Consider the following 70,999-nt stretch of genomic DNA (forward strand, 5'->3'; position numbering starts at 1 on the left):
CCTGCCTGGAATTGCAGTCCTTTGGGCTGGCTAGCTAATAAAAAGCGGTTTAGCCATTCTAAGGCACCTTATTGATATAAATGGATAATGACATGAGCTCTGGAAAATGTACCCCAGCGTCTGCATCCACTGATGCTGTTTAACCCTTGGATGCTAAGGGTGTGCAGCTTCGGCTTCTACTCACAGACACTGACACTGATCTCGGAACCAATATTTCACTTCAGCCTCACATGAGCGCGTGACACTCCGTTGGGCTGAAGGAACAGCTTGTTACAGCGCTGCAAGGCTGCAACACTCAGTCTGGCTCACAAGTCGGCCAGCAAGTCCCAGTTTTGATAAGACATATTTGGCAATATTTATTGTGTGTACCCAACCTGATACGATTCAGAGACGCATGTGACTGCACCTCTGATCAAACTTGCCCAGCGTATTAAAACTTGCATTGAAGTTTCTCCTACTTCGTCGCTTTGCTCCAATTCTGTATTGATTCAGAAATCACTTTCTGCCGGCTAAGGAAGCAAGTTCTGCGGGGATCCACTGACGGGAATGTATGGGCATACCAGTCCGCAGTATCGGTTCTGCAAGATCCTAACTGAGCCCAGCACTGTGTCAGCTCCGGGTGGTCCCTGTGCTCCGCTGTCTGCTTTGCTAAATAGGACAGCTCAGGTGTGCCAGCGAGTGATTTGCAACAGCGCCCGGGTGAGATTGCAGGGGGAAGGGAAGCGGCTCATGCCACCCCACCCCGTCTCATCGCACACTCTCCTCCAGCAACGTCACCAAAGGTGGCTCAGGAGGAGCCTCGGCCCCAAGGGCTTTCGGAGAGGCGTCTCATAGCCTGTCCCATCCCCGTCTCCTGGATGCTCAAAGCATCCACACCTGGAGCTGACTTTGCTGACAGCAGCCTGCGTTTGACTTATTTTGAGACTATCAACAGGTTGCACTTTCAGAGAGAGAGATGAGCAGCCTCCCTCCCAGGCAGGACTTTTGAGGGGCATGAAGGGAGAGAGGGGTTTTAGCCATGCCAATGCCCCCAGGGCCTGCAAGACCCCCCAAATCCCTTCCCAGGACAGCTGCTCTCAGTGGCCGAGCCCCCGGTGGGGTCCGGGCAGATGCAGGTGCCATGGGAGCGTGACGGTGACAGGCTTGGACATTGAGAGCACCACTGACCTTGCTGTATTTCAGCCGCTTGTTCAGAAAGGGGCAGCCGCTCACCATCCCTGAGCTTCCGAAAGGGGTTTGATTTTCATCACTGACAGCTCTGGATATTAAGGGGATAAACAAATACAAAGTTCTGGGAAGGGAATGTTTATAAAGGGTAAAAGGAGAACAAACACATTGGCAGCAAGAGCATCCCTGCATGAAGGGGAGCACACGCTCCCAGCTTGAGGGGGAAGGAAAACTTTGGGGCTAATATGCGGCTTATGGCATAGTAGTCCTAAAAGAAATGCAGTTGTGTTGTGCAGGCTTTACTAGTCTACGTACATGGATTTTTTTCTAGTAATAAAGTGGCTGAGACACAGTCCAGAGCTGTAGTTTTTGCTGCACAGCACTACATCGCAGGCTCTGTTACAGCGGCCACCGCAGTGACGAAGCAGCATCAGAAAATCTGCGCTTAATCGGGTCTGTGCTCCCCAGCCCCACATGAGTGTGCTGCACCAGAGGTTAATAAATGGGAAACGCAAAAATATCCCACTCTAGGGAAAACTGCGAACCTTGAAGTCCTTCATACAGGACTATCTCAATACCCCTCTGATTTCCTGTTGTAAAGGGCTTCCAAATGTTATAAGCTTTTTAGTTTTCCTCCAAATGAAAAACAGTTCAAAACCATTAAGGGCTGAGCTGACAGGATCCGAGATGCAGACCTTTACATCTCCCAGCGACCTTAAAACTCCCTGGGTTCGCATCGGCCGTTTCCACCCTGTTATCCCGCTCCAGGAGCATCATGAAAGCGTTCGCCTTCACCTGACACAGAGGAACAGTCACTGTGGCGCTTCTGAAATGCAGTCACGGTATGAGAAACCACCCTGAATTCTCACTTACATTTCTATTTTAGCTGCAGGCTTAGGAAAGCTCCTTATCCTCCTTTGCTGCTCTCCCCTTGGAAAATGGGGATCGCAATAGTAACAATGACGAGGGTTGCTCTTACCCTGCTGACTTTACGTGGGATCAGAATTTGGCCCTGCTTTTGCAAACAGTCATCTTCAAAACAACGACGGCAACAACTCCTCATGCAGTGTTACAACTATGCTGCTGCTGTTGTTTTTATTTTTATCAATTTTCTGGCACCTTCAACACAGCAGTTGTGAGAGCAAACATCAAGCAGTTTGACACACTGCCAAGCCATCTCAGTGACGGTGAAATAACCACATTTTATTTATATGTCTGCTTTTCCTCCCATTGTTTTCATTTAAACCGATGGTGTCACTGGCGAGGGTCTCCGCTGACATGTAGGATTTCCTCGCTGCAGCCCCGTCTCAATGCTTCCCCACACAATGTGACAGTATTGAGATGTCAGAGACTCTGTGCCTGATAAAGGTGTCAAGACAGATCCCAGTCGCAGCGACAACAGCACGAACTCCGAGCCCTCCACGGCGGCTGCGAGTGATCCCCACTGTATGCCCTCGCTGAAAGCCAAACCTCCGCACCGCCCCGGCTTTTTCTCTGACCCGAACAACCTCGGCTTGGCTGTTCCGCAGGTTGGGTTTTTTGGGCCCCCTGTGCAGAGCATTTTCAGCTCTGATAATATTTGCATCTATTTTCGGGCAATGAGCTGCTACGTCAAGGGGGATTAAAGCAGAGCTGCGACTTCTCCGTACGAAGCAGCTCGAATCGCTTGTCAGCAATAACTGATGCATGTCACTTAGGCAACTCGGCCGTGTCGGGGGTCTCTGAGATGACCACAATATCCCAAACCATAACTACGATAGTGACTAGATCATTGCAATCGTAACTAGATACAAGTGACATTTAATCAGATTTTATTGAAGTAGTCAGCCCAGTTAGCGGCAGCCAACACGCAGAGTCCGTGGAGGCTGTGATTACTCCCATCACTAAAAAACGGTGATTCTGGGTGTTCGGTGGGTGAAGTCAGGGTGCTGGAAGCAGGCTGGAGGCTTCGCTTAGGGGTAGAGCGCGGCGACCCTGCCGAGGGAGTGGGTGCGTTGCCCATTTGCTGCGTGAATCCTCAGGCTGAGGCAAAGCGCTGCGTGCAGTTTCTGTGCTGCCCCCGACCCACGGATCCCCCTTCAGCCCCGACCCACCGCCCCTTTTCAGAAAACGCACTGTTACAGGGCCAGAGAAAGAGAATACCCGGGTGTGTTTCGCGGCACACGGTGCCGCTCCGGAGCCCCAAGGGGAGCGCTGCCGCGGGGTTTTGAGCCAACTTCAGCCTGATGGAGATGGGAAAAGGGTGCCTGCTTCGCCCTGGGACTTGGCGGGAGCCGCTGCCTGCCCCCAGCGACACCGGCCGCCCACGTCCCCCTCCCGGCGGAGACCTTCCCCCCCGCGCAGCCCCGGGGGCCGGGCACGGAGCGGGGCGGGCGGCGGGCGCGGCCCCCCGCGGCGGCGGCGGCGGCGGCGGCGGCGGCGGCGGCGGCGGGGCGGGGCGGGGCGGCGGGGCGGGCGGGCCGGCCCGGCGGGCGGGGACATCGCGGCCGCCCCGCTCCGCGCCCGCGCCGCGCCGAGCAGACGCAGGAGCGCCGCGGCGGCGGGCGGGCGGCGGCGGCTCCTGCGGACGCGCTCGCTCCGTCCATGCGCGGTGCGCGGCCAGCCGCGGGGCTTGCGCAGGTAGGCGCCCCGCCGCCGCTCGGCGCCCGGGCTGCGCGCGTCCCCTTGCGCTTTTTCGCTCCCCCCACCACTTTTTTCCCCCTTTTTACTATTATTTTCCCCTTTTATTATTTTTCCTTCTTCCCCTCCGTGGCGGCGCCAGGGGCGGGCGGTTCCTCCTCCTCCCCCTGAGCGCCTCTCTCCCTCTCCCGGCAGCGCGGCGGCGGAGCGGAGCGGTGAGCGGCGGCAGCATGCGGCCGGGGGATGTCTGAGGCGGGCGGTGCGGCGGCGGCCGCGCTGCCCCGGCGCCGCGCCGGAGGCATGCGGGCGGCCTGGGGCTCCGTCTGGTGCCTGTGCCTGGCGGCGGCCGTCGGCGGGATGCCGGCGGCGCGGCGGGGCGGCGGCGCGGCGGCGGAGAGGAGCGGCGGGCAGCCGGCAGGTAAGGCTGCGCGGCCGCGCACACGTGCTCCGCGCTGCGGCTCGGGCGGGGGGGGCGGGGGGCGCGGCGGGGGCCGGGTTTAGCGCTACGAGCCCCCCTCTCTCGGAGAGTGGAAGGGGGGCGGACGGAGACCGCCGGAGCCGCCTTCGGAGCGGGAGTTACAAACGCGGCGCGGCGCCGGGGAGGTGGCAGCCGGGCCGGGGGGATCCGCGCTCAGCGCGGCTCGGCCAAGCCTCAGCGGTGCCTAGGAGGGAAAACCTGCTCTCACCCCGATCCCCGTCCCCCGGGAGTCCCCTCTCAGCCGCGGCAGTCCATGCAACAGCCCGCGTTTGGCCCGTGGCTGCGTTTGTAACTGCAGTTGGGGAGGGGAAGATGCCTCCGTACATGTGTGGCGCGCATCTTCAGCGCACATCAGAAATGCTCCGGCTGTGTGTGTCGGGTGGGAAAAGTAAGAGGAGTCATCTGTCCACATCTTGGGAGCAGAACTGGAGTTGCGACAGCTCCGGGTGGGCACACGCTGGATCGCAGCTTAGTAACTGCGGCTGTGCTGCGGAGGGAAGAGCATTTTTGGGAAGCCAGGAAAGATCTCCCCTCGAGTGGCAGCGCTGCAGTTGCAAGTGAAAAAAAGTTAGCACGTCGGACAAAAGCTGTTGTTTTCGTTGTTGGTTTTTTTTTTTCAAATATATATACACGGCGGGTTTGAAACGTCGCGTCTCTCTGATACGCCTCAGCTGCTACCTGAGTCCCTGTTTATTTTTCAAAGCCCTTGAATGGAAGGGAGCCCCCTCGCAGCCCCCCGTCTTCGGGATTGCATGTACCCGGCAGAAAGTTTCCATTGTTCAGGAAAGGGTTTGAAGCCTGTTTGCCAAAAAAGTGACAGGGGAATAAATGGGCTTCGTGGAGGCTGGGGGGTGGGGGCATTACTTTCATACCCCTTTTGGTTAAAGCTATAAATCACACCGGGGGTTGGTTTTGTTTTCAAGAAAGTCCTAATAAACCACCAGATTCTTAGTGTAACTCGTTTGGCTCATTTTTCACAGCCAAAAGAATTGATTTATGGGGCAACATCTCAGTGACTTGGTCGGAGCAGATGAGGACGGGGTGCGGGAGGAAGCGAGCAGCCTGCGCTGGTCACAGGGGCGGGAAGCGGCAGAAACGAGGTGTCCCCGGTTCTCCCGACTGTCGCCTGAAGGACGTATTGGCGCTGTCACTTCGGGCACAGCTGAACCCGCCGGAGCGGGGAGCAACATCGGCGGCTGCCTCGGTGGCCCTCGGGGTTTCCACCTGCCTTTTCAGCCCGTAGCTTGGCGTTGGTGATGCGGTCAAGTGGTGCTAAACCCTTCCCGTGCTCTGAGACGCTTTTGCACGTTAAGGCTTTAGGATGCTGTTTGCACTGTAACAAGTGGCGTACCCGGAGGTCACACTGAGGGAAGCGTCCCTCCGCTGAGGTCTGTGAGCTGAGCGATGGGTTGGGATTTCAGGGCCTCCAGTGGAAATCCTCAGGACAGGCTCTCCGACCGCCCTGTCAGCTTTCGCCGAAGTAAAGGTGTTGCTGTCAACCCGCCCCGTGCTCCCTGGGAGCAGGATTCATAGAATCATAGAATCTTAGAGTCATAGAACCGTTTAGGTTGGAAAAGACCTTGAAGATCATCAAGTCCAACCGGTTCGGCCCCGAGCGAGGGCTCGCATTAACCCCCATGCCCAGCGGTGTGTCCAGGGGTTGCCCGGTCACTGAGCTGCTGCAGGCTCCTGCGGGCAGGGGACTGTGAGGACAGGGGGGCTTTGCGGTGCCGGTGGCTCTCCCACCACCGACCACGTGCGCGGGGACGCGTGAAGCCGGGGCTGCTCGCCCAGCTCCGCGCCGAAGCCAGCGGCACCCGCTGCCCGTCCGACCTGGGGCGGGAAAGGTTGCGCAAAAGAAACTGTAAAGAATATAAACCTTCGGAGCCAAGTAAAAACACATTTTACCTTTTCAGTCTTTTTGAATTGAATGGTAAAAAGCAAATTCTTTCTCCTAGTCAAATGGGCCATGGGGTGTTGGCTCATTACTGAGGGTTGTTGTTCGCTGGGCTTTGCATTTACAGTCTAAGGCCTTATTTTCCATAAAGGGGCTTGGAAGGATTTTTCCCCAGTGATCTAATTCTCCACACGGGGCTGTGAAGGCTATAACAGCTACTGCTTTGTGCCTATACTCAGCTACATAAAACACACATTGAAGGGAGGCATTCTCGAGGTATGTGTATGTTTGCTAATATGAATACTCGCTATTAGCGGAGGTGGAGGGGGTGCAGGTTTTAACATCTCCGCAGGGAGGTGTTCGGCTGTTGGCAGGAAGGAGGCAGATGGCGGGGCTGTTGCTGAATAGAAGCTAAACTAAAAACACCAGGGGCCTCATGTGGGCTGAGTTTCTCTTCTCTCCCTTTCTCGGGGCTGCTGCGGGAAGAACAATGTCAAATTTCGCCCCCCCCCCCCTTTTTTTTTTTATGAATGAAAGTAGAGAGGCGAGGCAGGATTGAATGTGTATGTCATTCAGGGGCTATGACAGAGATGATTAGGGAGGTCAGTGAACTCCTTTGCAGCCTTGAGCATGCGGTCACTCTATTCAGCAGCCACAGAATAGACATCAGTATAAAAAAGCCCGTCCAATTTGCATTAGTATTCAGATAAAGATATTACTTCGTACGATTTGTGAATGTCAAGTAACGCTGGCTGTTTTCTTAGAGAGCAGACCAACTGCAACGGCAGCATTTCGCTTTTAGAAACTTCTGATAACCGGCTTGTCTCCCGTAGCTGGTTTGTATGTGTCTGTCTGTGGACGGTATACGTGAAAAAGGGAATTTCTGGTTTTCTTAGGATTTGTATCGCACTAGTTAGTTAGCTGCTAAAGCTGTGTGCATTGGAAGAGTTTTACAGAGAGCTGTTAACATTCGAGCAGGTTTGTGCGGGAAGAGGAGAGCTCTCCCAGTCTGTCAGGAGCAGGAACCGAAGTTTCCTTGACCAGCACTGGAGTCAAGTTGTCACCCAGAGCTACTGCACAGGCAGTTTGCAAGCCAAAAGAAGGGAAAAGGTGCCGTTTCGGGATTTTGTTTAAGTTGAACGGCAGGGCACGTACCAATTTCTGTGACTTTTCTGCTTGGAAAGAACTGGTGATGCACTGGTCACGATGTTTTTCTTCGTGCAGCTGATGGCAACCCGGCTCTTGCAGCCTTTCAGCGTGCGCCCAGCGGAGGGTCCAAGGTGTAGGGTACGGCGATCCACGTCGCTTCGCTTTGTGTATCTGAGCGTTTCAAAGTTCACCCTGAAATTATAAGGGTATTGAAGTGAGTGCCAAATGGCACCGACCGTTCCTGGAGCCGGCCTCAGGGTTTACGTGTTAAAAGCCTCTGTAAAGAGTCTCTTATATATTGACGGTGCTTCCTACTTTGTGCCTGAGACCAGGAACCCTTCAGATTCAGTGGGGAGCTCTGACTGATACCGTTTTGAGATTAAAAGTTGATCCATTTGTTCTCATTAACAGCAGCAGCTAAAAAAGCTAATTAAGTCTTTAATGTTGAGACTAGCAAATTTTACTGAGCAATAAAATAAGAGGATGATGAAACATGGCTTTTTTAAAAAAAATCTATTTCTTACCTAGCAAAGAGCGAACTGGAAAGTCTGTTCCAGTGCAGAGACGGACTCGTTAATGTGATGCTATACGGCTAGTATCAAACACATCTTCTGTGCGTATTGACAAGGGTCACTGCAATTAAATCTCAGGGTTTTTTTCTTTTAATTAAGACTTTATTAACAACCACTGAGTAGGGAACGTGATGAAAGTAAATCTGAAAATTGTGTAGCGAAGTGTTGATCTGCTAATTAAATCATGCAATTAAACTAAGCCACTCTGACCAGCGTGTTAACTTTTACAACTCCCTCCAACAAATCTTCAGCACTGTTCAGGAAAGCGTACCTGTCCCGAAGCCTGCCTGAGCGTGCTTTTTGAAGCTAGGCGAACACTAAAGAAGTCTTGATTGCTGCATCCTCGCTGCATCTGGACCGTTTCCATCCAGTGGGACCCAGTCTGCTGTCCGGACAAAGCTGAAATTCCGCATGAAGCTAGGGGAGGACTTTTTTTCACCTGTATAAGGCTGGAAATTTTTTTTCCTCTTAAAGTACAGTCAATAAAAGTGAACTATGATATCCAACTATATGCTTAAAAAGCTGTCCTTCCTGAAAACTTACTGCATATGTCTGCTATTTCAGCTAGAGACCCTAAAAGACAGGGAACCACCCCGGTTTCTGAGCAGTTAATAACATTTCCAGTTTACAAAAGCATTTGACCAAGGCGTTTCTGACAGTGATCTGTCAGCTGGCAAACAGAGCTGTGACTGAAAGCATTAGCTGAACCTTAATTTCAGCTAAAGTTAGGGCATGGCCGGCTGGTGGGTTTTTCTGGCTGGTCATTGAAGTGTGTAGGATCCAGTGCAGAAGCCTTGGGCGTGAGCTCTGAGGCTTCAGAATACATGGAGAAGTGGCTGTGTTGTCCTCACAATTTAGCTTTTGGCAATTTTTAGTATATGTGGAGTAGAACGATCAGGAATGTTACAAATTCAGATATTTCTACTAAAAATACAGGTGAAATTCCCTCCCCATTGGGTGACTTTTTCCCAGCTAGGCTGGACCTGATACACAGACGATCAGTTAAATCAACTTTATTTTTATTCTGTTCCCTGTTTGAGTAGACTTTTCTCTTTTTCCTAGTGTGCTACAGGCTTGTAACTTTTCCTATGTCCTGGGGGTTTGTCTGGCTCTGCATACCTGTTTCTTCTTTTTTCTGACCCTTCCAAAAAAAAAAACAACAACCCAGCTTGAAATTACCTGCTGACTCAGCACCCTCCAAGCCATCCGGTAGCGTGGTTTGATGGCGCTGTTTCAGTGTTCGCTGTTTCATCTCTTTTAATACTGGTTAGTTAATAAACGTTATTCTCCTCCGCGTACCAGGCTGGATGCCAGAGAGGATGGTGGCTTGGTAAAAATTTGCCATACATCCTTTTTGCTTGCAGCAGATGAGACTGCGGTTCAGCAAAGTCATTCGCGGTATGTGAAAGTGGGCAGTCAGGACTCTTAGGAGTAAATCCGATAGCACCCCCTATGCAAACGCTGGGCTAAAACCATGTCTGAAGACACGTACGATGCCGAAAGCGCCTTAAAATACCTTGTTACACCCTGACTTTCCTTGGCCTCCTACATAGCTTATCAGTTTACTGTTTGCCCCTCTTTTGGCTGTTTATCTGGTGATCTTGTAAAAGAAAAACGTACCTTTTCTCTGAAGTAGAGCTGACTGTCCCGGTGCCCCCTTTCCGATACGCTCACAGCTCAGGTTGCCGAGTGCCGTAGATATGATTTAAAGCCCTGGATGTGTGAAGAAGGGCTTTTATTCCTGCGGTGAATGCCGTATTCCTGGTGTGCTTACCCCTGAAGTATCTGCTCCTTGGCTTGAATGACCAGCAAGTTTCTGTAATATCAATAGCAAACAAGAACTGTGAGATATGAGCTGAGTAAAACCTTTGGTAAACTCAGTAGTTAAAATGTGAAAGGTAATCAGACATAAACCTGCCCTATTATTCTGATAGGCTATCTGGGGGGTTGTTGCGTTCAGGTGGATAGGGACTAGCCAGGTAGTTAAATCAATTTTATTTTTTTTTGCTGTGACGCTCAAGTTACACAATGTAGCAAAGTTGTTTGTTTTTTTTTTTTTTTTTTTTTTGAAGAATAACAACACAGTCAAGTAAGAAAACATTTCTCCAGGAACTGCTTCAGTTTCAGAAGTATTCATCTAAAAAAGGTGTGGTATTTATTGCGGAGGGGGAGGTAGGTCTTGTGTGCTGGCCTTGCTTTCTCAAATCCAGAAAGCAGGGGAAGATAAAGAGTTGGATAAATAAAAAGGTTATATTAAAACTTGGAAGGAGATTTCTTTATCACGCCGAACTGTATGCAAAACAATTGCCATGTGCTTACACGTTTAGCATCTGTGAGATTTTGGGGCTGTGCCATTTCTGCAGGTTGCGAGGGGTTAAAAGTATTAATGACTCAGAAGTGAGAAGGGTTCCAAGTTTTCGGGTGAGGAAAGGACGCAGTCTAGGATCGCTCTCTGCGAGCAAGCAAAGCTCCGCCGGCTGCGGTGTGTGCTGAAGGCACTCTTCCCCGGGAACGCTGCAGCATGAGGACCCCAGCGTCGGCGTTTGCACCCAGGGGTTGTCCTGTGAGCTGTGGAACTACCTGAAAATGTCAAGCTGACACGTGGCAGCATGTTGGTTTGGGGTTTTTTTCCCTCTTTTCCTTTTCACCCAAGGAGTCAAGCCATCGCTACGTCCCTTAGTTTGAGAATAAGGTTTTTAGGGAAAGGGAGTAACAGGCGATCGTGGTGCACCATGGCATGCCAGAGACCCGCAAGGGTTGCTTCCCAGCTCCTGCTGTTTGACAGCTGATGAAAGTATTTGTGGGCTTATCTCCATGTAATGCTTTTGCCCCTAAAAGTGGAGTGTTTTGTAGTTGTGCCTTTATGGCACCGAACTACCTTGTGCTGTTCACAAGGAATCTCACTAAAGTATTTCAGCTGATGCAGTGAAATCGGTAACGCTTTGGAGACCAGATCATGGCTAGGTTATCAGGATTGGGCTAGTACCCGGCAGTAAGGGAGTAAAATGGAGTTAAAGCATTCTGGACTTGACCTGGGGCGAGTTGGGTGTAGGGGAGTCAGTGAAATAGCTGGGTATTGCTAAGGGGCCAAACCTTGTGGTGGTTATGTGGTGCATAGGTGAGCTCTCCCTGATACCGAGAGAGAAGAGCAACGCCAAGCAACAGGCAAGAAGTGGAGAACTTGACTGTCGTAGAGCTCTGAGGAGGGTGCTAAGGACGAGAGCATCTCTGAGGCTGTGCTCACAAAATGCAGGTGGCACCTGGCCTCTGCGGAGATGGGGTGCGGATGTGGTCCCTCTAGCAGGACCCGCGTCCCAGGAGCTGTCTGGTCCCCTGTGTCGCTGGTGGTGGCTCTGCAGAGGGACTTACTGGTGGGGTTCATTGTGGCGTGGGACAGAGGAGAGCATGGGAGGCCCTGAGGGTGTTTCTGCTGTGAGCCCCACGGGGTGCTGCAGGGTAATGTGCATCACCCCGGACTGACAACTCATCCCCTCTTACTCACTCCCCCTGGGAAGGCAAAATATGCATATATGGAGGCTTTTCTTTTGGGGGCAGAGGGCTATGGGAGATGTTGCTAGATCTGGATGATGAGAGCAGCCCTTATCAACCTTACACTTTCCCTGTCAAAGAACTGAAAAGCTGCCAAGAATTGGATTTCTAATTTTACTTTGATGCTTGGCAGAGCTTGTAAAGATCCTTCAGGGCAAGTTTGGCTCCCAGTTCGGAGGGTTGTTGCTTTGTTGGGGGGTTTTGCCGGTCTCTGCAGCCTGTAGTCCTGTAAAAATAATAATGAGGTCCTGATCTTGCGCCTATTGAATCCTAAGCAAAAAAGCCCCCATTGATTTCCAAGGGAGCAGGCTGAAGCCCTTCACAGATCGTGGTGGGAGCAGCTATTTAGCATAAGCAGGGATTGTTTGGCAAGTTTTCTAATGACCCAAACATTTTAACAAGCAGAGGAAACTCGGGCGGGTAAAAGGGCTCCCCAGTTTGGGGGCGGGGAGATGTGCAGCGCTGCTTCATGGGAGCGATCCCCGGCGCCGGCTCTCCGTGACCTCCCGTTCCTCTCAACCCGCTGTAACGCAGACCTTCCCTTCTTCCTATCTCGGTTTTTACAACCAGTTTCGACGCAAGCCGGCGGCAGCGTCGCAGCCCAAACATGAGTGCTGAAGGCGACGGTGACGGCCGCTGCCCGGGCCCCCAGGACTCTGGCGCGAGTCCCGCGCGGAGCCGAGGTGCAGCACCAGCCACCATCTCCTCGTGCCCTATCCTTGTTGCCATCATATCAGTGTCGGCCGGCATTAGTCCCCAGCGTCGTGATCTGCGAGCCGCACAATGCGCAGGGGAAAGTGTTAATAATCCCCCGCGGGGGTCCGCAGGCGAGCTGGGGCCGAGCCAGGGCCAAGCGAGCCAGGGCCAAGCGAGCCAGGGCCAAGCGAGCAGGGCCAAGCGAGCCAGGGCCAAGCGAGCGGGGCCAAGCCGGCCCTGCCTGCGGGCAAGCTGGGGCTGCCGAGCCCCAGGGCCGCTTGCATGGGGACAGGAGCTGGCGGAGGAGCTTTCCTGGCACTTCACGGGCAGGCAGAGCAAGGGAAAAAGAGTTTTCTCGGAGGGTTGGGATTTTTTCATATCCCCCCTTTCATGTGCAAGACTTGAGTACAAGAAATTCCCTCCCAGCAAAATATTTCAGCAGCTTGTTTGGAGACTGTAGGTCTTGAACTAAGTGGTGATTCGATTCTTCTTTAAATTTTTTTAACTTCTCTATATAGATTCCCTCAGGCAAGTGTTTTGTTTCTGGCCGGTAGCAGGATCGGTGCAAGATGGGCACGCTGATTCCCCGAGATGTGCTTTGGGAGATGGGGGTGTTGGAGATAAAAGTGAAGAGCAAAAACCAGTTGCAATGGGAAGATTAGGGAGTTAAGAGTGTGCTCTGACAACTAGCATGTGCAACCAGAGATAAATCCTCCATGAGCCTGTCTTTAATTAAAAGAATGATTGAAATTAGGCATAGTACCATCTCTCCTGATCTGTATCATGTGTACCTGTACAAATAAAGCATTTTTGGGGAGGGAGAAGAGAAAAACACCAGATTTTAATCTTCCTTTGGTAGCCGATATGTCTGCCTTTTGAAAGGGCATATTTCTCCCTGTCTTAGAGTACCCAGGCTTGTTGACAGTAAACAACTGTCACTTGGCAGTTTATGAAAGAAGAAGAATGTTTAAGAAAACATGTCCAGTTTAAATAGTTATGTTAATAGGCTGGGGATTCATGCAGAAGTGGGGGGGCTGGTAAATGGAGGTGCATAAATTAGCTGGTATTTACTGCGTAAGAGACGAGCTGCGAGTGAATGCAGTTGGAAAAAAGAAAATAAAAAATACGTTAATTTTTACAGCCGGTGTGTTATGCATGATTTCGCAGCTTTCTGTGAAAGCGTTATTATTTTTTTTTTTTCCAGGGAAAACTCAAAGCCTTTTTTTGCAGCGTGCGGTGGGTTGGGCCCCGGGAGGCCCCTGGGTGGGACGAGCCGCGGGGCTGGGAGCCCAGCGCTCCCACTGACTGGCACTAATGCAGCTTCACGCTCCACGGGCAGCACTTAGACCTTGCAGCCGCCCTGACGTGTCCTTAGCCTTTGCGTCGCAGGGGTGATCGGGAGAGGAGACTGCAAGGCAACTGCCTCCCAATTTGTGAACTGATTAATTACAGAAAGGAAGGAAAAAAGAAGTAAGAAATGGCATACGGTGTCCTCTATGCATCCCTGCCCAAAGTTGCTACAAATCCATCACCCACCTTCTTCTGAGTTAAACACTCGTGAACCTGGTGAGTGATGAGCGAGCGCAATGCGTTTGTTCCAGCTCGGCCCAAAGGCGTCAGTGTCAAAAGCATAATGAGTGAGGGCCTGGTGTCAGGCACTTGGAATCTGTAATTAAGCATAAAAATAAGTTTCAGGCTTTCCAGGCTCCTGATTTCTCTGGCTTGGGAACAAGGGCGTAAGCGACTATTGGGGGATGCTGACATTAGTGTTGAAGGTACTGGGTAAAGCCACCCTCCTGCGCCCCCAGCTCCCATCCTAGCTGGGATACAATCTAAATACAGTAAGTACTCAGGGGTTTAAATAAACACAGTGTAGATACTGTGTTACAGATGCTCAACCTTTCTTTCAGCCTTGGGTATCTCGGAGGGAGACACCTTGAGAGCGGCACCTTCTCTTGCCCTCATTTCAGGTGGAGTAGAGAGAGCTGCAGGAGCAAATGGGAACCCCCAGAGTATGGATGAAAGGGTCACATTTAATTTCCTTTTGGCCAGTGGTTCAATTAGTATTGCCATTATTTGGACAAGGAGGCAATGGAAACCCAAGCCTGAAACCTCCTGCCGCAGAAATGCTTTGAGATCTACCCAGACAAGGAGGACAATAACTCCTAGAAAGTGTTTATTGAGTTGTACTGGGACTCCAACCGGTATATTATTTAGTGAAGGAGTGAGATTTCTGCCTCATTTTCACATGTAGGTGTGCTGGCATCTTGGGATTTCAGAAGACAGTGGGCTTCTCCACCAGGAAAGTCTTTGGTGGAGGGACGGGAACCACAGAGGTGGGGGGACACACAGCAGGGCTTCCCCTTTGCCCCGTCTCCTTTCGTGCCGGGGCAAAGAGGGGCAGGTTTGTAGCCGCCGCTCCGGTTTCGGCAGTGGGTCACTGCCCACCTGTGCTGGATCTGGTGACCCCACACAATGTAAATCCTGCCTGCGAGGAGCCCTCTGTGCGCTCTGAACAAGGTCATCTTGTGGGTGGAATGTGTTAGTCCTGGGAAAAAGGGCCTGAAACCTCCTCAGGTGCTTTCAAAATATGTGTAAATGTTTGAAGTGGAGGTTTTCTCCCCCTCTGTCCCTCCCTCTTCCCAGTGCATAGCAAATGAGGTGTGGACAAGCGGTGCAGTCCTTGCAGGAATAACTTCACGGCATGCTCGAGCCTGACTGTTTTGGGGATGAGAAGGAGCAGTTGGAGGAGCAACACGTGGTGTCTCGGGGCAGGGAGGAACCGGAGACCACCCTGAATTAGCCACCTGCCCTTGGAAAGGGAGTGGAGGGGCCAGACTGCCGTGGGCAGCTCTTGCTCCACTTACGGGTGTATGCTTCAACGTGGATAAATAGCTGTACATATGTGGGGAGGTTGTCCAACTTCATGTCTTCACTAGTGCTATGAGGTGGTGGTTCACCCACCCATCCCACCCAAGGGAGCGTGGCTGGAGCTTAGCTTCGGTGCCTGACTTTCAGACAAATCCAGCCCTTGGGTGGCTGCTGGGCTCAGTTTTTGTCATCCACATTTTCCGTCTGCCAGAGAGAAATGGCTATTTTCTTTCTCCCGTGCCTTGCCTGTTGCAGTGGCCATCCCTGCTGTCACAACAGCATCCATCTCACTCGGACACTTGGGTGCTCATTCGCAGAGAGAGGTTTTAGAGGTGTTTCTGGTGGGGAAGGAAGGAAAAAGCTGGGAAAAGCAGACTGTGGAGGACAGGGCAGGTGTCCAAAAGTACCTGTGGAAGGTCACTGGCTTGCACAGGCAGGACCGGCCATGTCCTGCTGCAGGACACTGGAAACGACCCTCTGCAGAGAGTGCATTTCCTTATGGCAGCATTAAAATAGCTGTGTATGGAGGTGTCTAACCTGCTTCTGGCATTACTGGAGCCTAACATAGTACAGTTCGTAGAATATGATTGTTTGGGGGTATTAAAACTGCTTAAAGGGAGCGGGAAGTGAGACACGCATGACTTCCTTGAACTCTCTCTTAATTTATTACGTGCAGTCCGAAACCCGCCGTAATAGATACGGTTGCAGGAGACCATTAAAAGGTCTGTTCTGGTGAACCTGATGCCCTGCTGTTGCTGCTGGAAATGATAAACCGCCGCGTTTGGGTCGGATGGTATGCGATGCCCTGTGTGTGTGCGCGTACGCATGGAAGCCGGTAAGTCCTGCTAATTTAGGGATTGTTTTCCAAGTCTGTTTTCTATAACTCCATAGACTTAATACAAATAAAGAACGGACCAAGTTTCCTGTGAGAAGCACAGAACAAACGCTAAGCGTGGGATTTGAATGCAGAAAGGTGAAAACACAAATGTATACAGAAACAGCAAGTCAAACAAGCTGAAAAAATATTGTAAGGTTGATTTAACAGAGCAGTGAACTCAAAGCTGTCTAATCCCTTCAGCAGCCTTCTTTAAAGAGGAGAAATAAAAGAATTTTTGACATCTACTTTTCTTTTGCCATCTCTCCCAACTCTTTCTAATAATGCTGAAGGATAAGAGTTGGGTTTAGCACAAGGACAAAGTGCTGCAGCTTTAGTTAGATGTGCTTTCTAAATAACAAAATCTTCGTTTGTCATTCGCGACTTTAGATTAAAGTGGATCAGACTTCACGAAAGGAGATTACTGTTAAACTTCTCCAACTTGGGTACCTGGCACCTAAATCTCGCTTGAGGCACTGAAATAACAGGCTTGGTTTTGAAAGATGCTGAGCCAGGCCATGCTCTGCATTTAAATCGCTTAAGCACTCTTAAAATCTGGCTATTCATTTTGATGGCTAGATATGGATTTCTGGGCTTAATCACCGACCTTTGCATTTCAAATGTTTGGCCTTTGTTTTCTTTACTAAGTATGCAGACAGAGCGGCCCCCAAATTATTTTTTTTTTTTTCCTTTTACACAGCTGAAAACAGCTAGCAGAGAAGACTTGAAGTTCTGGGTCTTATTAGGGAGAAATAGCGGTCTTTGAAAAATACCGTTTTATGTAACTCAAGGGAAACTTGCAGAAAGGGGAATATTTACTTATTTTCATTCACGTGAACACGATCCGTCATACGTCTAAAACCCAGAATCAGTTGGGGAAAAACCCCCACCCAAACTACCCTAAACCTTTGCCCTCTCTTAATCCGTGTACAAGAGGGTTTTTTTTTAGATGTGCTTCCTCCCCTCCCCGAAATAGAGGCAATTGATAGGCTCATAAACAAATACCAAACATTAAGTCCTAATCTCCATATAGAGGAGCCTGACCCTTTTTATGGAGAGAGAGGGTAGAGGGAGGAAACGGGGCCAGGAGTTTGAGGTTTAATGCTTATTAAAGTTTTAGTGGGTGGGAAAATGCAATCAATAAATTTTGTTTAATGCCTAGAAACTGGTGTTAGTTTTCACTAGCTACACTGGAGAGTAGTTTTCATTTTGAAACTAGGACACTCGTAGTTGGAATGACAATTAATGTGGAGTGAATATGGTCCCAGTTGGAAGCCGATTTTTTGAATAGCATGAAAACTCTCCCCACCTCCCCGCCTTGGCTCCGGAGTGGGGTAGCTTCCGTTTTTAATTAGCGAACCAGGCAAAATTTAGCTCATTGTGTCTTTCTGCTCCTTTGGCCCAGTGGATAGCTTGGATTTCTCCATCTTGCTGTCATGAGGCTGGTCTTTTTATTTTTTTTTCTTCAGTTTTGGTACGGGGAGGAAGGGGGGGGCTTCAGGATACTTAGGATTAAAGTCATTGTTCGGGGGTATTTGCCGCCAGCTGCCTGCATTAAATGAAGATTAGAGGAGCGCACATTAAAAGTGCGAGGGAAATGCAGAGGAGCTGGGATTTGGGAGCTGCATAGCTGTGAACCGAAGGGGAAAGGTTGGGGCTTTATGGCAAATTTTTTCTGATGCCATGTGATCTCAAAGCCCACTTCAGAAAAGCGTCACAAGTAACTGCCAGGGCCAGCCCTGCCTGGGAATTGTAAAGGGACCGCGAGTCTTTGCATCCCTAAAAAGTTCCTCTGAGGTAAACCTAAACTTTCGGGCCTGGTCAACTGACGTATTGCTTGAAAATTCATCTGCAGGAGCACTTACGAGGTGGTGAACGTTTTGCTAGAATTCACTAAATAGCTGAAAACCCGCTCTGGAGGTCAAAACTCCAAAAGTAATGAAGTTCTGAAGGATTTTAGGAAGGAAGTGAGGGTGTAGAGGAGGAGCTCAGAAAAAATAACTCAAAAGAATTATTCAGCAATGCATGCTTATTCTTTTAAGGATTTAATAAGACGGTTTAAAGATATTTCCAAAGATTGAGGTTCTCTCCTTTTGTTACGCTTTGTGGAGCACTCATTTGTGTAATCTGTAGTTCTTCTTGCAGACTTTGCTAATCGCTTGGGGTGGGTCGCCTACAAAACGCCACCGGGCAGCCTGGTCCAGCGGAGCAGGAGGGGTGGCATGGACCACTGATGCTGAAGAACATAGGTGTGCTCAGGGCCTTTGCAGGACGCTTCGGCAGGACCCGGTCCTGCTCTGATGGAGGCTGAGGACAAGCTTTGCTCAGTCCACTGGGACACTGGGAAGCCTCAGTCTGTGCCTCAGTTTCCATAGCTGCCTCCACTGGCTTTGGAAAGGGGTTGTGGCAGTTGCTTGCTTGCTGCAATCAATGATGAGGTTTTTTTGGACTTCCTCAGGCATGAGAAGCAGGAATGTAAAAACATCAGCTGTATTGTGGTGGGATCTATCTGCCGAGATCAAGCCGGGATGGCCCCTGCTGTGGTGTGCAAAAGCTGGGGCCAAGTTGGCCACTGTTCTTGAGGCAACAAGAGGCAGACACCAAAAAGACAACAACCCATCGGCACCGTCTCTTGTGCTCTACCTAGGACCAGCCCAATGGGTGTCCCATCGCTTTGCCTTGAGTAGGGAATGGTCTGGGTTGACCACATTTGGCCACTGCAGTTGGGTGAGGTGGGCTGTGTGACGCGGGCAAACCAGCTGCGAGGATGCACTCACCCACGTGCTAGGCTGGGACTGGTGGCATCCCCGCTGCGAGTGTCGGCTGCTGAGATCTGATACAGCTCATTGCTGCCCTCCTCTTGAGTAAAGCACCTGGGAGAGCAGGATCCATCTGCATGGGCATCCTTGAAGTGCTGAACGAGCTAGGAGCTCTCATAGGACACATGGAGCAGCACAGCCTGGGGACCTCAGCATCCCCACGCTGCCGTGTCTCTACCCTACCATTCCCTGTCTTTAGGGACCATTGATGAAGAAGTGGAGGACATTTAATAGCAGTTCTTTACTTCTGTTAAAAAAAAAAATCAAGGAGTACAGAACTGTGAGATAAATAGATACGGGTAGTGATTGCACAGTCTGGCCAAATTTTAAGGAAAACTCCCCATCACTGCCTGTTCCTTTAAGCCAGCAAAGCCCCAGCTGAAAGCTGTCCTTGGGACAGGCTCTGGGCTCTCAGCAGCAACCAAAGCTTTGTGTCTCTTGGGTTTTGCATTCCCATTTTTGTTATGTGTAGCCAGGAGACCCCTTTGATTTGTTCTCTGTTTGTTTTTTTTTTTTTCTTCCTCAGGGCTTTCCAAGTGCCACAGGGAAATCCTCCTGGCCAAAGTGTTTTTGTAACTATTTTAGCTTTGTGACGATTTATTTCTTCTTCTAACTCTCAGCATCTGAATTGGGTGATTTGAGAAAACAGTCCATTAAAAGGAGGATACTGTAGAGTCCTGATGAATCCTGTTTTCTACTTGGCCGGTGGAACAGAAAGCTAATTGCCAGTAGTAAATCCATTCAAAGGAGGGCTGGAGGGAGGGAGAAAAGCTAATATTCCTCCTTGAATGCCATTTAATCTCTGAAACCTTTCATGCAGATGTAAATTAGGATTTGCACAACAGAGTCAACAGTTGCTCCTTAGATAAGGCAGATTTGCAACATCTGCTTTTCCATTTGAGAAGCTCTTCCAGAGAAGCTCTTCCAAAGTCTCTGTCGGGGATAGCCAAGCTAAACACTAGAGATTATTTTTTCTTTCCCTAATCTCTTGTTTATGAAGAAGGCTGCATATGACAGAACGAAACCTGGTTATCGTTCTGCTCATTCTCTAGGAAAAAAGTTTGCTTTCCTCCTAACACAGATCTAAAAAAAAAAAACCCACTGGGTGGTAATACGGTGCGGCACACTTGTTGACATCTTTGGAAGAAACGTTGTCTGGTTACAATTGCATAGGCCACTGCGGTGGTAATACAATATAAACAGTTTACCTTGCATTACTATTAGGAAAGCTGTTTTAAGCTTTTCCCGGAGAACTACCCCCCTCCCAAGCAAACACGCGCAATAGGTGAAAGATAAAGTGGCACCTTCAAATGATGGAGTCAAACCCTTTTCGGACGTGGTTTCCTAAAGGCACGTTTCTCTCAATCCCAGTTTAGGCTTTTGCAGAAGCAACCAGATTTTTTTATTTTTGCCGAGGTGTGAGCCCCATTGAGCAGGGGAGATAACGCAGCTGAACACCGCTTCAGAAAATGATGTTGCTTTGGCAAAGCATCCCGTCCTGCTGTGGTTGCTGGAGCCCCTTCTTCCCGGGATGACTGCAGCCTGACACTGGGAAATGTGTTCCGAGACGGGTCTTGGCCTTGGATGGGGAGAAAGAGGGGGGAAGAGAGAAGACAGGATATGTATTTTATATAATACTTTTCATTATATATCTAATATTATATGTAATATCATATACATAACCCACTATATATTATATTATGTATATAAGCACATATAGGTATACATAAACATAAAATATATTTAATATTATATATTAAAATGCATAAAACTTCTATTTTATATATTATATTTTGCTGTGCCAGGCTGGTGATGTGCTCTTTGGGTGGCATGGCCATGGCCAGGCAGGGATGCTCTGCCGCTGGCACCGTCGTGGCTGCTGCAGAAAGGAGAGGAAGCTTTGCCTTGCATAAAGCACCGCCAAAAATACATATATAAAAAATACCCCATCGGCTCCCTGCGGTGCTATGAGGGTGTGTGGTGACTTTAGGTGAGCTCACTTTGCTGCGGGGGCCGTTCCCTTGATCTTATCTGCCCTGAGAAGGCAGGTACTTGGGGAAACAGACAGAGGATCCCATCCCATGATATTATCGTGCCCACCTCATGGGGGCTGCTGCTCACTGCAGGGCCTCCGGCTGGTTTGGTGGTTTTCAATATTCCCCCGGGGCCAGTCTGCCTCTCTGGGGAGACAGGGAACAGGGACATGGGAGGGAACAGGGACATCGCAGGGTCCTCATGGGAAGGTGACACTGGGGCCGCTTGACACCCGTTCTGCTGCTTTTTAAACTAAGGCAAGTTCCAAATGAACAGTGTTCAGCAAGAAAAGTGTTTTATTTCCCTTCTGGGCAATGGGGTTTGCTCTTCCCAGTGCAGAAGTCCCAAGGTGAGGTGGAGAAGCAGCCCCGTCCCACAAGCAGTGACATAGGTATTGGGAAAAACACTGTTGTGGAGGGTGAATAATACTATGGGCCCCTATTAACACACTTAGAGGACATGGCACTGGTCTGAGCCTGGAGATAGCCTGTGTGCTCTTTGCCATCATAGCCTTGTTCATCCCACCAATGCTGGGGCCAGGGGAGTTTCCATATCCCTCCGGCAGTTAGCCACTGTCTCAGTGGCTGTGACCATCATCCCCCTGGGAACGGGATATCAAACTCAACAGGAGAAAGCTCTGGCACAGCTGTTGCTCCATGATCCTATAACATATCCTGTCATGCTGGATTTGGTGCAATAAAACACATAGAACAAGAAATGTTTTTGAATTAGCCTGAAGAGAGAAATGCGTGGAGTGCTGCTGTATTTCTGCTTGTTAACATGCCAAATGCAGCTTGTCCAGCTTGAAAATGGGAAAATATGATCCACTTAGAAATGAGCCGCTTAGTCTATTCCACCACCGGGCTGTGAAGCTATCCCAAAAAGCCTCTCCGGGATTGCCAGGTTTCAAGGTGGGATGAGGAATGTTTTGCGGTTGGTACTGAAGGCCATGTGCCTTGAGCCCTCGGTGATGGGAGTCCCGGTGATGGGAGTCCCGGTGGGGTTTGGTTGCATGGTGGATGTGCCCCAGCTGCGGGATGCTCTCTGGAGGAGGAGGATGAGGATGGGGGAGGCGTGTACCCCACCTGAGCAGTCCCTCGAGAAGCTCCCAAACACTTGGATGTTTGGAAAAGCAGAACCATGGGAAGCTATTCCAGGAGGAAAAACACAGGTGAAGAGAAATAACCGGACGGAGTGTCCTGGAGCCAGGACCCAGCACCCTGCGAGGTGGTGCGTGGCCCCGGGGCTTCCCCACCCCAACGAGCCTCCCGTGGGCACCATGGCCCTTCGCCACCCAGGAGCAGCCCCCATGCTTTCTGCCACAGCACCTGGAAATAGTCCCTGACACCGGAGAGGGCGTCAGCCAGGCTCTAGGTTGGCTTGAAGGTTTTGGGGGGCCATAAGCAGCCCAGGAATACCCCACTGCCCTCCTCCTCCTCATCCCTTTGTGCCTGAAAAATAAAAAACAGCATATCTTCCTGCAGTTCTTGAGAGCTGCCTGCGTTAAAACCAAAATAAAACATTTCCAGGCTCAGCCAGAAACAAGTATTGATGTCTAAGAGAAGCAGACATCTGATGGAAATACTGACACACTTAAGCACTTGGAGCTGCGAACCACACAGACAGTGAATTATTGCTGGGATGAGCCAAGCAGCTACGGAGATGAAGTATCTTGTAAGTGAATACATACAAAAGCATTTTAGCATTGCTGGGCCAGCCGCTCCTCGTTGGGGAAAGTGCTTCCCGGTTAGTTGCTGCCTTTTTGCTCCTCGGGACAGCTTAAAAATTGCCTCTTTCTGTGTAGCAAATTTGCTACGAGTAGCAGCGATGACGCTGCAAGTGCTGATTCTCAACTCATTACTGCTTTGACTAAACTAATAAATGGTTGAATTTTAGTCATATCTTGGGAGCCCACAACCTCGATTGTCTCCTCCTCTCTAAGAACCCACTGAAGCTGCAAACTCATTAACCCCTGCTCTGCTGGCACATGATGGAGTGGGCTCCCGTAACCCCTACGTGAGTTAACTCCCCAGTAATTTATACCTATGAAAGTACATGCTTATAACTGTCTACTGTGGGCTTTGAAAAGGTGCTGTTAAGGTCAGTTAGATCCCAAATGGGAATTCCCTTTGGGAGCAGGGGGGACCTTTGCAATCTGGCTTGCAATAGAAACGCTTTAGGAGAGTTTTAAAGGACGTGTGGGGATAGCTGTTTGCTAGCAGTGAGGATGGTTTTCTTAGGGCCCAGGACTGAGATCCAGGACATGTGTGTTCAGCCTCAGTAAATGTGAAAACCTGCCTCCCCGCAGTGCTGCTTTGCAGTGGGAAGTTTTCTGAGTGCCTCAGTCAAAGGTGTGTGACCAGATGGAAGAAGCAAACTGTGTTGTGAGCGCTCAGTGCCTGCTCCCCTGTACTCGTTTCCTTATGATTTAGACGCAGGATGAAGAAGGTGTCCAAACCCTCGTCGAGGTCCCCGGGAGGGCTCAGCCCATCTGTGTTAAACCCCTTCCAAGCGCAGGCTGCACGTACAGCTCCTGCCACTTTGTTCATGCAGTGTGGTTGGAGATGTAGACTTCTGCAAGTCAGTCTAATGGCTGGATGCTTGGCCTCAGGATGGGCAACTTCATGTCTCCTTCATGTCTTGGTGGGGGAGGAATCGTCCTTGTTGAGAAGGTGTTGGAAACACGAGGCACTTTCAGCTGGAAGGTGGGAAGGAGGTTCTGGGCTCTGGGCACCCAGTGGGAGACGTGAGCTCTGGTTCCATGCTTTAAACTCCAGCTGTTCTAAGCACGGAAAAGAGACAGTCTCTGCTTTCGGGTTTATCACTGTATTTGAAAACTATATGAGGAATAATAGTAAACAGTAAAATTTCGTTCTCCAAGGTTGCAGTTGGGCAAAGTGCACTTAAGTGCACGTTTCAGTGCTTTGTGGAGGTCTCCAATTTGGGTCCTTTTTATTTTTTAAGCCGTAAGCATATAAACTGAAATTTGAAAAACTGTTTAAAGAAGTGAGATTATAACCATTAGTAACATTCTTCTAATTTACCACTCCATCTTTCCAGATATTACTCCCAGTCGGTAGGAATAAAGTCACTAGGGCTGAACTTTGCATTTAACAGGCATCAGGGTATCTGCTGGAGACTGGCTGGGGAGACTGAGGGCAGACATGCCAAAATAAAGTTGTCAGAAACAAGAGATGATGCTTCTTTGCACAGAAGAAGCTTCAGACCCCAATCGTTCTGCTCTCAGTCTAAAGTGAATTTCCTCTTCATTTCAGCATTCCCTGATTATGTTTTATAAATATAATTTGTTGCTTTGTCATTAACCCAGGTCCATTACGGCTTTCAAAAAAGAGTGATTTCCTTTTAAATGGCTAAACAGTACATTTTGGCTTGTGCTTAGTCTGGGCTTGTTCCTGTTTGGTAGGTTTATGATAGAAAAGCCAAAATATACAAGTCTTGATCATTTGGCAAACAGCTTGGGTAAAACTGTGTATTTTGTATGGAGGAATTGTGCAGCTGCATGGGGTTTGTTTTCCAGTAGGTTAAATTAGCAAGAGCTTCCATCAGAGTCAACAAACAAAGATCGGTAGCCACTCCTGCAAGTGCAAAGCTGTATACAGGGCTTTTTAATTGGAAGCCAAAGCTGGTACCATTGAAAAAATCCTTATAGTCTAGAAGAAAGAAGAAAAAAACCCTGAAAGGAACACTTTAACCAGAATATTTCTCAACTGTATTTTCCCCAAGGATATATCCGAGTTGGGAAGAGACCATGGGCGAACACTCAATGTCACAACAGGTGCTGGTCTGATGGGAAGGAGATGCCGGAGCTCTGTCTTCTTTTTCTTTTTGCTAAAAGTAAATGCTTTTAGGGAAAATATTTTCATTAAAAGAAAAAAAAAACCCAACACCCTAAACATTTGACTGCATGAATACCACAAAATTCTGGCCAAAACCTAAAATATTTGAGTTGGAATTGCTGCCAGGGTATCGGAGGAAAGGTTCTTTGTAACCCCAATGAGTGTGGGCTTTGCCTCCTGTGAGGTGATACCTCCCATGAAATACCACATTTTCAGGCCCCCAGGTTTCTTTATTTCTATCCTACAAGGCTATTGACTGAAACATTTTTATATTTTTGATTTTTACATTTCCACAAGAATAAAAACTTGCATGACCAGAAGAGGAAAGCAATACATTTTTCTCTTATAACCTGCTCCAACTCTTTCACTTACTGGCAAAAGAGCAGCTTGAAGCCAATGCCACATCCTCAGGTATTCAGAGCTGCTGCAGTTGCATTGGTTTCACAGTCAAATTGTAATCTATGAATATGCTTAAGCTGCAAAATTAGGATCTCTATCCATGTCTGATTTCTATCAGCGATCAAGTCAGGCCACCTGGATTTGGATCATAGGATTAGTTTCAGACCGATCTGTTCTGAATTACTTTTTACTTCCCAGTTATGTAATCGTAGCACCAAATTGTCTTCATTGTGGAATAGGATCCCCTGTGATACATATTGTACAAAACCAAGACGACTCTTATGCTTGGTGGAGCTTACAGTTTCAGAGCCTGTGTAAGCCAGAAGATAGAGATAGGGCAATGCCAAGTGAAAATGTTGGTTAACATAGTGGGGAGAATGGCAGTCTTGCTGTTGATCTAGCTGGGTTGAGGGCAGCTGTAGAGGGCTAATTCTTTATTAAACTGGTGTAAAGGATTAATAAACCATTCAATGTCAAGAGTGAGTTTATATGTCACTAAAATGAGCCTGAGGACCATCAGACCCAAGAACCACACTTTCAGCATGCCCCACGTTCCTCATGGGGAGACTTCTGAGTTTGAACCTTTCCTTGTGTCATTATCCTATGGTAAAACAAAATCCTCCAGCCCGTGACAGGGTTCACTGTCATGACTTGTGGAACAGACTGCCGCAGCTGGTGGATAGACTGAAGAAAGGGATTTCAGCTTTCGTGCTCAGTCTTTGGTTCTGCATTTCTTTGTTGCACAGGGAGCAACTCCAGCAGGGAGCTTGTGGTGGGTTAATTTATTTTAGCTATTCCAGCCTGTGTCTTCTGTCCAGCCTTCCCCCTTGTTCCCTTTAGCCCACAGAGGTTGCCTTTGGGCCACCCAGAGTCACTTGAGAAATTGGGTGTATCCCCATTTCTGCTCCTTGTATCCTGCCTGCTTGCTGGGTCTTGCAAGGGTTGTGGACAGAGTCACAGGAATCGAGAATCCAGAGACTGAACTGTGAACTTTTCAGCACACGCTTATTTCTACCAGACCTCCTCCCCACGCAACATTGGGTGTTGCAATGACCCTACGTAGTGGTCTGTGCTGTTTGTTGTGATGCACCTGGTGGGGTGGCTGTGTTTTGGTCGCTACAGGGTTGAAGCCTTCCTTGTAGATCAGCCAGGGACCTGACTGTAGTGTGCACAGCTATCTTTCTGCATTACTACCTGCCTGGGGCAGGCAAGGCTTATCTCTGGCAAGGAGGAGCTCTGGGCACATGGAAGCATCAGTAGGGCAAATATAAGATAAGTTTCTTTTTTAAGTGCTCTTTCGTTCTCTGACACCTGCTCTTATTTACTCATTTCCGTTTCTTTCTCCCTTTGCAGAATACTTGAGGAGCGAGACTGCCTTTCTGGAAGAGTTGGTGTTTGGAAGTGGAGATACCATTGAACTTTCCTGTAACACCCAAGGCTCTTCTGTGTCTGTTTTCTGGTTTAAAGATGGTATCGGGATTGCACCTACCAACAGAACTCATATTGGACAAAAACTGTTGAAGATAATCAATGTGTCATATGATGACTCGGGGCTGTACAGTTGCAAGCCAAGGCATTCCAACGAGGTCCTGGGAAACTTTACAGTCAGAGTTACAGGTACGTGCAGAAATACAGCTGTCTCAGTGGGGGGTTTTTTTGTTGGTTTTTTTTTTTCATTTTTGCCCCTTCACATGTTCAACACAGCTGGTGCTTTGCGGTGTTCGTCCGTACTTGGTAGGTCTCTACCTCCCTGGTAACTCCTGGCAGTGATTAGACTGACGAAACAAACCAATCGAAGAATGCTTCTGTGTCCGCAGCAAATGTTAAAGCTTGATGTTAATACCGAGAGAGACTTAGAAACGGTGCTAGTCAGATTAAACCCAAAATCCCCTTAACACTCAAATAGATGCAATTCTGCATGTGCCTTTGAAGTCTTTTGTGAGTGAGTGAACTGTGGCTCAGGGAGGTTAAGTGACTTTTTCCACTTTATGTGACAAATCAGTGGCAAAATTGCATGTAAAAGCTGGGGATTCCTGAAAACTGTTTCCCTGTTGTAGCTGATAAATCTCTTCCCTCCATCCCGGTTATCACAAATTACTAGTTTGTTTTGGAAGTAGCTTACCTGTAAACTGTGTATATCTCTAATACATGCTTCATCAAAGGTACTTACTGGGATTCATATATTGCAAATAAGGGCTGTGTTAGCAAAGCACATGCTGTCATTTGCTTGGCCATATTTTCCGTGATTAGGACAGTAGGACAGAACAGCTACAAGCTGCCCAAGCCTGGATCACTAAACAGAGAGTGCCAGAAAAATCTGTTGTTTCTAGATAGCTAACCGCTAATGCTAAGATCATCTCCGTGATTTCAGGCTGATTTCAGGCGGCTGCATTGGTAGGTGGATACGCATCACTGTGAGCAGATAGAAAGCCTCCTGATCACACAGATTAAAAGCCTGAATTTTCAGAAGAATTAACCCCTTGTGGATCTCAGGTTTTGAAAACTTTCCTTTGCCCTTGCACTGTTGGAGCGTTTTCGAGCATCCTCGAACAGTAGGTCCTTGCCTACAAAAGTTGAGTTCCCTCAAAAAGTAAGGCTGTGTCTGAAAACCAAACACAGAGATGTTTGTGATTGTAAATCACATCCACTCCATAAAGGGCTTTCTCATGCCAGAAATAGGATTTTGTGTAAGTGAGAGAATCAAACCATCGTGAGAATAAAAGCTCGTTTCAGTAAGCCTTCACCAACATCTGCTTTTCATTGAACGTTACTGGAGATTGCTGTGAATGCTTCAAGGTCATATCAATTAAATGGTTAAAGAAGTTTTTGGCCCTTGAAAGGCTTTCTTTAACTAGGTACGATTATTGGAACTATCCAAGGAACTGCAGGTTGTTAGAAACGTTACTCTCTTTTTTTTTTTAGGTGACATTAAAATGCTTTTGAGTTCAAGGGGCAGCAGGGAGGCAGAAGAGGGCAGCTGGTTACACGCTCAAATGAAACAGCTGCCAGCCTCAAAAGTTCGTAAAGTGAGAAATTGTTTTTAATAGTGGAAGGGCTGATAATCCTCTGCTTTTAAAAAGTTTAAGCCCCTGTGTTTTTCCTCTTCGCTAATAATAGCTAATAACAGCTTAAGAACAAGCGAGTAACCTGAACCTGCTTTCTGACAGCATTATGAGTCTTTGATTCTATTAGCCCACTGTCATTACCACCAAAGTGCTGGTAATGTGGGAGTCTACGTTTTAGCTGTCAACAGCCCTTGTTTTAAACTTTGAAGCCCTGCTTTATGTGGCAATAGTGGCGCCTCTCGTATGCTCAGATACTTCTTCATAATTAGTATTGATTGCTCAGCGTGGCACTGCGGAGATGAGATTGTTATTGGAGATTTGTGGTTTGTGTTCCCACTTCTGAAAGGTAACGCCAGCGATTAGCTCGGGTATCTGGTTGGGTCTTTATGCAAATATCTAACGTTTGGGGCCGGAGTTGTTGTCCTCTGCATTAAACTGGTTTAAATCTGTACTAACAAACTGGAATTGCTCCATTCTGGACTTTTAAGTGAGAAAACTAGGCCAGGTTTATTCAGAATGGCTGATATGCATGCATGTCCCATTTTGATGGATGGTTCCAGATTCTAGCAGCTATCAGGATTTTCCTACATGGGGCCGTGAGTTTTGAGTCTGCAACAAATTGGCTCTTCTGCAGCAACTCTTAGTGTGCACAGTGAGATGCTTGATGCTGAAGGTAGAGCAAGGAGGTGCTGGAGCTGGCATTTCAGGGTTGAAAACCAGGTTGATGAATAGCAGCGTTTGATCTCTTTAAAATGCCTCCCTTGACAGACATGGGCTTGAGTGTTTTGCTAGTTTACAAAAAGAAACGTACTGTCCTCTTAAAACCTGAACACTTGAAGAGGATCACAAGTAGAGGCTGCATGCCCAAACTGATCTCCAGCCCTGTTGGCAGAAGCTCCATTTCTGCAACCATTTCACGCACAGAACAGCCTTTGGATTTAGTGGGCGAGCAGCACTCCGGTGATGAGCACGGACTGCAGGCTGGTACCAGCGAAAAGAGCTTTCAAAATACCCAAGACTAAGGTCTTCAAAACAGGTGACTAAAAAATTTAAGCCCCTTTCCGTTCATAATTAAAGTGCTTTTGAGAATAGCATCTAGCAGTTCTTGATGATGCCAATAACTTGTCAACTTCTGAAAAGGATTGCTATTTTAGTAAATGATTAACAAATATCTTACAAAGTTTTAGCCACCTTTCGAAAAAGGTGATGTTTTAGTAACCTGAATAGGACAGTAGCTCTGAACATGGGATATTTGGTCTTGAAACCTAAGCTTCCTCTCTCACCTGAAACACAAGCAAGGTCAAAGACTCTTCCCTCAGTCTTGTGGAAATGTTTTTGAATTTTTTTAAAAATGGATTCTGCTCTTCTGGTCGTGCTTGATTCATTGGAAACCAGCAGTAAATTATAATCACATGTTAATGTATGGGTAACCAAATCTGAGAGTGAAGGGCTGAGAATGTGCTGGTTTCTCTGTCGATGCTGGTGGGGATTTGGCTCAGTTTCTGCCTTCGCCGGGACTTGAGTAAACTTGCTGGTTCAGCCAAAACACCTAAACATCCACTTCACTTTCAGCACGCCCCGTGGCATTTCCCTAGTTCTGCTGCCAGCAGGACCTCAACTGTGGATTTGCAGTTACATACGTGTTTGAAGTCTTCTTTGAGACTTTGCCAAAGAGAAGGTGCAAAGCACGACGCACCACTGCAGTCTAAAGCAGGGAGGTGATTCCTGTGTTACTTGCTCCTGTAGATGGTGAATATGTCTGGAAACTCCTTCCAGATTCTGCAGAGAAATAGCATTTGCTGTTACCTTACACCCCACCACCACCCCCCTTCTTCCCCCCCCCCCCCCCTTTTTTTTCACCCCATTTTTACCTTCACTGAGCTGGTCAGAGAACAGCAGAAAATTCGAGTGCATCTTGAAACAAAGGAGGCTCTGCCTGGCTTGGTCTAAAGTAGTGCTTTACATTTCTGGCCACATGTTGAACATTCATAAAGTTTCCTGTTTCCTAGTGTTTAAGGCCAAGTTCTTTTACCACTGTCTCAGAATATAAAGGCTGCTGGGTTGTTAGCATTTTGCCTTTATTTAAAAAAGAAATTCCTGGAGATATATGAAGTCAGTGATGCTAAATCTTCCAGACACTGAATTGTACTAAATCATGTAAACTAAATCAAACACTAAGCTGCTATTTTATAATGGGATTTACATTTACAGTAGTCATTTGGTGGGGGGAAGAGGGACTGAGACTTCATTGTGGACAGCTTGGAGAAGGTGAGATGCTAGACCACATTAAGAGAAACAGTTCAGGATATTTTGGAGAGATAGAGATGGAAAATTCCCACCTGTTAACCTCTATTCAGTTACAGCCTTGAGGTGCCTCTGTAGGAGAAATATAACCGAAGGGAACTGGCTCACGGAGTAGCCATCAAAATGTCAATCCAGAGAGAGGTTTGATTGCAAGAGGAAGTTTTAAAAGCTTTGGTCTGAGTGGTTGAGCAAGGAGTTAACAAGGGGAGACGTGGCAGGGGTGTACTGAGTTAAAAGAAAAATGCAGGGAAAGTGAATTAGAAATGCTGACCTGTCAGTTTGAGACTCGGTGAAATAAAACGTCTTCAGAGTGAATGCTAGAGGGAAAAAAAAAGCGGGGGAGAGCTTGTTCTGCAAAAATAAACTTCCCCTTTTGGAATTGCTTTTGTATTTATGAGGAGAAGAGCACTTCACACAGGGAGAAGTATTTGGTATTGGACCCCAGTTTCTGGTGGCAAAGCACTGGCAAACTCATGACACCTCTCTCCCAGTTCAGAAAGCTCCTGGCCAGTTGTCCCTGGCCCAGCAGCGTGGGAGGGACGGGCTGGTGGAGCTGTAGGGAAGGGTGACCCATCACTTGCATGTCCTCCCTTGCTGGAGCCCACTGTGACACCAGCAGCCTCGTCCAACGTGGTGTCCCTGTGTGCCATCCTCTTTCTGCTTCATTTCTTTCTCCTCCTTCTCCTAGATTCCCCTTCGTCAGGTGATGATGAAGATGACGACGATGAGTCAGAAGATACAGGTAATTTGTTTCTCTGGGATACAGAGGCCTTTTCTTTCAAAGAGATGTGGCTCCCAAGCAGAGCAGCTCATCTGGATGTTCACCTGGTCAGACAGCAGCTCTTTCTCCGTGTTGAAATCAGTGACCTTAGGATGGTACCATGATGATGTTTATCTAAAAATTTAGAAATAACAGCCGGAGTGGTATCGCTGCTATAATACCCTACAGCAGCAGTAGCGTAATTTTTGTTTTGGAGACTTGATTCTGTGAATCTGACTTGATAAGCGCGAGTTATAAATTCTCCTTGCGTATAAATCCAGACAAACCCACTTATCTTTTTTTTTTTTTTTTTTTTTTACTACACTGACGTTACACCAGTTTTACACCACTGCAAACCTTGGCCTGCTTTATTTTTAGCTGTTTTGATTCTGGTCCTTACCAGCATCTTGGCTGGAGTCAGAGCATAAAATTTACGCTAGCCAAGGGCCAAATTTACTAATGCCATAAGCAGGAGCAACCCCTTTGGCTTTACGGGCTTTTTCTTTCACTCACTTGGGGAAGGGAGCCCCAGGACAGAGCCTCTCGGTGCTTTTACTCTGAATCTCTTTCAATCCCAGTGCTTGTTTCTTTAAGTGCAATAGCATTAATCAGGATCATTACATGCTTCAGAGGCGTTAGCGTTGTGTTTTATTATGCTCTTTATATTTCTGCAAAGCGAGCTGCCTGTGTGTTTTTAATAAATAAATGTCTTGCATTTGAACTCCCAATCAGCTATGTACGTTGGCAGAAGTTCAACGTGACTGGAAAATTTCTCCTGCCCATAGCGTTGGACATGCAGGACTCTTTAAAACAGGTCTCCCACTGTAATAAATTCATACCGCTGTGTCATGCAGTATGTGGACAGTAATGATGAGTTACAGTGCCAGGCGACCCATCAGCAGCAGTTAGTGGTTTTCTGATAGCTTCTAATTAAGGGTCGGATCCTGCGAGGTGACAGGCACCTTTACAGAGGCGCTCAGGGCTCCTGATGCCTGCTGAAGCCTGGTAGAGGCATAGGGAGGGTCAGGTTTGGTCAGGATTTGTTGGTGCTGCAGAGCAGCTCCTGATGAGCACAATTAATCGTTATGTACTTTTTTTTTAATGTGGTTTGTAGTAAACTCCATCTCTTAGCAACAGGTATCACAAAACATCAGCTGGTTTATGGTACAGAAAGACACATTTTTCTTCACTGAAAAGGAAAACACACGTTTCACCGCATGTATTTATAGCCTCTATTCTGGGTCTTCATGACTTCAAGGCTGTCTCTTTTTTTAGACCCGAAGGTAACGACTGGCTTTGCTTAAAGGTCTCGTTATAAAAAGTTGGATCCTCTTCTGCTTTAAAAACGGTTGATTAGCTTAACGTGCCAGTGCGGTGAAACCTCGTGGCGTGTCATGACATGAATGTCCTTTATGTTGCTTTGTTTGACGTCAGACCCTCCGTGTAACCTTCACAGATCTTGAGTATAGGGAGCTGTGTTGTTCACCCTGGCACCGCCGCCGCTGGGACATTCTACAAGGGACAGGGGCTGCAGGACCGTCCTGGGCAGGCAAACAAGTGGCTGTAGCCAGTGCCGTGTCCTATGGACAGCCCAAAGACCTGTGTCCTCCATCTCTTGTGGCAAAAAGATACCCTACTAATGGGGTGTACGAGCCCCTGCTTGGCCATCAGACACAGCCGTGGTCAGTAGTTAAAGTGAAGGCAATAAACACACCTTCATGCAACAGAAAAATATAACGGATAGTTACTCATATTTAGGGGGAGGTAGTCCATTCAGGACTGGCTCATTGTGTGTTGCCATATTGCACATCACTGAATAAAAACCTTGTCTCCTTTGCGATGATACGTGAATTTTCTGGCTTACTGGTGTTGAGAGAGTTTCTTATCCTCATATTTGTAGAGAAGAGCTTGGAGAGCTGATTCCAATAGTGTCATGAGTTTGAAGCCAATCTCGTTAATTTTGGGGTTTTGACCCAAAATTGTTGAACGATGGGAGCTGGAAATACCAAAGCGAGAGAACAAGAGGAAATCTGTCCTAAAAGAAATGAATACTTGGTGCAAAAACTCTTGGAGAGCATGGAGACAGGCCCTCCACGTGGAGTGCCCTGCTCTGCCCACCCTCCTTTAGGCATCCTCTCCGAAGGGCAGTACAGAACCGGAGCATCCCTTAGGGATGGGTGGCAGAAAAGGAGAAAGAGGAACTTTAGCAGCTTCAAATCATCTGCCTGTTTGTTGCAGCCTTGTCACAAACCACAATCTGCCTTTGCAAAAAGAGGCTTTCCAGTACCTCTGTTCTCTACAGCTGTTTTTCCTGGCCCTGAAACAAAAACAAAACTCCCTTTTCACACACTGCTCTTCTGCCCGAATGCTCCCTACCCCTCGGTATCTGTTTGTTTGGAGCTCCCGCTGCGGAGCCCCAGCACCTTCAAAGAGCCCCTATAATCTCCAATTAAATCTGACTGTGTACTCGGAGGCGTCAGCTGGGGAAATTACACAATTAGGGTTGATTCTGTCTGCCGCAGAATTTTGTGGCAGCTCCTAATTGCTAAATGAGCGCTAGGCTGTATTAATTATTCCGAGTATCGCTCTCGGTTTTTTTTAATTGGTCATTCCAGTCAGATGGGTGGCCAGTGTCTTCGACGAACAAAACGGACCATCGGGCTTAGCGTTTGATGATGGGAAAGGGCCGGTGATAATGTTTGCGGGTCCCTTTTTTTTTCACACCTGCACATGCAAAATCATTGCTCGTAATTAATTTAGAGAGAGCACGTCTAGAAATTTTTCCTGTCTTTCATCCTTCCTCCTTTCTCGCTCCCAAATCTCTCTCGAGCTTTGCAAGCTCTGCTTGAAAAGAAGAGTTAGCAACATTTTCACCCCCTTAAAAAGCAGTAATGAAAGGACTCTGGGGGCACAGCAAACTGAAAGCAGTGATGTTTTGTTCACTGCTCCTGCCAGTGAGAACAAAGGCACCGTTTTCAATGCGTAGACACTTTCTTCCAGTTCCAGTTTGACTTGAGAATGATGCCCTGGTTGTTTGAATCTTGGCACATTAATCCAGGGGTGCCCAGCCCTGGTGAGCCCCGAATCGCATGGAGGAGCACCCAAACGGAGGGAACGCACTCGGGGAAGAAGCCGTGTCTAATTGTAGGAGGGAAGAGTGGATCCTGCCTTTGCTCCATAGGGAGAATACCCCTAGCTGGATTTCCTGGGCCTCTCTGATGTCCGATGGCAAAATCCCCCCTGTTTTCAGTGGCAAAATTATCAGCCAGTGGGTTGACGGGTCTCCAGTGAGATTGAAACTCATCTTTCAAGTGAGAAGACATGGTGAAACGTCACCCTGCAGCACATGCAGCCGGTGTGGAAAGGGGAAAGCCTCCCAAAAGCACAGCGCAAGGAGGAGCCCGGTCCTGGTGGCACGGCCGTGCGATCTGGTTACACCCCTGTGCCCGGGTGAGTGTCACCGACGCCATAAAATGGGGTTTACTGTAGGTGGATACGTTAATCAAACAACAAACAGCAGGTTGTTTGGCTGCCCTTCTTAGCGGCGGGGAAGGAGGACTTTTCCATCCGTGCCTGGCCTTTCCCTGAACTCTCCCCTGTAGCCCTGTTAACCTCCTGTAAAGTCCCTGGGAAATCAGGGTGCATTGCCAGAAGGAAGCTTTCGGCCAGAAAATAGCCCGTGCTTCGGAAACCAAGGACCAGATGTCTCTCAACATGGTTTCTGCAGCTCCCTCCTCTTCAGCCTCCCCAACACCACCCCAACTGTCCTCCAGATTCACCCCCTCGCTGCTGCCTGGGCCTTTGCCCAGCCTTTGCTCGGTTTCTGCCCTTCCCAACACATGGGATAGCAGCATCTTCCTTTACCATCACGACCTGCTCTTCCTTTAGGGTTTGCACCCACTCTTCTAAAATTTTTTTTATGCCATCGTACTGTTTTTCTAAGCTCAGAAGTTGGAAGGTAGATGGCTACATGATGTCCCGCTTTAGCCCGCGTTATCGTGTAGCATTTGAGGCCTCTCCTGGATGTGCCATGTGTTTACAGCAGAGTTTGTAGCTGGGATTTTGCAGGAGCCGGGGAATTGCAGGGATTCCTCGTTTTGCTTTTGTTTGTGCCAGCTGTACTCCTGCTCCGGTGCCATCCAAGAAAAGGGCCTTAAGCAGTTTCGTTGTTTAAAAAACGAGGCGTACGCGGCATGGGTGAGCACCAGATCCCTCCGATACGTGGAGCTGACTCTGATAGGCATCACAGCGTGTTTTTGCAAGGCAGTCTGAGGGCAGATGCAAGCCTTCAGTACTGGATTTCCCACCCTGGGACGGCATTAGTGAGGCACCAACATCCAGCCGTACGGCTGCAGAGGTGTGAAAGCAGATGAGACGTGAGAGCGATGGACCCAGCGGGGCCGTCTCCAGCAAACGGAGGGCTTCCTGGACGGAGCTCCTGACATCCAGTTCCTCACAGCCAGGTGGGCTTCGCAAGGAGCTGTGGGGAGAGGGGACCATGTGGAGAGTGTTAGTAGGTGCTGAAAATCGGTGAGTGCATGGATTGCCTTGGCTGAGCGATGTGACCTTGCCTGCAAAATCCTTGGAGCTGAAATGCAGCAGGGAGCCTGCATGGAGGACACTGGGGACTTAGACCAAGGTGAGGTCATCACTGACTTGCCTGGAAGTGCAACGGGATGGGTCTCATGGAGCCAAACACATCGGGGCTAAGAACATTGGGGAGGACTGGAGAGAGGGAGCAGCTCAGGTGCATCTCAGAGGGATGCAACAAGAGGGAGAAGTTTGTACACCCTTGTCATTAAGGGAACGGAGTTGCAGAGGCTTCAGAGAAGCACTGAGGTGGGGCTGTGATGCTGGGTGGTGTTTCTGAGCATCGTCACCGCTGCGGGAGAGGCCAGCAGCAATGCTCTCCTGACAGCTTTGGCAGCTGTGATGTTCTCCAAGGCAGTTCTTGAAGGACCAGCACCTTCAGTGTGTCGTGGCCAGAAGCACACAGGTCTCTGTGACCAGTGGGTTTGGGTACTCTGTGTCGGTGGGTGCTTCCTTCCCGTCTGGAGGAGATACCAGTTACACTCCTTGGCCTCCTCTTGGCTATTTCGCAGCCCAAACGCTGTCTGCCCCCATCTCCCTTTGGCCTTGCTGCGGAGCATGGAGCGGGGGGCTGGACGTGGTCCCTGGCGTGGCAGGGGAACACCCCACGGGCAGCTCTGCAGCGTTTCCTTAAGCAGAAATGAAAGCTTGGGAGGCTGTTTTTAAAAACTTTCTCTTTCTTTCTTCCCAGTATAATGAGTTTGCTGCTGCTGCTGCCTTAATTTGGAGTTAATATGTAATGTTTGTAACACAGCCAAGAAACATTGCTGTACTTGAGGCAGATTATAAAAAGTATCTCATGCTAACACTTGGTGTTTTAAGACTTATCCCTGTTCAAAGGTAACATGAATCTTTAAAACTAAAATCACTCGTACTTAAAGCGCATAAACATGATAAACCAGTTTGGCACTGGCTTTTTTTTTTTAATTCTTTTCTTCCCTTAAAGAGGCTACACTACATTTGTGCTCACTGAGAAGCAAAATTTTCCAGTGCACTCAGCTAACGCTTTTTCTCTGCTCCCTTGCTGGCCCATCAACATTTTTTTACAGTTCCAACATCTTTCTGCTGTTCATGCTTCTTGGCTACTATTGTCCCGAAGGTACATCTGTATCTTTTTACACGCTGAGGCCAGATTCTCATCCTGATCTAGGATAACTCTCCCTGTTGATTTAAAAGCAGCTACTCTAGATTTATACTGGCATTACCGAGACAAGAACCTGGTCATGAACCTTTCATCACAAACCTAAAATGCAAACACCCTGTCTACGTCTATGAGAGTCATTTAGCTGGAAAGCATTTCTGTGTCATTTATCTTAACTGCAGCAGGTAGCAATTTAACTGTCACTCCGCACATGCCAAAGCCTCCTCAAATGCATCTGCTCACCAGCTGATATCCTCCGTGGCAGAAACAGGCCTGTTCAACTTGGTCTTTCCTTTCCCAGGTGTCCCCTTCTGGACCCGGCCAGATAAGATGGAGAAGAAGCTGCTAGCAGTTCCCGCCGCCAACACGGTTCGCTTCCGATGTCCGGCGGGTGGAAACCCAACTCCTTCCATCTACTGGCTGAAGAACGGCAAGGAGTTCAAGGGAGAGCATAGGATTGGGGGCATCAAGGTAGGGCCTTGGTTTGGATCTCTGTTTTTATTGGGAGTTTTCTACGGACTGTAGAAAATTGTGTTTCACAGTGATTTACATTGGTACATGGAAGAGCAGGATCCCGACTGTGTGGGAGTGGGGGTGTCTCTGGCAGCCTTAGCGATCGCTCAACACCGAAGTGTCAAAAAGGGCTGCTGTCCCTTGGGATTGAGGGCGAAGTCCCTATGGGTTCGTCTATAGCGGTCATTCCGGGACTAGGTGAAAATGAGGCTGGGTTTATGGTTGCGTTGTGGACAGTGATGAGAAAGCAGGAGCAGAAACTTCTGTCCTAATTTCTGCAGATAAGCCCAGTGAGTTGAGACATGTTAGACTGAGCCATAGCTACTCCCAGCTTTCAAGGAAAACCAACTCGGCATCCTTTGAAGGTGTAGGAAGGACCTCACCAAAGAGCTGGACAGTTGTGCTGGTGGTCATTAACATTCTTGCGGTATAAATGACTGACCCTCGGTCAGATGTTGGATTCCCTTGTAGGCAGAGTAATAGCATCTGCTCTTTGGCTGCTTTCTTCTCCCTCCTTCCTTTCTACCGTAAGTTGTTCTGGAAAATGCTCTGGCCTGTGTTTATAGATAGAGCTAAGGGACACAAAAACGCACTGCACTCAAATGATTTAATAACCCAGAAGTTTCTGTGTTGCTGTATATGATGAATTACGGCAGGATTTTCACAGGAAAATCAGCTCTGCTCTGTTTTTGTTGTTGTTATTACGTTGTCCTCTTGAGTCAGACTCCTTTCTGCTTTTATTTGGGGAGAATAAAACTGGCAGCAGCTGATGATAACAAAACCAGTGTAGCAGGAAGGACTCCTGAGCAGTGATTTTTGCCTGCACTCTGCCAGCCCTGGCATATCCCTGGGCTACTGCTACGGAGAGAAGGTGATTTTTAAGGCAGGCACTTTCATCAGTACTCTGAATAGCTGTATGTTGATGCCTACCACATCTGTAGCGTTTTGGAAGGGGGCTAGGCATGCAAAGCGTGCCGGGCTCCAGAAACCAGCAAAGGTTTCAAAAAAGTCTTCCCTCCCCGCGGTTTTGGGCTGTTTCTTTCCTGTTAGCTCAGACCCGTTCCTGAAAGAGCCTTTTGTGATTGCTTCAGCGAAGCCTTTGAAGCTCCCTCCTCAGCCCTGTCCCTGCTCCAGCCTGGACGAGGCTGAGGACACGCTCAGGTTTAGATCTTCTGAAAAGTTAAGGAGAGAATAGAAGTGAGGAAGCAACTCCTGTGGGCAAACAGCCCTTCAGCAGATAACATTCACAAAGCAGAAGCATCTTTTACTAATTGCAGGCTGTAAGGATCATCATGAAGTGTTTTCAGGCTTGCGTGCGCCGTTCGAGCGGCTTTTTACAAAACTGTGTGACATCAGCTGCACTAAATTATGCTTGCAGAATAAAATCTAAAGCTGAAAGCAATTCCCCTACCCACTTCCCAGTGGTTTTAATCTATCCTTGAGTTTAAATTGACACGTTTCATCCTCTGCAACACGGTAGAGAGTCTTTGGCATCACTGTGCTTTGTTTCTCTAGGGGCACCTTCCAGCAACAATCTATTGACAGCAGTGTCAGGCCAATTACAGCAAGATTGGTTTAAGCTCTCTATCTGTCTAGGTGTAGTTCTTTGTGCCTCTCTTGATATAAAGACATCTTTCTCTCTCTGTAATTTTCCTTCACTTATTTGCTTGCTTTTGTTCTTGAGCCGCGGTTAGTTGTAAGTAGTCTAATGTAAATCTCATCCAGTATAAATATACTGATAGATATCAGCTGAGACTAGAACCAGAAAAAGAGATTGAAAACCCGCTCAGTATCTCATGTATTTAAGATTTAAATTCCCTGTTACAACTTAGCTTCATAACAGGATTAGGCAGCTTGAAAAGAATGGGCAAGATCCAGATCTGGCAGAGTTTGGTTGGCTTACTTCGTCTCGAGATCTGGTCTTAACCCAGAAATCCTTAAGCTGGGAATGTTCTCATTTGTTTTCAGCGTGTGGAAGAGTTTAAACGTTGATTGTGAAAGGTCTGTGGTCAGCAGATGAAAGCTGACCACTCTTCCACTTCTGCCTCTTGCAAATGGCATTTGGAGCCCATGTGATTGCCCGGTGTTAAGTCTGCAAGAGGGAAGGGCAAGTGTTGAAAACATGAAGTCCAGGCTAACCTGGTTTTGTTACAGTTCATCCTCAGCTGGTAAAGAAAAGAAATTCATATGACTTCTCATATGAAATTTCCCAAAGAGCATTAATGGTTAAATCCTTGTTGGAATCTCTAATATCGTAAGCCTGTGTGTGTTAAATGACCCTAGAAGGGAAGATGGAGGGGGAAGGGAGATAGAGGATTATCCTTTCCCCAGACCATTGCACTGACTTGCATACCAGTCTGGCAAACACGGACTGAGGTTCCAAGTGTGTCTGCAAATGTTTGTTTCACAAGGAGCTAAGAATGACAACACCAAATAAACCAGAGGGATTTCCAGTATCTCACCCACTTGATTAATGCCTGCACTAAGTCACTTCATGTTTCTAGTGTTTTATCGAGTACGGTGACTGTCCTAACTTGGCAACGTCCCTTTTTATTATCCTTTAAATCTAGACTCCAGTCTCAACCTAAAAAAAAATCTCGTTGCTTCTAGAGAAGTTTCCAAACAAGTTCTGCCCTGTGAGTTTGTCCCCCCCAGGTTCACATCTGTTCAGAGTCCAAAGTCCCCATCACAAACCCGATGAAAAGAAGTTATTTGAAAGTGCCGTGAAAGTGTCTTTGAAAGTACACCCGAAGTAAAACACCTAATTTGGACCTGATTTTATAATACAGGTCAGACTAGGGAGTCATCAATGTATCTGGAGCCCCATTCCCTTGGATTAGCTCCTAGGGGTTCCAGAGGCAAATGCTTTGCAATGCTGAAAAGTGGATTAAAAGAAGTCTTTAGACACAACTATGAGACAAGCCAGTATGGAAATGAGCCACTGAGCAGCCACAAATTTGCATTGAAACTTCCTTGACAGTCTGGTATGTTCAGCTGTGAACTCAGGGTCCAGGCTCTCTGTTCTCAGAGCATATCTTGCCCTGTAATTGCCGTGCCGTTATAGAGATGCACCAAGTGGGATGTAGCTTTACAAAAGGTGTAATGTTGGGTCTGCATTGAGGTCCGTCTGTGCTGTCCTGGGTGGGCAGAGGGTGCAGTCGGACCTGACCAGACATCTGCAATAACTGAGATTTCTGCACAGACCGTTTAGCCACAGCCTCCTATTACCTGTAAACTGAAATGAAAGGCAATGCTGTATTCAGTGGTCTCTGAAAAGTGGGGTGCTCAGCGGTGCTGTTCCTGGGGACGCAGAGATCTACAAAGCAAGGGGGTTTGTTAAAATGGCTTTTGCTTGCTTATCTTGCAACTAAGCTGTCTTGTCCTATGACTTTAAACCTTCTCTTTGCAAAATTCTGGCTTTAATTGCGACTTGGCCTTTTAAAGGAAAGCATGTGGATGCAATTTATGTCTAGCAGAAGAGGTTAAATGACTTCATATTCGAGTTCACCTGCTGCAGCAAGAAACCTCCAGGAGCAATTACGCCCTTGTTTTTTCCATCAGCCCTTGACATTCTGTAGCACAGCATTATTGTAATCTCCTGCTTCTGTGTCCTTGGAGTCACCTTCAAAATGTTTAATAAAGTTAAATGTTCTGCTCTGGGAGGCAGAAGGCATCAAATTAATATCCAGAGATTTGGAGAGCTTTCATATGCTATGCGTCCTGAAGTCATCTTTGTTAGTGTTGGTTGCTTTCTTATTAATTCAAGATTTGTTTTCCGTATCCGTTATTTCCTTTATACTCACTAGAAACAAACGTTCTAGCTGGGAGCACAGGGCAGCAGGTCAGGGTGGAGATGTGGGTTGTGCTTTCCCTTTTGCTACTGAACAGCCAACAACTCTGGACATGAGCCACATGCAGAAAACCAACTAGTATAAAACTTGGTGCTAAACGAGAAGGGCTGACCAGGCATCCTAGGGACCAGGCTTGAGGCTGGGCATGTTTTCTCCTGTTTTTGCAGGGAATTTAGGTGACTAACTTCATTGTAGACACCCATTTCTGTTCAGACAGATGCCGTGCCCTGTTGCCTCCATAGCACAGGTCTTTAAAATGCCTTCTAGATGGGTGAAGAAGTATGATCTTTGTTGTTTCTAGTCATCTCATGGGTTATATGTGGCAGTTGGTAAAGGTCTGCAGCAGAGTACGATATTTTGAGCTGACAGAGACTCTGGACCAGAGTGGTCTGGCAGAGGGGACCAGTGGATCAGCGTTACCGTAGCTGATGCCTTCTGAAGTCGTTACTCTAAAGAGAGGTGCCACATTCAGCTGCCAGCTGGTTTCATTATTGTTATTATTGTAGAAGCATCTACAAGTCCCCGTTGCAATCTTAGCGTGTTACATTGTGTTGCACTGTTCATGCATTGGTCTTAATTTCCTTTCACTTTAAGTCTTTAATGACCCTTGAAATGGGTCCTTGTGGTGTTGAGGCCTACTCTGGCGTCCGTTCATGCTGGCCAAGTGTGTAGAAGTTCACTGATTGTTCACTGGTTTGAATGGTCTGGTGATGATGGCACTTGACCACAGGCTTGATGGTTTGATCTCTTCTTCTAGTTGCGACACCAGCAGTGGAGCTTGGTGATGGAGAGTGTTGTGCCGTCAGACCGAGGAAATTACACCTGTGTTGTGGAGAACAAATACGGCAATATTAGGCACACGTACCAGCTTGATGTATTAGGTGAGATTTCATGTTTTCCCTCAACAGCTGATCAGTGGTGGTGTTGAACAGGCACGTGATGGGATATGGGAAGCAGGAGGTTGGTTTCTTTCCCAGAGGGCTGGATCATGCATCTCCTGAAATCAACAACAAGCTTCCTTTTGGCCAACAATTCAGCCTCAGATCTGTGATTGATAAATTACTTAGCTGGTCTACAGAGGGGCCAGACGGAATGGCAGGGCTGAGATGCCACCTCCATTCCCAGGTGGTTCTTCCCTGTTTGGCTTGAGAAGCACTGGGTAGAGCGGTGGCCAGGACACCTAGGGGGGACAATCCCAGTCTGCACCCTTTCTGCTGAAAAGCCAGGAGATGAAGGGTTCAGAGGAGAATCCTTGCTGGAGGAAGGATGGGTAAATTAGGATTTCCCTCTTTTCTTTTTTTCAGAAAGGTCGCCCCACCGACCAATCCTACAAGCAGGGCTCCCTGCCAACCAGACTGTGGTGGTAGGGAGCAATGTGGAGTTTCACTGCAAGGTCTACAGTGATGCCCAGCCTCACATCCAGTGGCTGAAACACGTGGAAGTCAACGGCAGCAAATACGGACCCGATGGGACGCCCTATGTCACAGTGCTGAAGGTTGGTACACGCTCCTTCTTCTCACCCTCAGGACAGCCCTTCCGCTGCCTTGGTCTCGGTGTTACAGAGGCAGCAGCTACATTGTGGGGATGCTCCTCAAAGAAACCCACTGCCATACTCATGGCAAGAGAGATCAGCACTGAGTAAAGGTGCTCGCCATCAATGGAAGCCATAAACTTTATTTACATGTTTATAAATAAGCCCTAGACTAGCAGTGCAATGTGGACCAGAAACTCCAAACAGAATATATTCAATGCCACAGTTCCTAGAAGGGTAATCATTATTTAAATCAGATTTTCAGGAGCTCAGGGTCTCATTTTCTGTAACTGTTCTGGGTCTATAAGAAAAAAGTCATGAGACTAAGCCAAGGGCAGCTGTTGGGATTGTTCTTTCCTTTAAGCCCGCGCGGTGGAATACTCTGCTTTTTGGAGGGGGTACAGCAAAAATGTCCTGAAGTCCAGGTTCCAGACTCTTCTGTTTGCCAGAGATAACACAACTACTGTAGAGGCACAGATAAGCAAAGTAGTTGTAAGAGCTGAGGCAACTGTGAGAAATGCAGCATAATAAAAGAGAAGCTGTCAGATTGCATTTGACCTAAAATTGTAAAAATAACCTTTTTTTACAGCTTCAGTAGAGGTATTTTCGGGTCTTATTAAAATAAAAGGCTCCCAACTAAAACACATTCTTTCCTTTTCCAAGAAAACACACTGCTGCGTGCACATGCTAAATAACGCCGAACTAGCAGCACCTGAGAGCCAAGATAGTCTTGTTCCAGCCACTAACATTTGTGAGCATTGCTATTATCCATGCTCAGGAAAGCCTTTTTTTTGTTGAGCAAAAACTCACTTAGTAAGACTCTGCTTGGTAAAATGCTTTCTTGAAAGGGAACTTCCAGATTACAGTCAGAACAAAGCCAGCGGGTCTGGTTTCCCTTCAACCTATGCAAATATAAAAAGTAGAGAACAGAGAGTGAAAAGCACATTGGACTTTTAAAATCCCCTTTTTTTCCCTTTTAATAATTAAAGGCATCCTGTGTTCGTATTTATTAAAATATATAGGGCCAAATGCAGTTATTCTGGCTCTGCAGTTAGAGCTGAAAGCAGATTTTGCAGTTTCAAGCTGAGGGTGTCCTGTGCATGGACGTTCCCCGTGCACATCCTGCTGCACACACCCTTCTCTTTGTAGGAAGTTTTAAAAAAAACCCACTTATCAGACAGCATCTACAAAACTGTAACTCGGCCAGATACATGATAATAAAAGCCAGAGACCCTGGAAATAATTACACAGATTGAAATAACAGATTGGTTGGAAGAGATGGCTGGAGACAGTTCTTCAGGATTGGCAACACGCGCTTCTCGCGAGTTGATAAAACTTTTTATTTTCGCCCTGGTTTTCCAAATGTGTTTGAATTATGCATATTTGAATTTCCCCCTGGTTTCACAGCCCAGTACCAAGCTCTGAATAGCTGGCTGTGTCACATGCCATCTAGTATAGTCTCCGAGCTCCGTGTGTGGTCCCCGTGGGATAAAGTGCTACCTTTTGGAAGTTTGCAGAGCCGCTGCGAACAGTGCCTTGTGTCAGAAGCACAAGCTCCCATTTTGCTGTGGCAAAGAACATATAAATAGTCCGTATAAATAGTGTTTTAAAATTAAGTTGGAGCGGCACCGGGGTGGCTAGGTAATTAGAATTGCCAAATACCTTCTCTTCTGTGGACGGCAAAGGCTCCGCATTCCTCGAAGGGGAGCACAGGCAGGCGTTTGAAAGCACAAGTTTTGTTTGGTTTTATTTTTTTGCTGAATAGGACCAGCACACGTCTATTTACTACTTCTGGTTAATCAGGAATGCTTTGAATTGTATTAATGCCGGCATCAGCGCTGGGGCACGGAGCATTTCCATTTTGGGATGCATCTTTTGTGTGCCAGTACTGGGCCTCCACGGAGCTGTGTCAGGCCCGGCTTTGCGGGGAGTGGTTTTTTTAATGTGTTGTGTGCTTGTTTTTTAGAAATAAAGATCTGATAAAATGATCTCACTGTCATCTTGGGGCCGGTCCGTTGGCTTTATGGACTCGTTCCCCTCGTGCCACGCAGTGCTGTTGCTTTGACCCAGCGTCCTGGCCGTGCTGCTGGAGCAGGGTGCTGTTCACAGCCCTTCCCTGCCCACGGCTGCTTTGGGAAGGGCTCTCTCCTGCCCAGTGCTGGGGTGCCTGCAGGGAGATAAGGCTTTTTTATCATCCTGCCCTTCCCTCCTGCCTTCCGGAGATTTTGTGGAGTGTAGGAGCTGCTACGGGGCAGTTTGTATATAGGGAGTAGTATTCCAGTCTCCATCGGAGCGAGGGGGAGGGAGAGGTGCCCAGCACATGAAATTCGCCCCTCACATCTACATGGGGGGGTCAAAACCCACCCCAGTCCAGATGGATAAATTGAATGCTGTACTTTCAACCCATTTTTTACACAGCCTGACAAAACCAAGCCGTCACCTGCATCGGTTCCTGAAAGCCTGGGCTAATTTGTGATCAAAGGAAACCCCTTTTTCTTTGCAGAAGAGCACTAAATGCATTCCGGTTACAGAGCGGGGGCTGGCAACGCTGTGCCCAAGCTTTGTCAGAGGCTAAATTGTATGTTCTGCATTGAAACATGCCCGGTTTAATTATAAATAAGGCAGCAACAGCAGGCAGGCACATTTCCCCACTAGTCAGGACAGACAGACTTGCCAGCACGTGAGCCTTAGAGATGAGATCAGGTCAAAACCGGTGGTGTTTGTCATCAGATGTGGACATCGGGACTCCTCTCTGATGCCGCCCCTGGGTTCAGTTCCTAATAACCTATCAGGTCTGGCAGCCCTGTTGATTTTAGTGGGCTGCAAGTCATATTGGCAGGATCAGGCCTTGAAATAGAAGGCATCGAGACTGGGCTGGAGAGTGTAAGACCAAAAATGAGAAGACCAGTTGGTTTATTTTTTATTTCCAGAACCGAAGCTGATATTTTTTCTCGATTTTCCCTAGGCTACTTCTGCGGCCACCCAAAACAGTTGTGCACTTTCAACCAAAATAAAAACAACTGTTTAGGGAAAAAACTGATGTACTGTTGTGGCAGCATGAAAGAAGAGAAATAAACCCCTTGCTTAAGAGTCTGAAGTTTGTTTGATTTATATGCACCACTTTATTTAGTAAAGAAGAGGCTCCTATAAGCAGTGGAAAAAATTACAGCTAATTTCTGAAAGGCAAAGTCAGCAGCGAGTTTCAGACCGCCACTGCTTATATTTTGTTTCCAAATTCTATTTTGGAATCTGATAATTGAAACAGTATTTGCTGAGCCGGGTTGCAAACACAAATCTCTGCTTAAGCCCTTTCTCTGGTGCTCCTGTCTGCAGAGTTATTAGGAAACCGTAGGGCCTTTGACTGCTGTCAGATGGAGAAGTGGGAAATGGGTCTGTTTTAAAAAAGAAATGGCATGTGTGCCGCTAGTGAAGGGAAGGGAGTTCACGTGCACGTGGTTTGGGGGCCAAACTTCTCTTCTTCGCCCAGGTCCTGGGTTAGGTCTCTCACCGCAGGGTGAGCCGGGGATGTTCCCACAGCCAAAAAGAAAATAGCTGTGAACAGTCAATCCTAGCTAATGTAGGTGCAATGGAGGTATTGTTTGGTTTACTGAAGTTCAGGTTTCTGTCTATTCCTGCAGTCTTGGATCAGTAAAAACGCTGAAGCCGATGCTAACCTAAATCTGTTCAATGTGACAGAACAAGATGAAGGAGAATATCTGTGTAGAGCCAACAATTTCGTAGGCATAGCCGAAAAACCATTTTGGCTCCACATTCGCAAACCAAAACCAGGTAAACCACAGACTCTGTCCCAAGGCCCTGGCAACTGCAAGAATAAGCTATAACATTTTTAAGAAGCTAGTGATTAAAATTACTATTCATTTTGTATTATACCCTGTCAACTGACGCTGAATGGCTTTATCTTATTTTCTTGCTAATTTTTTTTTTTACGAGAATGTAACGCCTATACAGCAATTGCCATGGAAAAATTCCCACAATAAAATGACTGTCAAATTTTGCTATCAACTCTTCACGCTTTTATTCCTTTCCCTTCCTTACAATTGAGTGCTGATAACAGAATTGCATGTTAATGACCTGTGACGTTCAAAGCTCTGGAAAACCAAACTGTTTCAAGATTTTCACCCATAAAACTGATATAATCAGTGCGCAGATTTCTGTCCCTTGGAGAAGTAATGGAGAAATACATATCAACATTGGCTCACGCGAGCAAACCTGTTAAATAGAGAGCAGCAGCAATCTTGTGGGCTCTGGGGTTTGACTCCAGCCTGGAGGGTTTGGCTGCTGCGTTGCTCGGTGCCACTGCAGGAAGGTTCCTTACAGGTACCTTCTTGCAATCAACCAGAGTTATGTTACAGCATCGAGGGCTGTGTAATGAATATATAGCTTTGAGATGCACACTCTGAAAAAATTCTAAAAAATTCTAGAATTCTGTATTATTTGATGAACTAATGACTCAAAATGTTTGTACGTTCCTCTGATCAGCACTTGAGTCTTCCCACTACATCTCCCCTCCTTTCTCCTTTCTTTCTGTCTTTGCTCTCCTCTTTTACCGTCTGTCTTCCTCCCCCTGTACTCACCCTACTAACCCAAAGTCAGTCATATTGTGGGGGCAATTTTTCATTTGGATGCTTTTCCTTGCATGCTTCTTTAGTGGGACAGAGTAAGAACCTGGTGAAGGGAACTTTTTTTTGCTTTTGACTACAGGTTGCAGAGGGGAATGAATAAATAAATGTGGAAGATGGGCCATTGGAAAAAAAAAACCAACCCACCTTAATCTGCTTTTGAAATTTGCCTGTGGTGTCCTCACACTTGCTGGGAATGTGGCTTATTCTCTGTTTTCCCTCTTTCTATATGTGTTTTTTTTCCCCGTAGACGGCAGGTGTTAACACAACGGATAAGGAGCTAGAGATTCTGTACTTGCGAAATGTTACTTTTGAGGATGCTGGGGAATATACTTGTCTCGCAGGGAATTCTATTGGGTTCTCACATCACTCTGCTTGGCTGACGGTGCTACCAGGTATTTCCTTCTGTGCTGGCCTCTCTTTCCCTCTCCAGGGTGCCTTGACGTTTTGCATTAGAAATGCCAAGTTCCTGCAGACCGCCCCTTGCTTGGAAGAGGGCCGTTATCCAGGGAGGGCTCTCCTCTGGGATTTGCTGTGTGGGCAGTAAATCCGCACAGCAGAAGACCTCTGTTGCATAATCATAGCTGACACTTTTTGCATTGCATCTCCAGATTTAAATTATTTTTGCAGTAATGATACAAAATGCCCAGTATCTTTTTTTGATCTAGATAACAAGGAGGTGTTCACAGCCTCTCTATTAGGAGACTGTTAAGCGCCAACATTAGGAGCTTTGTCTTCTTACACTGCCAGTGGGAGAAGGAAACCTCCCCATCAGATGATCTAGGGCACCTAAATTGGTCATGGACTGTGGATCATCTTGTGAAGGAACCTTTCTGTCTGAGATCATACCTTAACCTAAAATTAGATGCGTAAGTGGTTGGTGTGAGTACACCGTTCCCTGCCTGTAGCATTATTTCCACTTCATGGATGAACAGGCCAAGATAGCGATCTGAAACAGAAGGTCGAGGAGAGTCATCTGTGGAGAGAGCCCAGGAGTCCTGGCTCCCAGGGGCATTGCACACTGCCTGCTCCAGCTGGGATCGATGGAAGCTGCAGTGGGCTTGAAACCTGAGGCCAGAGTGACCTCAATTTTGTTGTCCTTTCATGTGCAAAGCTCTCATTGACAATGAAGCCAGTGCAGAATATGCAACAGAGGGGTCTGCTCTCCCAAAGAGGAGGAGGAGGAGGCTGCGCTCTGCCTTCACCTGCAGAATCTGCCTCCAGCTATGGGGGAAGCATGAGCATGGTCCAGGAAAGCACCAGCAATATTCGTATTGAATCTCATAGGTGCTGTGCCTTGCAGATGGTGCAAGAACAGACCTGGACTATGTTCAGTAGACCCTTACTGAAAGGGCACCCAAAATCCTATATGCCCCACTTTGGCTCACCCAGTCATAGACCACATTTGGGTCCATCCTGCAACACATCCATCTTGGGATGTGTTTAGAAACTGGAAACTTTGGCATTTCTAATCCTGACTTTATCTGTGTGGGTGATTTGGATGTAATCGCTTTTACTGGGGCTCAAGAGGGTTTCCTCCACGCCCAGCCCTGCTGCCAGTGGGATCTGCTGGTCTTTTCTCTGTTTATTTGCCAGCTCTAAAATAGCTGATCTGATCCTGTTTCTGCTTCTGCCATCCACTGGATGAGAAATAATTTCCTTTGGTTAGAAGACTAATGTCTCTCTTACTTTGAGAATCTCCTGACACTGTCTCATCCAACTGTTTCACTGTTTTTACAATGTATGAACCTCTTATTTAAGCAAAGAATAAGCAGGAGAAAACCCACCAAAAAACCTGAAGTGGAACTTTATACTGAAGTCAGACGCAGTGAAGGGCAGCCGTCCATGCAGCAGCAGGCCCCGAAGCGCTACCCACAGAGAAGGTGCAGGATACAGCCCATCTGGGGAAACTCTACTTGTAAACCCCTGCCCACGTTAAGGAAAGAGAGACACGGAGCGGAGGGAGAGACGATGTGAGCCAAGGCAGCAGAGCTGTGGCACCAACCGTAGTGCCTGATCCCGGCAGATCTGGTAACCCTTCCCCGCAGGAGGGGATGGCCGCTTGGCAGGATCGGGCCCTGCACAGCTGACACACAGGCTGGCGCAGCCCCCAGTGTCACCGACAGCCCTTTCTCCGCGTCCCCCTGGACACAGCCACCGAAGACCTGATTCGGAGCCTGCTGCTGCCAGGGGCAAAGCTCCCGCTGCTTGCTGAAGACGCTGCTTTGGGGCAGCAGTGATGTACACAAGCCATTAGCGAGCTAACCCCACCGGCATGACTTCATTATAAAGTTTCCCACTGCTGACTGTTCCTCTGACGCCAGCACGCCTTTGGGGGACAGAAAACCAGTCCCACCATGGCTCCTTCCTCTGGTCTACGTGCCTGCCCTGAAGGGAACAAGGGGAGAAACAAGCTGAGCTTTGCTGGTCCCAGAAAAGTCTTGCTAGCAGGTAGCCACAGCTTATGGGTTCATGCCATCACCCTCCTGGCTCAGCCACCTCTCTGGGCCAGACCTTCCAGCCTCTTCCTAGCAGAACCGAGTTTTCGTGAAATAATTACGCAGATTGCTATCGTGAGGCTTTTTCCCTGTGTGATGCCTTACCCCGGGGTGCCCTTCGAACCCCTTGGTCCCTCAGGGCAGGCACCGGTCCAGTAGAAATCTTCGCTGGAGAAGCCGAATCGGCAAAGTGCAGCAAACCCCAGTCCTGCAGCCTTTGCACATCCGAGGCATCCAGCTCTGTGGTGTGGATGTGCGGGGAAAGCACGATCTGGGTCAGAGGGACAGCACAGGCACGTGAAGGTGCCTTCAGCCTAGAGCAGTGGTTTTTCAGCCTGTGAGCTGAAGGCTCTTAGAAACCCCAGGGTTGCATCAAAGGGCTGTAAAATTACCCCAAAAAAGGCAAACTGAACTAATGTTTTAGCTACAGCCACAGGTGGAAAACCACTGGCCTAGGAGAGTCCCCTCACTGAAGTCACTCAGCAATTGGCTTAGATGAGCAAGTCCTCCCCAGATTCCTTGTGCTGCATGTATGTCATTGCATGGGGGCAGCTGCCCGCCCCATCCTGACTGCCATCTCTTGTCACCCCGCAGCGGAGGAGCTCATGGAAATGGATGATTCGGGCTCAGTGTACGCTGGCATTCTCAGTTACGGCACTGGCTTTGTTCTCTTCATCCTCGTGCTGGTCATTGTGATTATCTGCAGGATGAAAATGCCAAACAAAAAAGCCATGAACACCCCCACTGTACAGAAAGTCTCCAAATTTCCACTCAAGAGACAGGTAACAGAAAGTAGATACAAGATTCCTATTCCCCCCTATGGTCATCCCTCTTTTTTTTTTTCTTTTTCCCCTTGAAATTTTTTCTCTAGGTGAGAAGCTCTACCAGAAATACATTGCCCAAGAGGGCCATAAATTGGCTGCAGTCCAGGGGTTTAACCCCCTTGTATTCATTTCTTTCTGTTCCAGTGGAGCAGTAGCTGGTGGCAGCTGACTCTGGTTAACAAGCAGCTCCCAAGCAGCCGTGTTTCTGTCGCCCTTGTCCAGGAGGGGCTGGCAGTGTAGCCGTGGGTGCCACAGAAAGCACATCTTGCAGGGGAACAGTTTAGTCCAGGCTCCCTGGTGGCACGGGGATCTGGGGAGCAAGAGCACATGTAATTGTGCTCAGTCCTGCTTTCACAGAGGTCACTGGTGACTTGAACCAATACTCACGGAGGTGAGAGAGGGTTCTCTTTCTCCATGCAGTTAGAGAGGCTCTGCCGCGTGCAGTTGCAGAGGGGCAGGAGCAAAAGATACCATGTAAAACCCCATAGTGAGGGATACCGATCGGATGGCTTTGGCTGCAAGCTCGTGGTGGGCATTTACAGGGCCAGAACAGAAGTTACTCCATAGCCTGTACGTGCTATGGAGATGCACACAGAGCAACTGAACGGATTATACCTCCTGCCTGCTGGAGGGCACTGGCTGACCTGTCCCTCCTTTCCACCAGCTAAAAACCTGACCACAGGTGCCTACATCATTGCATTTCTGCCAGGATATGGGGAGAGGAGGAGGGTGGGGCGGATTTCCCATTTAGAAATTACCAGAAAGGTGTCAGTGGGCAAAGATGGCTCAAACCCCCTCAGTGATCCATCTCGGGCACTGCCTTCCCTAGCAATACAGTTGGCAATAACACTTCATTTGCTCTACCCAAGCAGGTGTCGTTGGAGTCCAACTCTTCCATGAATTCCAACACACCCCTGGTCCGGATCACGCGTCTCTCCTCCAGCGATGGGCCGATGCTGGCCAACGTCTCTGAGCTGGAACTGCCTCCTGATCCCAAATGGGAATTGGCACGCTCTCGGTCAGTCAACGCACGGGTCAGGGTGCCCTTGCCTCCCGGGACTGTCACCACCCTGGTACCCACTAACGCACCTACTTGTTCCTCCCTCCAGCCTGACCTTGGGGAAGCCACTCGGCGAGGGGTGTTTTGGCCAAGTGGTGATGGCAGAAGCAATTGGGATTGATAAGGACAAGCCAAACAAGGCCATCACGGTTGCTGTCAAGATGTTAAAAGGTATGGGGAGTCCAGGGAGGGCAGAACAGCGTACCGCGCTGGGATTTCCTCTCATTCCCTCTCTTTTAAGTCCTTTATACAAACAGGTACAATAGAAGAAAGCAAGAACAGCCCTTCTTCCCCTTCACCCACATAGCCTGGGGGTGAGGGCTGTCTCCTTGGAGAGCTCGTAAAGGTGCAAATCCCATCAGGAAGAGGGTATGGGAATTAACCCAGTTCTCTGCCAAGGGGTAGTGGCATCCCTGAGAAGAAGGGGAACCCCCTTCACTTCTAGCCAGCTCCATGAATCAGCCCGCTCCTTACTCCTGTAACCAGCGCTGCCTGTTCTAGCAAAAGCTAATGCAACAAGCTCAGGTGGAGTTTGCAGAAATTCAGTTGACAAACTCCTTCTTGAGGAATTTCTTCATTGAAGAAACTCGATCCCAAATTCCTGAGAGGTTAAAGGGAAGCCAGAGTGGGGGGTTCACTGGGCACCTCCGGGCGAGTCTCTGTTTCCCACGCTTCCCCCACGCACGGTAACCACAGACAAGACACAGACAAAATCACCCTGAGGAGTTCAGCTGGAGCAAGCAGGGCAGATGCTCCAACAGTGAGCAGCCCAGGGTTGAAGTTATGTGGGGTGACATCTTTAAAAAAAACAGTATTTCATATCAGAAAATTATTTGTTTAATTTACATTTCCTTCAGTCCATTCTGAAGTTGTTTTTTGAAGCAGGAACATTCCCATCTTTCCAAACCAAAGTATTCACTTGGGGAGGTTTTCCCCCATTTTTATACTTTCGTGGAAAATGGGGGGGAGTTTCTCTTTATTTCTTTTTTGTAGAAAAATTACAGCTTTCCATGCAAAAAATACATTCCTTCCTCTAGTCTCTCTCCCAGCTCTGACTTGCCCCCATCCTTACCTCTTTGCCCCTGGAGATGAGGGAGGAAAACAATCAGAAAAAGAAAATTTTCTGATTGCCGGGTACTGAAACTGACTTTTTTTCTTTAATACTGACCAGGATGAAACAGAAGAGCAAAAGTTTTACTGATTTCCATATAAACATTTCTCTCCATCTATTTGTTTTTTCTTCTTGAACAAATATTCTCTCTTTTTCTGAGATAGTATTTTTTGGTTTTATTTTGATTCTTCTTCCCAAAATAGAATAAAAACAAATACTGCCATATTTTGAGTACTGTTTCCCCGTCAAAGCCCTGCATGGCTGCGTAGCAGTTGTATTAACTGCTTCACAAATCACTTACTTTCTTCCTGACATTTTTTTGCTTTCCTCTCTTGCTTTCTCCAGATGATGCCACAGACAAGGACCTTTCTGACCTGGTCTCTGAGATGGAAATGATGAAAATGATAGGGAAGCATAAAAACATCATTAACCTCCTCGGTGCCTGCACGCAGGATGGTACGTAGCAAAGCAGCCCGGTGCTCGCAGGGCCATGGGAGGCTCAGGTTTGACTGTCCCTTCTGTGTAATTACTCACTGGCTGCCCAAAGTGTCCCAGAGGAGATTTTGGTGGACAGCCGTTCCTCCGCTGGATGCTGATGTGCTCTTGCTTGCAGGACCGCTCTACGTGTTGGTGGAATACGCGTCGAAGGGGAACTTGCGGGAATACCTCAGGGCACGTCGCCCGCCTGGCATGGACTATTCCTTCGACACCTGCAAGCTGCCGGAGGAGCAGCTGACATTTAAAGACCTGGTTTCCTGTGCCTACCAGGTGGCCCGTGGCATGGAGTACTTGGCATCTCAGAAAGTGAGTTGAGAAACCTCGTTTGGTAGAAGTGTCGGTCAGACCCGTGTGTTCAAAGGCATGCAGTGCTCTGTGTGTGTGTCGGGCAAAGCGTTGCAGGCTTCTCCCTTTAGAGGCCAGATTTTTCAGTATGAAGGATCTTGGATTTTTTGCAGAAGGCTTCAGCCATATGCAGGAGTTGCCATATGCCAGCTGCATCCATGAGCCACGCAGCTGCACAGCCCTCGCTGTCGCTTGCAGGCCTGTTAGCATCCCCAAAATGCGTACAAAAGCACAAGCAACCCAGACCTTGGTGCAGTTCCTCAGCAATTCAGCCTCTACCACTCGGAGAGGTAACTGGCCTTCAGATGTGCAATCCTGAGGCTCGGGCAGCAGTGGTCAGGGTGAGCATCACACCAGGTTGTGAGCTGCCACTGTGAGAGACGTTGCTTTAGAGAACGGCGAGGAGCTGCGTGCACCCCTGTCCCCCTCATCTCCCTTCTGAGATCGCTAAAGACACAGGGCACCTTCGAGGAAGCCGAGATCCTGGGTGTAGCTCACGTGTTTAGAGCTGCCACCAGCTCAGTGAGGAGCGGAGCTGGCGGTGGATTTGGCTCGATGCGTGGCCGTGCCCAGGATGCTCCCTGGGGAGCACTTCGCGGGCGTTGAGCCGGCTGCTGCGTTTGGTTACATCATACCGTGGGATTGGTCCTGATTTACCCTGACATCAGCAAGTGGAGAATCAGGATTTGGGTTCAGGAAGCTGTGCACCAGCCGGCGTGAGCTCTTTTTGCGGGCAGGGAGCACTACGGCCAGAGCGAGTTCAGCTTCAGATGTCAGATGGGTGCATCCTGTGACTGCCTCTCAGGGTGGATGGTTCACGGTGGCTTTAAACTCCCATTCTGCACAGTGCAGGCTAATTTAGCTTCTTTCTCAGCTAAAACTCCCTTTCTGCACAGTGCAGGCTAATTTAGTGTCTTTCTCAGCTAACAACTATGATGTTGGGAGTTGGACTAGATGACCTTTAAAGGTACCTTCCAACCCAAACCTTTCTATGATTCGAAGTATTTTGGATGTATTGGGGATGTGTTAATGTGAGGATTTTTTTTCCTTCAAACATCAGCCTGCACTCCTCTTCCTGGAGGAAGCGGGGCAGAAAGAGAGCCTCACATCCCAGTAGGCACCCACAGAAAAAGAGGGTTGGCTTTCTCATCTGTGCATCCCCTTTGGAGAGAAAAGGCACGTGGCTGTGTCGGCGCTGAGGCTGCCGATTAGGTGTTGCTAAGAGGTGGCTCCCACCGAGCATGCATGATGGGGCAGGGACACAGAAAGCGAGGAGTTAAGCAGTCCCCACAGCTTTATGAGCTTGGGAGTCAATGAAACGGCAGCTTATAAACCACGCTTATAAACCGCATGGTGCTGTTGGTTCCAGGCGCAGGCAACTAACAAGCCCTTATTTATTGACTCGCTCACCTTTCACAGTGCATTCATCGCGACTTGGCAGCCAGGAACGTGTTAGTCACTGAAGACAATGTGATGAAAATAGCCGATTTTGGCCTCGCTAGAGACGTTCACAACATCGACTATTACAAGAAAACCACCAATGTAAGTACGGAGCTGCCAAGCACGTGCGGTTCTCCTTCTGGCAGGGAATTCGTCCATCCCTGCAGCAAGTGGCCCTTGTCCTGCATCTCCCTTTCTAGAGAGGCTGAGGAGGAAGAAATCTGCCGGTGGCCTCACCCCGTGAGGGCCTGTAGATAGGATGGCCCCAGGAGTCCACCCACCATCCATTTTCTTCCTGACAGATACTGCTGGTGCTAGCAGCCGGTTGAGAGTTCTTGGCTCTGGCCAGGAGGCTGTAGACCAAGAGAAACCAAGGTGTTGACCGAAGGGCAATGGAGCCCTTTCCAGTCTGCTCCACTGCTCTTCATAAAGGTCCCAAGGAGCCAACTTCTGTCCCACCAGAGCCTTTGACAGAGGAATGTCACTTTTTGTATACCTGGAGCTACCTGACTTCCATGCATTTCTCTCTCCTTTTTACAACTGAGCTCCTTGGCTCCCCTGCCAGGGGTGAGAGGATGGTCCCAGACAAGGGCTGAGTCCCGGAGTTGTTTATATTTTCTGTAGAGATGAATTTATGAATGAATGGCTGGAGAGAAGACTTGGTTCAGGGCCCTGCAACAGATGTTGAGCTCTGAGCAAAAGCCGCAACTACAACAGAATGCAGAGGTGGCAGTGGAAGAGGTTGAGGGTGTTGCAGAACCTGAGGGCCTTGCGACTGCAAGGGGTGTAAACGTCCGGGCAGTCCTGCGAAGTCCACCATGCCCATACTGATCCTTTCCAATATCATATCAGAAATCTTTCTTTTAATTGCTGGGATTTCTTAATCATAAATGAATAAAAATTCTTGGGAATTTTAATTGTAGATTAGATGTTTTTTCCCTGTTCGAGCTGTGTTGGACAGCATAATCCCATTTGTGCGTCCTGCCTATGTCCCATCTCTAGTTGTCTCCCCCAGTGAGACAGTGGGTCAGAAGAGGACAAAGCCCTCTCATAGCCGAATTATGCCTCAGACATGAAAGAGGTCTTTCTGACTCCCTCCAGGGGCCAAGCAAAGCCCAAAAGAATTATGATTAATCTAATTTATTTTTCATATGTGACAGCCCATGTTTATGACACTGATGTAGCATATTCCCCTGGAAACCCGGGCTCAGGCCTCCTCCTTTAGCCTCTGGCGGGATCAGGGTTTGATTCTTAGAGGATCTGGCCCTTGCCTTCACTCTTGGAAGTTTCCCTTCAAGTTCAGCCTAAGCAGGGTTTGGACTTGGAGTCAAACTGCTTCTTCCAACCAAAGCAATGGAAAGTGTTGTCCCATGCTCTGCTGCAGAGCTCGCTGCATTTATGAGCAATGGATGCTGTTCCCATGCAAAGATTTAGATGCTCTGATACATTAAACCTGCTTTGGCAGTGAAATACAGTCCTCTACAGAGAGCATTTACTGCAAAGATTGTCAGCAAAGATCCCGGGATCAAATGCTCTAATCTGTTTATATGTGGCCACCACTGCTTTGCCCAGTGACCAGGAAGGCAGATGTGGTTGTTAATGAAAATGTTTCAAACTGGATTAGAAAAGAAGATTCAGATGGTGCCGTTGTGGCTGGGGGAATATGCTGATGGGATGTTCCCATTGTCTTCCTAATTACAGGGTCGGCTGCCTGTGAAATGGATGGCTCCAGAAGCCTTGTTTGACCGGGTCTATACTCACCAGAGTGATGTGTAAGCATACCCACACTTTGTGAAAAAAATAAAATGACAGGGAAATCAACACCTATAGTATCTTAAAGACAAATGTACTGCTAAGCACGAGCGGGGCTCGCTCACTGCTGGGGTGCCTGGGGATGCCAAAGCAAAGGAGTCAATTCCAAGCTGCAGCTTTGCACACATGGTTTTATTTTACCGTTATCTAGTTGCTTTCATCTGAGGATCTCTAGTGAGCTGCTGCAAAATTATTGGAAGGCAGGCAGGTATTTCTCGTCCAGCTTATAGATGAGGAGATTCATCCCGCAGTCAAAAAAATTTGTGCAAAACCCCCTCTGTGCAAAAAAAACTGCCTGCAAAAAAAATCACCCTCGGCTTCCTCTACGCTTTGTCCCAGACAGTTACGCTTCAGTTAAGTACGTGGGATGAGCTTGAAATACTCTGTCTGCTGTTAGTAGCGTTGATCAGAGAATATTCAACAAATATATTCTGGGATTAATTTTGCCGCTTCATTTATTTGCCTTTATTTTTCTTAATCCTCTCTTATCCATTTTAGTGCCTCTGCACGGTGAGCAAACAGCCTTACGTGTAAATTTGTATCACATCTGAGCTTTGTAAGGACTGAAGTAGCTCAGCACACACGCCAGCTTTTTTATTTTAGTATTTGGTCGATAATGGCATTTTTACAGTAATTCAGCAGACAGCCCGCCTGTTCCTCAAGGCTCACCGCTTGCAATTGGACAAATGAATCTTTCTATTTCTGTATTTTTCACATACTTTGGCTTTCATTGATCTTAAATCATAGTTTCCATGCTTAGGTAATGCTGCAGCGGGCATGACAGATAAATCAAAGCTAGAGAACGGGAGAGCAAGCGTGCGTGGAAGCGAAACAGAGACAGATAATCCCTGTTTTTAAAAAGAAAATGAAGAAGGCAAAAGATATTTTTGAAAAAGAGGACTTTTAACCAGAGCACAGCTGCAGGAGTGGAGCGTGTAACATTAGTGCTCCGCTGATTTTTGTTGGGGTATTTTTCTCCCAGCTTGGCCAGCGAAATGAGTGTTGTAACAAGCAAGTTTTGGTATCAGCTTGCACAATTAGTGGCCTGTGGTTCCAAGCCTGCAATTCAGTGAAGCTGTGCATGAATAATTTGATTTGTTCCATTCAGTGGAGCTGGTGGAAGACCTAACAAAGAGCTGGGGGTAATAGATGGGCTGTCACCTATCTGATTAAATGCTCATTTCAATTTCAGACTTGGTGCCTGGGATTTCTTTGCTATTGAGTTGGATCAGCAGAGATCTCCAAGTAACTAGTAAAAATGGCCTAGGCAATTAGTCATGCTATTGATGACTTTGTTAGCTATGCATGGCTGCACAGAAATAAAGCCGCGCGGGGGAGGGGGTGTTGGGGGGGGCTTGGAAAAAAACCTCATTGAATTTTAAAGATCTTTCTTTGGTTTCCAGCTGGTCTTTTGGAGTGCTACTATGGGAGATCTTCACTTTGGGAGGGTCTCCATACCCAGGAATTCCCGTTGAGGAACTCTTCAAACTCTTGAAGGAAGGCCATCGGATGGACAAACCCGCAAACTGCACCCATGATTTGTGAGTGTGTGGTGGGGGGTGACCTCGCCCCGCTCCCCCTTCCCTCTGCGGCCAAATGCCACCCCGGGCCATGGTCCAGGCTGGTGGGACATCCCCGCTGGGAGATTGTGGAGCTGGCAGCGGGTAGGTTTACCCACCCCGACACATCTCGGTTCAGCCCATGACTCTTTTGGTGGGTGGCAGTTGGGGGTGCAGCCCTGGTGTGTCATCTTTAGGATGGTTCCTCCTCCTGCTTTGAGAGCGTGGACACGCATGAGGAGATCGATAGTGAGGAGCGTGGCTCCACAAAACCCTCTTCCTCCTCCCCCAAGCTGGCCATGCACCAAGGCCACCATGGCTGAAGTTGTGTTGGCCATAGCTGTTCTCTCGGGCAATTTGGGGGTGGGTGGGCAGGCGGGTGGGTGCCACTTAGTCCAACATGGGTGACAGTCCCCTCTCCCATCTCATGCAGGTACATGATCATGCGGGAGTGCTGGCACGCCGTCCCCTCGCAGCGGCCCACCTTCAAACAGCTGGTGGAAGACCTGGACAGGGTCCTCACCGTGACATCCACCGATGTGAGTGTGGTGGGGCGGGCGCGGGGAGGGGTTGCTCGGTCCCCGGTGGGGGACACCCGGCGTTGATGGCTCTGTCACCCTGGCAGGAGTACCTGGACCTCTCGGTGCCCTTCGAGCAGTACTCGCCGGCCGGCCAGGACACCCACAGCACCTGCTCCTCGGGGGACGACTCAGTCTTTGCACATGACCTGCTGCCCGACGAGCCCTGCCTGCCCAAGCACCCCCCCTGCAATGGCGTCATCCGGACGTGAGGACACCCCCGGGCGGACGGACGGACAGGTGGACAGGTGGGCAGCGTGCCCACGGAGGTGTGAGGGTGGGGCGCCGAGGACAAAACCGTTGTGAAGGATCTTCCAGTGGAACTGCGTGGTGGTGCCCGGAGATTTGTGTTGTCGAGCTGTTCAGGGTAAAAAAAATATTAACTTTTTTGGTTTTGGGTTTTTTTTTTTTCCCCCGTTTGCTGTATAAAAAGTCAAGAAGCACTGTTTGGCCTGAAGGAACTAATCTATTGCCAAGATGATCTATCATATATGATTTTTTTTTTGTTTATTTTTCTTTTTTTTGTTGTTTGTTTTTTTACTAAGCAGAATGTTGAACCTGGGGGGTGCTGACCTCCCAGCTGCCGCGCTTGTGTTTCGAGTGCCAGAGTAGCCGTTCTGTGCCTGCAATACGAAGAAGAAAAAAAAATCTTCCTTTTTTTAAAAAAACACAAAAAAATGTGTAAAGAATGTAGAAATTCTTTGCTTATGCAATCTGTACATGAACCTTTTTGGTGGAGCTGAAAAGCCACGTTGCCTGCAGGGATTCATATATTTATAAAAATATCTATATTTTTGTTGTCGTCGTTTTTATAGCTTCATGATCATATTACCCAGCTACTTAGAAGGAATCCTTTTTGGAAGAAGAAAAAAAAAAGTAAAACGCAAATCATCATGGAGAAAGGAAAAAAATTATAAAAAGAGACAGTCAAATCATCTGAAATGGCAGCGCTTTGGCCAGGCTTGGCGGCTGCCGGCCCTTGCACTGGGCTGGGAGCGACGGGGCCATGCCGAGGCAGGAGCAGACCCCGGGGATGGGCAGAGACGTGCAGCGGCCATGGTGGTCCCCAGGGAGGAAAGCATCACCCATCCGAGAGCGGCGGGGGACCTGGCTCCTGGGTGCCCACACGGCATCTCAAGCCACATCCCAACCTTTGGGAACAGCCGTTGGGGGCGGGGGGGGAGGAAATCTCGCTTTTTGGGGTTTGCATAGTTTTGCTTGCCAAGGTTGGGTAGGAGGGGAGCAGCTCCTCCATCCACCCCTCGACACCAGCGGTCTGGCTCCATCTACATGCAGTGACTCGGAGAAAGAAGTTACGGGTACCTGTAGGCAAGAGCCTTTAACTTATATCAAAAAGGTTTATTCCAGAGAATCTGTGTATATGTCTATAAATATATCCTGTATATATATAAATAAATATATTAAAAAAAAAAGGAATGTATAATACTAATGCAACATAAACCAGTACTGAGAGAGAGTCTCAAAATATGAGCATTGCAATCTAGGATATACTGATCTGGGCGAAAGAAAAGACTGTTTGTTTGTTTTATATCTTCACAGTTTTGTTTTAAAAATTGTACCTTAACATGTATATTTGTAAAGTTATTTATAGACATTAACATATCTGTTCATTGGTTTAAATAGCGTAGTGTTACTGTAAACTTTAAATTTCACCGAGTTTAAGGGTGGGTTTTTTTTAACTTATTAAAAATGGAGAAAAAATATATTAATCAAGTTTTTCTTTTGTTTTTTTATGGGAAATATTGAAAGAATGTATAGGTGTACAGTCCTTTAACAAATTACATTTAATGTTATAAATATATATATGTATTCATTAAAAAAATATTAGTTTATCCTGGATTGCAGTGAGCAAAAGTAAGTTTATTTTTCAATACATTACCAGTGGTTAAAACCAAACAAATAGCAGCAGAGAGATGATTTTTACACATTTCAGAAAAACAGGGCCAAGAATTCTTCCATCAGTTTAACCACTGTGCAAGGGGGCGAGGGTGTTTATTTTTCTATTTTCAAATGAAGGTATTCTTTGTGGTCGATTTAATAACAAGTATGCAGCAAAGCGAAATGTTGACTTTGGATGATGCGGGGTAATTTTTTTTTTCCCCTTTGCCAGTACTGTTGTATTTTGGGCTGCAGAAATGCCATGTGAGCAAAATAGCAAGAAGAGTGACACTGTTTGCAGGAGAGGTGCAACAACTGCGTATTTCTGTTGCCTCTAACTCATTGGAAAATGTCAGGGATGCCTGATGCTCTGTGTTGAAAATGCTGTGCTATTTTGTTCCTCCATGACAGATAGCTGTTTAAAAGCACAGGAGTGAACTAGGGAATTTTAGCATGGATCAAGCTGACAAGGGGGCAGATTTGGGCTGGGGTTTTTTTGTGGGTGGGGTTTTTTTTTTTTGTCCAGAAGACTTTATCTAATACCCGAAGAGGCGAGGCAAATTGCATCCTGAATTCTTTCTTTCCATTTTTCTCTGGTGCATATTACATATCAATGTTCAGAATAACAGGATGACAGCATCTCATTTTAAGATTTATTTTTTTTTCTTCTTAGAGCCACGAAATCCTTATCCTAAAAGAAATAATTTATAGTTTGAGGTTATTTCAATGGAAGTTTGAGAAGGTAGATTTCTATAGATTTTTGTTTTGTTGGAATAAAAAAGAATTTTTTGGTATTTTCTTACAGATGTCTGCTAATTGTGTACATTCCAAGTACTCGAAGCGTTGAGTTTTCCTGTACTGAAAAAAGAAAATGTACAAAACTGTGCATGATTTCAAATGTTACTAGATATTATAAATATATATATAATTTATTGAGTTTTTACAAGATGTATCTGTTGTAGACTTGTTGACTTTAACATTTCTTATTCAATGCTTATATAGTTTTATAGCCTGGACTATTATCTTTAAAAGCTTAAAAAAATTAAAAACTCCAATTTTGTTACATTTTATACTGTTGATGTTACAATCCACAGGTTTGCATAGCGTGATTTTTTCAATGAGCAACTCTGTTCAGTTTATTTTAATACTGTATTTCTGTGCCTGACAGCTGCAGCTGTCAAAGGTGTGAGATGAACACTAAATAAAACTATTCTGCTTTTGTTAACATGGCAAACTTACTTTTACCAAAAAAAAAAAAAAAAAAAAAACAACCAACACAAACCCACCCCAAAAAACCTAAAACCCCAAGTTGTTCAATTTTGGGGTTTACCCCAGTTGTGAGGGTCCTTTGCAAAACCAAGTCTTCTAGGCTCTGGGATTTGTAGTGCCAGGAGGGTTTATTTTCTACAGTGCTGCTTTGCGAGTCCTAGCCAGTGCAGGTTTTATATTCATAATAAATTTATAACAATTTTGGATCAAAGGCAGTATCCACACAAGTATGTACATGCAGGTATAAAAGTATTTAACCCCCGCTCTCATGCAGGATTAAGCACCTAGCAGTAGCACAAGGGCAAGAATTGCTCATTAAACGTCTTGTTACGGATTTAATTCAGACCAGGATGTCTCCCAGCATGATGGTGGTGGTGCTCACAGCATTGCGTTCAGCCCTGCAGATGCTGGTGGAGGTGCAAGGTCCACGAGAGGAGCCCACCATTAGGAAAGGGGGAAGGTGGATGCATCCAGAGCGGGTACCCAGTGCCTGGTGGGATGGGCACGAGGGACCTCAGTCTGCCCAGCACCCAAGGAGCAAGGGAGCCCAAGTTTTGAGTTTAGTTTGGGGGGGATGAGTTCAGTAAATCGTTGCTTTGCTGGTAGCAGATGATGCAGGGGGATGTTTCAGCTTGGGAAACAATGGGCCAATGCTACCAGCACTTCCATATAACCTTAAGGGATTCCTACAAGTGATCCTGTTGAGCTGCATCCCAGACACCTCGATTTTTGCATGCAAGTTTACCTGCCTATGTATACCCTGCCTACAGTAGCAGGCAGTTGTAGTTTTAAATAGCTGGGCATGGGAGGGCATGCATCTGAGCAGGTTACATCTGCGGCACTGGGACTGGCACCACCACTGGTACATCCTAGTAGAACTAAAAAAAAAAATTAATTACATGGGGTTTAGGTCATTTCCGTGCCATTGTAAGAAAAAACCCATTTTTTTAGCACTACTAAGATGTACTGCATTGTGGGAGGAGAAGGCTTGCTACCTGGAATGGGTTGTTTCCATGCTTCAAGGACTTCGATTGCCAGCCCCACGCCCTGTCCCAGCAGGAGCAGCGTGGGCTGAGGGACGATCCGTGGCCATCCAGGGCTGCAGTCGGAGCGCAGCTAAACAGCCTTTTGCTGGCTCGCATGCAAATGGCTTCATCATAGCAGGGTGGTGAGGATTTTGTACACCACTTGCCACCAGGACCTGAAAAGCAGGAGAGGGATGGATTGTTCTGCAGTTAGCTGCAGTGCGTAGCATACCTGTGCTTTATAGCTGGCCCGAAAAAAGTCCTCCGAGCACAGAAGTCAAAGTCTCAAAGAGGCAACTCTATGTCCCGGCGCAGTAGCTGACACACGCATGGAGCTGGCGTGATGTTTGCTTTCCCTCTTGGGTTTCATGATGTCATTCTTCCTCTGCTGACCTTCACCCGCAGCAGTGTTTGCTTGTGGGTTAGGGAGGAGGGGGTAATATTTTACTTTAATTGTCCTACAATGCAGACAGTTCTTAGCTAAGGATGAATATTTGGGTGCAGCGTGTGATGTGCATCGAGCAACATGAAACACAGTCTCAAGGAACATTTGCAAAGCTGCTCATCTGGGCTGCGTCACTGAGCAAATGTCCCACCGCAGCTCATCCTCCTCTTTGGAGGCCACAGCCTTCCACCCGAACCGTATGCCCTTTCAGCATGAAAGAGGTATTTTTCAAAGCAGAAGAAATGTCTTTTTTCCTCTGTGGGTGACTACACAAACAAGGCCTTGCCCTGGCCCCCGTGACCCGTTTCATAGCAACATTCAAACAGATTACTAAAATTGTGATTTTTTTTTTTTTTAATGTGTTCCCATTGGTCATGGCTCCATGGTGAGACAGGGAGGATTTGGCAAAAGGAAGAGAAGTCTGAAGCCCTGCAGATGTCAGTAAGAGACGGCAATTAGAACTAAAATAGCCAAGTTTCCTGGTGGCCAGTGCCATTTAAAACTCTTAAGGAGGTTTCTCCTGCTGGTGGACTTCTCAGAGCCAGTTCATCCCTCCCAGAGGCTACATAACCTGCAGAAAGGGAATATGGAGACATGCGTTGTGTTGACACGAGAAAGGAATATAAAAGGTGAATGATGGATCTGCTCAACACTGCAGAGCTACTAGCAATGGGAGGACACGAGGGAATGGCCAGAGGAGATACCACGACATGAAGCGCTTTCTAGGGCTTTGTGGCCGAGGACCATGAGCTCACCAAGAGATAGGGAAGGGATTTGTCACTCTTATCTGCACTCTCTTCTTCCTCCACCTTCTCAGCCACACTAGCTCTAAGCAGGGTTTCACTTTCTCATGCCTCTTAGTTTCCTTGTTTCATCACCATCATGTTGTTTCTCACAAGCAGCATCTCGGGTGTAGGCAACGTGTCAAGCAGAAGAAGCATCATGCCCTGCCACAAGATTGTTATCTAAAACCGGGAAAGAAATCAGTGTCCTGGCATGCGGAGATACAATCGGCTCTGAGCCCTGCAGGGACATTTGTGCCCACACGCACCACTGTGTGATCAGCTTTCTGGCTGATGCCCACCAAAGACCAGACCATAACCACTGCACCTGTCCCAGGCCCTTTTGGGGGGGTTCTGGCAGCAGGAAGGAGCAGGGGATGGGAAAGGAAAGTATGCAAGCAGAAGAAAAATATCTTACCAAATGTGTAAGTGGGATTGGCCCAGCAATGATTTTGCTAAAGGCTAAAGTCTGCGTGCATCACCCACCAACCATGGTTTGCTCCAGGTTCCTTACTAGTGCAGGCAAAAGTGGCTTTGCCACCAAGGAGGAAGGACCCCAGCTGGGAGGGGAGAGCAGGGAGAAGAGGCAGAGTCAGGTGCATCTTCTAACCATGGGCTACATTCAAACAGGCATTGGGCACCAAACTCAAGTGGTGAAAGCAAGAGGAAGTTTGACACCAGCGGAGTTAGGTACCTCCACATCTCCATGGCACTGGGGTGCACTCCCTACACACTCACCCAGAAAAATCAAGCAGCACAAACTAAAAGTGATGCTGGGCAGGACAAGATAATGCCATGGATAATCAACACATGGCCTCTCTGGTGGTAACACACCCTGTCTAGCTGTTATTACTGGCATTTAGCTAAATGCCATGCACACTCGCCTCTGCGGCTGCCTCACCACCCTCTGCATGCTCTTGGGGCATGCTAGACTGAGACAGGGGTGAAAGGTGGTACCGCTGCCTTACGTCAAAGGCACCCTGAGCCAAAGTCAACGTGGATGTTAGGGTAATCAAAGACTTACAGATATTAGAGACTGCATTAAAGAGCAGGTTGCAAGCAGGGCTGATGAAACTTGGTACCTTTTGACTCAAATGACAAGACCTCTTGATAGGAGACGAGCAAAACTTGAAGTGCTGATGGCAGAAAATCAAGGCTGAGAAAGGCAATATAAAACATAGCACATCCCCTGAAGACTCTGCCAGACTGGTAAAACTGGGCAAAAAGCCCAAACAAACTCCTACAAGCCTTCACTGAAGCTGCCTCAAGGAACTATCAGCTTTGGAGAGTAACTTTGCAAACGTAAAGTGATCACAGCCTGCACAGACATAGCACGAAGCTCTGTGGAGAAGTGCTGTTGTGCACTCCTGACATGCTCACGCACACCCGAAATGGCTGCCTGGACAACCAGGATCCTGCCAGCAGCTTGCCACTTTCTAAGGAGCCAGCATGTTTGCTCTACGAGATAGCTCTTGGTCCTACCAAAAAAGCCTGAACCCGATCCAAGAGAAATCTTTTCATGTCTTTCCTGGGTAGCACCAGGGGTTTCTTTTTTCCCAATATAGCAAATAACTTGCTCAGGAAATGATTCTTTGTGCTGACCTTCCATCAGACACTTATCTAGTCTGCTCAGCAAGGCAGAAAACCCATTTATTGGCTCTAGCCGATGTCGATTTTTCCACTTCCACACCAATAATATGGAGGAGGCAGACAAATACAATTTTCTCCCGAAGTAAAAATTAGCTAGACTTTGCAGCAGTTGTTTTCAAGCAGACCCTGGAATTAAACCTGCTTTAGTGGTACTGACAGATGATCTCTTGTTATTACAGGAGAGAGAGACCTGTTTTCATCCTCTTGTGCCTCCCTGCAGCGTTTAGCTCCCTCAGCCATTTCTGTCCTGGAGAAGATGGCAGACTCACAGGTGGTGGTGCTTGAGGCCATTCTGGAGGAACAAACTCCATGAGCACTGATAGAGGCTCATTGCACACCTCCATTACAGGGTCCCAAAACAATCATCTTCCCGTCCTGGGGTGACACGTACACATCTTCCACATGGGAAGAATATGCGCTCAAGTGCTGACATTAGATGGATGATGCCCACCACACCTTCACTGTGCACCACCATGAGGGCTGAGCAGCTGGACAGGATCAGCTCTTCAGCGTGTCTAATGGATTCAGTTTGGCCAGTGGCTTCAGGGGACTCCTAGTTCTCTGCTAGTCTTAAGTTTTTGCCTAATAGAGTCTCCTAGGGATGTCTTCTCTCATTTGATGTCAGTGAGGAGTTTGTCTTGTCTTAGCAGACAGCAGTCTGGCCTCCACTGCACAGCGCCTGGTCCAGCCAAGGGAACTGCAGCAGAACGTTCACTACGTGACCATGGACCTTGAGCCCTTAGGAAACCGCTGAATAGGCACTGCTGAACACGTCAGCAGAAAGGCACTGAGGTGCTTGGCTGGTGAGGGCAGTATGGAAACCAAAGGAGAAGAGCAGAGATGGGCACAAGGATGGTGAAAGCTGAGTTATCTTCATAAGAGGAGGGGAAAGGACCAAGCTGCCAGATGGTTTCCTAAGAAAGATGCAATACCTTTCCAGGTACTTACGAGTTCACACGCTGGGAATGTGCTGCTGTCAGGAAGGGGCACTCATTTACAGCCTGCACTTGAGAATTTCAAAGTCGTGGCAGTTTGAATGTCATCTCAGAGCTCTTGTTATACAAGTAATTCAGATTTCTGGTGATTATTCTTCCTTGGACAGAAACCATGCAGCGAACTCTAACCTACACAAGAGGCGGAGGAGGTAAATTTTAGGACTGATTGATCTGGGCATTGTAAAATGCATTTGTCGAAACGCCCTCATCAGTATATGCATTCCTACCTAATTCTTCTGTTGGATGTTTATGGCTTGCACATGAAAAAATTCTGCAAATACCTCCCAAAGGCATTTATGGTCAAACTCTTGGAGAATACAAGGAAAATCCAGAACTGGACCATCTTAATGAGACCCTGCAGAGTCTCCCTCTTCAAAAAAGCCATTCCACTCAGAATAACCTTCATCACCTCAGCATGGGTTAGTTTATTAGTTGGTGATACCCAACTAATAAAAATCATCTGCCAAGCAGCCCTTTACAAACCACACAAGAAAATATTCATACCCCAACAGGAAAAACGACAGACACACCTGAAAATTAGGTAATGCCTTTGCAAGTATTATCACCTTCCAAATAACCCAGGAGAGAGAAGGAGAGGCTGTGCAATATACCCCTGATGACCAGGGACTTTCATTTGGCAAGGCAACCACCAAGGTCTGGAACCATCGTACTTGGCTCCTGAGCAGCACAGTGACTACTAGATAAAAAATGCAGATAAATGCAACACACGTCGTGAGGCTGATGCTAAACAAACACCAAGATCCAGGCAGGGGGGCAGCTCCCAGGCTGCAAGTGAGGAAGGCAAAGGAGTTTCCAGCTCTCCTTGTACAGGCTGAGCAAAGCTCTTTATGGTGGGTGAGTGGAGCTGACCAAGCTCTGGACCTCCTCCAGCCCAATAATAGCAAAAAATTAGTATTTCTGCTAAGATCAATGCCTGCAGAGAGGGCAGGCTGGTGTACCTGGAGCTGTGCCAGGTGGGCATCACTCCCCTTTTCTCTGCAACAGTGGTTTTTCCTGCTAGTTAACAAATACATAGTCATTAATATTTAGTTGTATCTATATGCTTGCTAGTTACAATTTCAGCATACCAAGAGTTCTGCTGTTAGGTAAATATTCTGGGAAAATGGATGCTTTTAATACTGCTTACCAGTTTTATTGACATTTACTACTAAGATCGTAATTCTGCCTTAAACCGGAGGAAGTCTCAGATGGGCTGAAACATTTTGGATACACCTCTCCCACCTCCACCTATGCCCCCTCTAATTAGCTCGTGGTGAGATTTTTCATCAAGAGGGTCTCAGAGCATAGGAGATACATGCACACTTGCATCACATTTTATTTTTATTCCAAATTATTATTTATTTGTGAGGATCACATTTTTGTCTCTTTTTAAAAAATAAACAGGAGTTATGAAACCTGAGCCAGTGGGAGCCTCTGGATACCAAGTTCACTTCATGCAAAGCCCCACTATCAGTTTTCATTCCTTGAGAGTGATTTTAATGGCATTTTCAGGAATTAGGTTTGCAAAAGCAAGGCTGCTATTGGATAGTCAGAAAACAGAAAGGTAAGTGCTGTATTCATTACAACATAACAACGCTATGTTGGCACAGAAATAGTCATGACTTTTCCATCAGCCTTGTACTTAAATATAGAATTTAAGAAATTTTTACAAGGTAGAGAAAGGGCAAGGAATTATTGGCAAAAGGGGTGGTTCTGAGGTTACAGAATCCAAAATAATTTTGATTGGCTGACCAAAAGGTAGTTAATTTTTCTGGATGTGCCACAGTCCCCATGTAGGTGGTACTAACTCATACTTGCCTTGCCCAGATCGGTGTATCACATAGATGTTATGAACAGGGAAGAACATAAGTGCAGTATGAGCCCAAGGAGAGTGGGCAGCTCTCCAAAAGGGAGACACTCATCCTCATCATTGAAGTCAATCTTAAGAAACAAGTAAAAGGCCATCATTTTAGTTGTTAGGCAAAATCTCCAGCGAAGCCAAGGGAGGTTTGCTTGTGTGGGAGGGACTGAAGAAGTAAGGCCTCTGTGCATGTGTGAGCATGTAGAACAGGACAGAAAAACAGTTGTTTATGCAACATTAAAGTTGAGAAATGAACCAGTCAAGCAATGCAGCTTTAGGGTCGAATGCTCAGCTGTAGTGTTGCCTTCTAGTATTTAAGTGTCAGCAGTGGTGGATTTGCACATCGCTATGACTCCATGCAGTAGGCAAGATCTGTGAAATATGCCGTAGTGGGGTTGTTCAGTGACAAGTCAACCTGTGATTACCCTGCAAGGGGAAGAAAAAAAGCAACACTTCACTTTGAGACCTCACCATCCTTATGGTCCCAAGCTTTGCCCTTGATCTCCAGGTCTGCGTGAGCTGTGCCTTGGTGCAGGGGTCACTTCACACTCTCAGCAGCAGAGAATTATGCCTAAAATAAGACTGTCACTTAGCTGACCGCAAAGTGTTTCAGTCTGGATGCCAGCATCCAAACAAGAGTCCAAAACTGTCACCACTGATTTGGGTGCTCTGCAGATGGGCACCAGGGAGCTGAGTGTCCCTCACTGCCTGTGCAGTCCCGCACACGGCACATCGCAGGACCAGCCTTTCATATTCAGCATCTCCTAGGGAAGCTGTGTCTGCACTGCAGTACCGGATTTTTCATTATTCACGCAGTAATTAGCTGTTTTCTGGTTCTTGCTCTAGGATGCTCCTCCTAGCTGACACATACCAAGCCGACTGCCCCTTCCTGCAAGCACAGAAGCACCTGAAAACAGTGCTGCAGATAATCCCTTACAAAGTCCACACCATCTTTCAGGATTCAACTGTGGAAGACAGCCAGGGCAAGCACAGTCCCATGACTTACAGTGAGAGCTTTTTTCTCCCTTTGAGAAATGAGAATCTGTGGCTACAAAGGGACAGATCTTCCATATCCCTGTGCCTTTCAAATTTTCCAGCTTATTTTGCATATAACTCCAAATGATCAAATCTAATGCTGATCTGACCTTTGTTTATTTTTCTTTCCTCAATACCTGAGTGATTCATTTGACTCGGAAAATGGATTTAACGATCATTTCAAACAACTGCTAATTACAGTGACTGAAAACTAATACTGAATTCCAGCCTCAAAGGATCCAATGGTTCGCATTAAATATCAGATAAGGCGAAACACCCTAGTTTAGTCTGGCTATACATTTGTCAGATTTCTGTGCAAAATGCACGCATGAGCAAGATACAACCAGGACAGAGGAAATCGGATATCACCAAGCTCTCAGTAACACTCAAGGAACGTAACCCATGCCATTTGTCTTAGGTACCTTGAAGTTCAGGCACTGATGAAGCAGATGTCAGGTTGGACATCTAATGTGCAGAGAGCGGGAATTTCAGCAGTGAAATAAATTATTAATCATCAATATCTCTGTTTTCACATCTTAAAGTCACGAGGTGCTGAAGCGAGAAAGACTTGCAAATTCAGTAGAGCAAGAGCAAGGCAAGCTCAAGGAACAATGTGAGTTTGCAGCACAGTCTCCCAGGTACACGGAGGTAGACAGGGTCCAGTGACAAGCAGGGGCACAAGAAGGACTTTTCAGATCTCTGCATAATCTTTTAGGATGGTGCCAAAGCTGCCAAAACTGAGAGCTGAGTTTCTACAGCTAATTGCTGCAGTTTACAGACACTGAAGCTAAGACACATGTTTTCAGAAGGGCTGAGAGCTCAGGCTCCCAATATGGTGCAAATTAAAGCAATGGCTTCGTTAACTATCGTTAACATTATCGTTATCATTAACATCTGGTCATACATTGCAGCAGTAGCCTTAGAAGCCGGGGCACAA

The 70,999-nt window shown here is 47.5% G+C and overlaps 1 protein-coding gene across 1 annotated transcript; it reads left to right on the top strand.

Moving 5' to 3' along the window:
• Positions 1 to 4,029: 4,029 nt before the first annotated feature.
• On the top strand, positions 4,030 to 59,313 carry FGFR3 (fibroblast growth factor receptor 3). Its single transcript, XM_059818165.1, has 17 exons — positions 4,030 to 4,204; positions 26,335 to 26,598; positions 31,039 to 31,092; positions 37,143 to 37,312; positions 41,963 to 42,086; positions 42,510 to 42,700; positions 47,627 to 47,771; positions 50,469 to 50,656; positions 51,568 to 51,716; positions 51,808 to 51,929; positions 53,215 to 53,325; positions 53,483 to 53,673; positions 55,132 to 55,254; positions 56,854 to 56,924; positions 58,368 to 58,505; positions 58,957 to 59,062; positions 59,149 to 59,313. The coding sequence occupies exons 1-17, from the start codon at positions 4,030 to 4,032 to the stop codon at positions 59,311 to 59,313; spliced, it is 2,487 nt and encodes an 828-aa protein (XP_059674148.1).
• The last annotated feature ends 11,686 nt before the right edge of the window (positions 59,314 to 70,999 follow it).

The sequence above is a fragment of the Gavia stellata genome, chromosome 5 (genome assembly GCF_030936135.1).
Source record: "Gavia stellata isolate bGavSte3 chromosome 5, bGavSte3.hap2, whole genome shotgun sequence".
Taxonomy (NCBI): domain Eukaryota; kingdom Metazoa; phylum Chordata; class Aves; order Gaviiformes; family Gaviidae; genus Gavia; species Gavia stellata.

Excerpts from the sequence above, each read along its gene's own strand:
- FGFR3 (XM_059818165.1), top strand. The coding sequence starts at position 4,030 with ATGTCTGAGGCGGGCGGTGCGGCGGCGGCCGCGCTGCCCCGGCGCCGC. Across the intron at positions 4,205-26,334 it reads GAGCGGCGGGCAGCCGGCAG|AATACTTGAGGAGCGAGACT; the intron begins GTAAGGCTGCGC and ends CTCCCTTTGCAG. Across the intron at positions 47,772-50,468 it reads TTGGCTGACGGTGCTACCAG|CGGAGGAGCTCATGGAAATG; the intron begins GTATTTCCTTCT and ends GTCACCCCGCAG.